This window comes from Ranitomeya imitator, chromosome 2, assembly GCF_032444005.1.
Source record: "Ranitomeya imitator isolate aRanImi1 chromosome 2, aRanImi1.pri, whole genome shotgun sequence".
Classification (NCBI taxonomy): Eukaryota; Metazoa; Chordata; class Amphibia; order Anura; family Dendrobatidae; genus Ranitomeya; species Ranitomeya imitator.
In genome coordinates, this window is record NC_091283.1 from 668,707,651 (window position 1) to 668,779,739 (window position 72,089).

A 72,089-nucleotide genomic window follows, 5' to 3' on the forward strand; every position below is an offset into this window, starting at 1 on the left:
TCAAATCTGCAGCAAAACCACAGTATCTGCCTTTTTGAGGCAGAGTTGCATGCAAGATACGCTGCAAAACGGAAGGGGGAAGAGTGTGTGGCTGCACTGGGTCTTACTGACACCTCTCCATTACTAACCGGGCTTGATGTCACCTTACAATACAAAGGTGACATTAACCCCTTTCTGACCTTTGATGTACTATCCCGTCGAGGTGACCTGGGCCTATCTGACCCTCGATGGGATACTACGTCATAGCAATCGGCCGCGCTCACAGGGGGAGCGCGGCCGATCGCGGCCGGGGGTCAGCTGCCTATCGCAGCTGACATCTGGCACTATGTGCCAGGAGCGGTCACGGACCGCCCCCGGCACATTAACCCCCGACACACTGCGATCAAACATGATCGCGGTGTGCCGGTGGTATAGGGAAGCATCGCGCAGGGAGGGGGCTCCCTGCGGGCTTCCCTGAGACCCCGCAGCAACGCGATGTGATCGCGTTGCTCCGAGGGTCTCCTACCTCCTTCCTCGCTGCAGGCCCCAGATCCAAGATGGCCGCGGCATCCGGGTCCTGCAGGGAGGGAGGTGGCTTACCAAGTGCCTGCTCAGAGCAGGCGCTTGGTAAGCCTGCAGTGCTCTAAGTCAGATCGCTGATCTGACAGAGTGCTGCGCAAACTGTCAGATCAGCGATCTGTGATGTCCCCCCCTGGGACAAAGTAAAAAAGTAAAAAAAAAAATTTCCACATGTGTAAAAAAACAAAAATAAAATTCCTAAATAAAGAAAAAAAAATATTGTTCCCATAAATACATTTCTTTATCTAAATAAAAAAACAAACAATAAAAGTACACATATTTAGTATCGCCGCGTCCGTAACGACCCAACCTATAAAACTGTCCCACTAGTTAACCACTTCACTAAACACCGTAAGAAAAAAAAAAACGAAGCAAAAAACAACGCTTTATTATCATACCACCAAACAAAAAGTGGAATAACACGCGATCAAAAAGACAGATATAAATAAACATGGTATCGCTGAAAACGTCATCTTGTCCCGCAAAAAAACGAGCCACCATACAGCATCATCAGCAAAAAAATTTAAAAGTTATAGTCCTCAGAATAAAGCGATGCAAAAATAATTATTTTTTCTATAAAATAGTTTTTATTGTATAAAAGCGCCAATACATAAAAAAATTATATAAATGAGGTATCGCTGTAAACCTACTGACCCGAAGAATAAAACTGCTTTATTCATTTTACCAAATGCGGAACGGTATAAACGCTCCCTCCCCCCAAAAAAAGAAATTCATGAATTGCTGGTTTTTGGTCATTCTGCCTCACAAAAATCGTAATAAAAAGCGATAAAAAAATGTAACGTGCCCGAAAATGTTACCAATAAAAACGTCAACTCGTCCCGCAAAAAACAAGACCTCACAAGACTCTGTAGACTCAAATATGGAAAAATAATAGCTCTCAAAATGTGGTAACGCAAAAAATATATTTTGCAATAAAAAGCGTCTTTCAGTGTGTGACAGCTGCCAATCATAAAAATCTGCTAAAAAAACTGCTATAAAAGTAAATCAAACCCCCCTTCATCACCCGCTTAGTTAGGAAAAAATTAAAAAAATGTATTTATTTCCATTTTCCCATTAGGGTAAGGGTTAGGTCTAGGGTTAGGGCTAGGGTTAGGGTTGGGGCTAGGGTTAGGACTAGGGTTAGGGTTGGGGCCAGGGTTAGGGCTAGGGTTAGGGTTGGGGCTAGGGTTAAGGCTACAGTTAGGGTTGGGGCTAAAGTTAGGGTTGGGGCTAAAGTTAGGGTTAGGATTACATTTACGGTTGGGAATAGGGTTGGGATTAGGGTTAGGGGTGTGTCTGGGATAGAGGTGTGGTTAGGGTTACCATTGGGATTAGGGTTAGGGGTATGTTTGGATTAGGGTTTCAGTTATAATTGGGGGGTTTCCACTGTTTAGGCACATCAGGGGCTCTCCAAATGCGACATGGCGTCCGATCTCAATTCCAGCCAATTCTGCGTTGAAAAAGTAAAACAGTGCTCCTTCCCTTCCGAGCTCTTCCGTATGCCCAAACAGGGGTTTACCCCAACATATCGGGTATCAGCATACTCGGGACAAATTGGACAACAACTTTTGGGGTCCCATTTCTCCTGTTACCCTTGGGAAAATACAAAACTGGGGGCTAAAAAATAATTTTTGTGGGAAAAAAAGATTTTCTATTTTCACGGCTCTGCGTTATAAACTGTAGTGAAACACTTGGGGGTTCAAAGTTCTCACAACACATCTAGATAAGTTCCTTGGGGGTCTAGTTTCCAATATGGGGTCACTTGTGGGGGGTTTCTACTGTTTAGGTACATTAGGGCCTCTGCAAACGCAATTTGACACCTGCAGACCATTCCATCTAAGTCTGCATTCCAAATGGCACTCCTTCCCTTCCGAGCCCTCCCATGCACCCAAACGGTAATTCCCCCCACACATGTGGTATCAGCGTACTCAGGACAAATTGGACAACAACTTTTGGGGTCCAATTTCTCCTGTTACCCTCGGGAAAATACAAAACTGGGGGCTAAAAAATAATTTTTGTGGGAAAAAAATTTTTGTTTTATTTTACGGCTCTGCATTATAAACTTCTGTGAAGCCCTTGGTGGGTAGGTAAAAGTGCTCACCACACATCCAGATAAGTTCCTTAGGGGGTCTACTTTCCAAAATGGTGTCACTTGTGGGGGGTTTTAATGTTTAGGCACATCAGTGGCTCTCCAAACGCAACATGGCATCCCATCTCAATTCCTGTCAATTTTGCATTGAAAAGTCAAACGGCGCTCCTTCCCTTCCGAGCTCTCCCATGCGCCCAAACAGTGGTTTACCCCCACATATGGGGTATCTGCGTACTCAGGACAAATTGAACAACAACTTTTGGTGTCCCATTTCTTCTCTTACCCTTGGGAAAATAAAAAATTGGGGGCGAAAATATTATTTTTGTGAAAAAATATGATTTTTTATTTTACGTTTCTGCATTATAAACTTCTGTGAAGCACTTGGTGGGTCAAAGTGCTCACCACACCTCTAGATAAGTTCCTTAGGGGGCCTACTTTCCAAAATGGTGTCACTTGTGGGGGGTTTCAATGTTTAGGCACATCAGTGGCTCTCCAAACGCAACATGGCGTCCCATCTCAATTCCTGTCAATTTTGCATTGAAAAGTAAAACGGCGCTCCTTCCCTTCCGAGCTCTCCCATGCGCCCAAACAGTGGTTTACCCCCACATATGGGGTATCGGCGTACTCAGGACAATTTGTACAACAACATTTGGGGTCCATTTTCTCCTGTTACCCTTGGTAAAATAAAACAAATTGGAGCTGAAGTAAATTTTTTGTGAAAAAAAGTTAAATGTTCATTTTTATTTAAACATTCCAAAAATTCCTATGAAATACCTGAAGGGTTAATAAACTTCTTGAATGTGGTTTTGAGCACCTTGAGGGGTGCAGTTTTTAGAATGGTGTCACACTTGGGTATTTTCTATTATATAGACCCCTCAAAATGACTTCAAATGAGATGTGGTCCCTAAAAATAAATGGTGTTGTAAAAATGAGAAATTGCTGGTCAACTTTTAACCCTTATAACTCCCTAACGAAAAAAAAATGTTGGTTCCAAAATTATGCTGATGTAAAGTAGACATGTGGGAAATGTTACTTATTAAGTATTTTGTGTGACATACAGTGCCTACAAGTAGTATTCAACCCCCTGCAGATTTAGCAGGTTTAATAAGATGTGTTATGAAAGGCAATTCAGTACTACAATGGACATAGCGGTCAGAGCACATACAGTGATCTGACAATAACCCAAAATCATAGAACGAGCTCTGAGACGTGGGAACTCTGCAGACCGCAATCCCTAATCCTCTCCAAACAACACTAGAGGCAGCCGTGGATTGCGCCTAACTCTGCCTATGCAACTCGGCACAGCCTGAGAAACTAACTAGCCTGAAGATAGAAAATAAGCCTACCTTGCCTCAGAGAAATACCCTAAAGGAAAAGGCAGCCCCCCACATATAATGACTGTGAGTTAAGATGAAAAGACAAACGTAGAGATGAAATAGATTCAGCAAAGTGAGGCCCGACTTTCTTAACAGAGCGAGGACAGAAAAGGTAACTTTGCGGTCTACACAAAACCCTAAAGAAAACCACGCAAAGGGGGCAAAAAGACCCTCCGTACCGAACTAACGGCATGGAGGTACACCCTTTGCGTCCCAGAGCTTCCAGCAAAAAATTAGACAAGCTGGACAGAAAAAATAGCAAACAAATAGCAAAGAAGAACTTAGCTATGCAGAGCAGCAGGCCACAGGAATGATCCAGGGAAAAGCAAGTCCAACACTGGAACATTGACAGGAAGCCAGGATCAAAGCGTTAGGTGGAGTTAAGTAGAGAAGCACCTAACGACCTCACCAGATCACCTGAGGGAGGAAACTCAGAAGCCGCAGTACCACTTCCCTCCACCAACAGAAGCTCACAGAGAGAATCAGCTGAAGTACCACTTGTGACCACAGGAGGGAGCTCTGCCACAGAATTCACAACAAAGATGCAAATAAGTTAGAGCCTTCAAACTTCAAACAAGAGCAGGATTTATTAACAGATGCATAAATCTTACAAACCAAAAAGTTTTGTTGCTCAGTTAAATTTTTTATAAATTTTAAACATAAAAGTGTGGGTCAATTATTATTCAACCCCTAGGTTTAATATTTTGTAGAATAACCTTTGTTTGCAATTACAGCTAATAATCGTCTTTTATAAGACCTGATCAGGCCGGCACAGGTCTCTGGAGTTATCTTGGCCCACTCCTCCATGCAGATCTTCTCCAAGTTATCTAGGTTCTTTGGGTGTCTCATGTGGACTTTAATCTTGAGCTCCTTCCACAAGTTTTCAATTGGGTTAAGGTCAGGAGACTGACTAGGCCACTGCAACACTTTGATTTTTTTGCCTCTTGAACCAGGCCTTGGTTTTCTTGGCTGTGTGCTTTGGGTCGTTGTCTTATTGGAAGATGAAATGACGACCCATCTTAAGATCCTTGATGGAGGAGCGGAGGTTCTTGGCCAAAATCTCCAGGTAGGCCGTGCTATCCATCATCCCATGGATGCGGACCAGATGGCCAGGCCCCTTGGCTGAGAAACAGCCCCACAGCATGATGCTGCCACCACCATGCTTGACTGTAGGGATGGTATTCTTGGGGTCGTATGCAGTGCCATCCAGTCTCCAAACGTCACGTGTGTGGTTGGCACCAAAGATCTCGATCTTGGTCTCATCAGACCAGAGAACCTTGAACCAGTTAGTCTCAGAGTCCTCCAAGTGATCATGAGCAAACTGTAGACGAGCCTTGACATGACGCTTTGAAAGTAAAGGTACCTTACGGGCTCGTCTGGAACGGAGACCATTGCGGTGGAGTACGTTACTTATGGTATTGACTGAAACCAATGTCCCCACTGCCATGAGATCTTCCCGGAGCTCCTTCCTTGTTGTCCTTGGGTTAGCCTTGACTCTTCGGACAAGCCTGGCCTCGGCACGGGAGGAAACTTTCAAAGGCTGTCCAGGCCGTGGAAGGCTAACAGTAGTTCCATAAGCCTTCCACTTCTGGATGATGCTCCCAACAGTGGAGACAGGTAGGCCCAACTCCTTGGAAAGGGTTTTGTACCCCTTGCCAGCCTTGTGACCCTCCACGATCTTGTCTCTGATGGCCTTGGAATGCTCCTTTGTCTTTCCCATGTTGACCATGTATGAGTGCTGTTCACAAGTTTGGGGAGGGTCTTAAATAGTCAGAAAAGGCTGGAAAAAGAGATAATTAATCCAAACATGTGAAGCTCATTGTTCTTTGTGCCTGAACTACTTCTTAATACTTTAGGGGAACCAAACATAATTCTGGTGGGTTGAGGGGTTGAATAATAAATGACCCTCTGAAAAGACTTTTCACAATTTAAAAAAAAAATAAACAAAGAAATAACATTCTTTTTTGCTGCAGTGCATTTCACACTTCCAGGCTGATCTACAGTCCAAATGTCACAATGCCAAGTTAATTCCAAATGTGTAAACCTGCTAAATCTGCAGGGGGTTGAATACTACTTGTAGGCACTGTATCTCTGTGATTTAATTGCATAAAAATTTAAAGTTGGAAAATTGCGAAATTTTCTAAATTTTCGCCAAATTTCTGTTTTTTTCACAAATAAATGCAGGTAATATCAAATAAATTTTACCACTACCATGAAGTACAATATGTCCCGAGAAAACAATGTCAGAATCACTGGGATCCGTTGAAGCGTTCCAGAGTTATAACTTTATCAAGGGACAGTGGTCAGAATTGTAAAAATTGGCCTGGTCATTGACGTGCAAACCACCCTTGGGGGTAATGGGGTTAACCCCTTATTACCCCATATGCCATGACTACAGGGCAGTGGGGAGAGAGGCTAAGTGCCGGAATCTTACAGATGCACCATTTCTGGGGCAGCTGGGTGCTGGTATTTGTAGCCGGGGGGCCCAATATCCATGACCCCTCTATAGGCTATGAATATCAGCCCGCAGCTGTCTGCGTAGCTTTTCTGGCTATAAAGTATAGGAGGACCCCACGTCATTTTAATGGCCAGTAAAGGCTACTCAGACTGCTGTGGGCTGATATTCAGAGCCTGGGAAGATCCATGGGTATTACCTGCTTCCCAGGCTATAAACAACGGCCCCCAGTCGCCGGCTTTCCCACTCTGGACTTGAAAATTGCACAGGAGCCCACACAATTTTTTTTTCCATTTTTTTTTTAATTAACCAGATATTGTGTTTAAGGCTGGGGTCACACTTGCGAGAAATCTCACACGAGTCTCGCACCTCAATACCCGGCACTACCGCCGGCACTGCATGTATTTCTATGCAGCTCTGGTCCCAGTGCCGGCGGCAGTGCCGGGTATAGAGGTGTGAGACTCGTGCGAGTTTCTAGCAAGTGTGACCCCGGCCAACGCAGATTTTTTTCTATCTATAGATTAGATATATCTATGGATAGATAGACAAAAACATATATCTATAGATACATCTATAGATAGATATATCTATAGATATACATTTATATGAAAAAGTTTGGGCACCCCTATTAATCTTAAGCTTAATGTTTTATAAAAATTGTTTTTTTTGCAACAGCTATTTCCGTTTCATATATCTAATAACTGTTGGACACAGTAATGTTTCTGCCTTGAAATGAGGTTTATTGTACTAACAGAAAATGTGCAATCTGCATTCAAACTAAATTTGACAGGTGCATAAGTATGGGCACCCTTATCATTTTCTTGTTTTAAATACTCCTACCTACTTTTTACTGACTTACTAAAGCACTTTTTTTGGTTTTCTAACCTCATTGAGCTTTGAACTTCATAGCCAGGTGTATGCAATCATGAGAAAAGCTACTTAAAGTGGCCACTTGCAAGTTGTTCTCCTGTTTGATGCTCCTCTGAAGAGTGGCATCATGGGCTCCTCAAACCAACTGCCTAATGATCTGAAAACAAAGATTATTCAACATAGTTGTTCAGGGGAAGGATACAAAAAGCTGTCTCAGAGATTTAACCTGTCAATTTCCACTGTGAGGAACATAGTAAGGAAATGGAAGAACACAGGTACAGTTCTTGTTAAGGCCAGAAGTGGCAGGCCAAGAAAAACATCAGAAAGGCAGCGAAGAAGAATGGTGAGATCAGTCAAGGACAATCCTCAGACCACCTCCAGAGAGCTGCAGCATCAACTTGCTGGAGATGCTGTCACTGTGCATCGGTCAACTATACAACACACTTTGCACAAGGAGAAGCTGTATGGGAGAGTGATGCGAAAGAAGCCGTTTCTGCAAGCACGCCACAAACAGAGTCGGCTGAGGTATGCAAAAGCACATTTGGAGAAGCCAATTTCTTTTTGGAAGAAGGTCCTGTGAACTGATGAAACCAAGATTGAGTTGTTTGGTCATACAAAAAGGCGTTATGCATGGCAGCCAAAAAACACAGCATTCCAAGAAAAACACTTCCTACCCACAGTAAAATTTGGTGGAGGTTCCATCATGCTTTGGGGCTGTTTGGCCAATGCCGGCACCGGGAATCTTGTTAAAGTTGGGGGACGCATGGATTCATCTCAGTATCAGCAGATTCTTGACAATAATGTTTGTGAATCAGTGACAAAGTTGAAGTTATGCAGGGGATGGATCTTTCAGCAAGACAATGATCCAAAACACCGCTGCAAATCTACTCAGGCATTCATGCAGGGGAACAATTACACTGTTCTGGAATGGCCATTTGTATGTCATGGTTAGGGTTTTGTAGTGGAGTCTCTGGGCAATGGGGAGCCAGTGAAGGGATTGACAGAGGGGAGAGGCCAGGGAATAGCGGGGGGAACAGGTGGATTAGTCGGGCAGCAGAGTTTAGAATAGATTGGAGGGGGGCGAGAGTGTTAGAGGGGAGGCCAGAGAGCAGGAGGTTGCAGTAGTCAAGGCGAGAGATGATGAGGGCATGGACTAGGGTTTTTGCAGATTCTTGGTTGAGGAATGAACGGATTTGTGAAATATTTTTGAGTTGAACTCGGCAGGAAGTGGAAAGGGCTTGGATATGTGGTTTGAAGGAGAGATCAACGTCAAGGATTACCCCGAGGCAGCGAGCTTGTGGGACTGGGGAGAGTGGGCAGCCATTTACTGTAATGGATAGGTTCATTGGGGGGGTCGCGTGAGATGGGGGAAAGATGATGAATTCTGTTTTGTCCATGTTAAGTTTGAGAAATCTAGCGGAGAAGGATGAAATAGTGGACAGACATTGAGGGATTCTGGTTAGTAGGGAGGTTATATCTGGTCCAGAGATGTAGATCTGTGTGTCATCAGCATAGAGATGATACTGAAAGCCATGAGATTCTATGAGCTGTCCCAGGCCAAAGGTGTAAATGGAGAAGAGCAGGGGCCCAAGGACTGAGCCTTGTGGGACTCCGACAGATAGGGGGCGAGGTGAAGAGGTGGTGTGTGAGTGGGAGATGCTGAATGTCCGGTCTGTTAGGTATGATGAGATCCAGGATAGGGCCAAGTCTGTGATGCCAAGGGAAGAGAAGGTTTGTAATAATAGGGAATGGTCCACTGCAGGGGTGGATTAAGGGTAGCCAGGGCCCCGGGCTGTTCAGACACTGTGGGCCCCCCCAGTCATGTGACGGGGGTCATGTGATGGGGGTCATGTGACGGGGGTCATGATATACCCGAACCAGATTATTCCAGAAAAATGGCCAGGCCCTACTCTACTGTAACCTATTAAATATTTGTTAAAATCTGAAATACAATTTAGGTATATTTTGACCAATAATATCACATACAAGGAACAAATACCACCGCACCATGACCAGACCACAAATTACAACTACAGTGATAGAATAATATCACATACAAGGAACAAATACCACCGCACCATGTCAAGACCACATATTACCACCACTTGGTGACCAAATATCACATACAAGGGACAAATACCACAACACCATGTCCAGACCACATATTACCACCACATAGTGACTGAATACTACAATACTGATCAGTAAAAAACAACAACACAATACTATCACCATAAGTGCCAGTATTCACAGGAGATCTGTACTTAGTATGCAGTGTCTGTGTAGAGGTAATACAGAGATCACTGGTGGTATTATACACAGGACCTCTATATAGTATACAGTGTATAGTGTCAGTGTATAGGTAACACTGACTCACCAGTGACGTCTCTAGGTGAAGTCCTTCATCTTTCATCCAGCACAGACCGCCATCATTTCTTCCAGCCAGGACTCGTTTCTGCAGGAAATAACACAGTTATCTCGAGCTCCGCTTGCAGAACACATTACTTAATTTTTCACAACTTCTACATTACACCACATGAAGAAAAAAAGGCGATATAGTGTCACTCTGCACAGTAACAGGACCGCCCCCCCATTTAAAACAGTATACTAAAAAAATAAAATAAATACATCACTGCAGTAATAATATCCCTTAAATAGCCCCTATGGTAATAATATTCCCCACCCTGGCCCCGTGTGTCTCATTCCTGGCTCCAGCCATATGTTCTCGCATCCTGCCCTCATGAGTATCCATTCTACCCCATATGATCTCCACATCCTGCCCCATCTGTCTCCATCGTATCCATCCTGCCCCATGATCCAATCCTGCCCCATGTCTTTCATTCTGCCCCGTGTCTCCAATCATGCCCCGTGTCTACATTCTGCCCATGCCTCCAGTCCTGCCCCCAGTGTGTCCAGCAATCTGCCTCAGTATGTCCAGCATATTGCCCCAGTGTCCAGCAATCTGCCCCAGTGTCTCCAGCATATTGCCCCCAGTGTGTCCAGCATTGCCCCCAGACAGTGTGTCCAGCAATCTGCCCCAGTGTGTCCAGCAATCTGCCCCAGTGTGTCCAGCAATCTGCCCCAGTATGTCCAGCATATTGCCCCAGTGTGTCCAGCATATTGCCCCCAGACAATGTGTCCAGCAATCTGCCCCAGTGCGTCCAGCAATCTGCCCCAGTGCGTCCAGCATTGCCCCCAGACAGTGTGTCCAGAATATTACCACCAGTGTGTCCAGCAATCTGCCCCAGTATGTCCAGCATTTCCCCCAGTGTCTCCAGCAATCTGCCCCAGTGTCTCCAGCAATCTGCCCCAGTGTCCTCCAGCAATCTGCCCCAGTGTCCTCCAGCAATCTGCCCCAGGGTCCTCCAGCAATCTGCCCCAGCGTCCTCCAGCAATCTGCCCCAGCGTCCTCCAGCAATCTGCCCCAGCGTCCTCCAGCAATCTGCCCCAGCGTCCTCCAGCCATCTGCCCCTGTGTCCTCCAGCCATCTGCCCCAGTGTCCTCCAGCCATCTGCCCGTGTCCTCCAGCATTGCCCTCAGTGTTTCCACCGTTATAAAAACAAAAAACAAAGTCTCCTCACCTGTCCACGCTCCAGCGCTGAGCTCCCTCCAACAGAGCACACTCGCCGGCGACTGACAATGACGTCAGACGCCGGCGACGTGTGCGCCTGCGGCCGACATCAGCCGCCAGCCTCCAATTGGCTGGCGGCTGTTGTTAACTATTGACGTGCGGGCGAGCGCCCGCACGTCAATAGGAAACCGCCGCAGCGCCGGAAGGGGCCCGGTGAGCAGATGAGAAGGGGCCCGATGCGGGCCCCCTCTCTCTGCCTACCGGGTACGGCGGGGGCATATAAATGCCGGTGGCGGCGGCCGCCGGCATTCACAGATGATTATGAGAGGGTCAATCTGTGCGGTAGCCCAGGGCCCCCCCAGACCACTGGGCCCTGGGCTACCGCCCATATTGACCCTCTGATAATCCGCCCCTGGTCCACTGTGTCAAAGGCAGCCGACAGGTCGAGGAGGAGGAGGACAGAGTAGTGTCGCTTGCTCTTGGCGGTTAAGAGGTCATTGGTGACCTTAGTTAGGGCAGTTTCAGTGGAATGGTGTGACCGAAAGCCAGATTGTAAACGGTCAAAGAGGGAGCAAGAAGAGAGATGGGAGGACAGTTCAAGGTAAACGTGTTGTTCCAGTAGTTTGGAGGCATAAGGGAGAAGTGATATAGGGCGATAGCTTGATACAGAGGTTGGGTCAAGAGCGGGCTTTTTGAGGATAGGTGTGATGGAGGCATGTTTAAAGCTTGAGGGGAAAACACCAGTTGTTAGTGATAGGTTGAAGAGATGGGTTAGGGTTGGGATGAAGACTGTGGTGAGGTTTGGGATGAGGTGGGATGGGAGCGGGTCAAGTGCACAGGTAGTGAGATGCGATCTTGAGAGTAGAGTGGAGAGTTGATCTTCTGTAATGGTGGAGAAGTTGAATATCATTGAACATCTGCGGGATCATTTGAAGAGGGCTGTCCATGCTCGGCGACCATCAATCTTAACTGAACTGGAATTGTTTTGTAAAGAGAAATGGTCAAAAATACCTTCATCCAGGATCCAGGAACTCATTAAAAGCTACAGGAAGCGACTAGAGGCTGTTATTTTTGCAAAAGGAGGATCTACTAAATATTAATGTCACTTTTCTGGTGGGGTGCCCATACTTATGCACCTGTCAAATTTGGTTTGAATGCAGATTGCACATTTTCTGTTAGTACAATAAACCTCATTTCAAGGCAGAAACATTACTGTGTTCAACAGTTATTAGATATATGAAACTGAAATAGCTGTTGCAAAAAAACAATTTTTATAAAACATTAAGCTTAAGATTAATAGGGGTGCCCAAACTTTTTCATATAACTGTATCTATCTATATCTAGATATCTATAGATATATGTATCTATCTATCGCATTCCTTCTATCTATCTATCTATCTATCTATCTATCTATCTATCTATCTGCAGTATCTATCCCATATCTATCTATCTGTATCTATCTGTGTGTGTAATGGAGTGTGGGTTGGACAAATGTTAAAGAGCAGGTTGGTTATTTAGCTTTCAAAAACGCATACTAATCTGCCTGAAAAAATGCATAAAAAAACGCATAAAAAATGCATCAAATCCGCATCTGCGTTTTCTGGCAAGAGAGGATAGAATCTGCACAGAAAATTCCACAGGCAAATCTGCAACGTGTGCATATATTGTATGTAACACCCCAGGTAACCGATTGTTACAGTGATGTTGCCTTCCTTTCGGGGAGGGTGATGTCATGCTTGGAGGCAAGGAGGATTTCCTTTACCAGGTAAAGCACCTACATGCAACACATTCTGAATCCAGGCCAGAAAGGGGAGCTCTGAACTCGGATTCAGGGGAGTTTCCCCAGATATATATATTCTGGTCTGGAGGAGGAGTTAGTTAGTTGGAGAGAGACAGTTGTGGAGAGGAGTTGGAAAAGAGAGGAGTGAGAACAGAGAGTGGGGCCGTGCAGCCACGGAAGAGAACCTGAAGGGTTGCAGTGATAGTGAACATTTAAGGGGAGAAGCAAAAGAGAAGAAAGGAGCTTGGAGGGGAACTGTGACCTGGCACCCTCTAAGCTGAAGAGCAGAAACCGGGCACCAGGAGCCTGAAGCTTTGTAGTACTCCAAGTCTCACAGCAGAACCGGAAGGACAGAGGATTGCAAATCGTCTGTCCGCACTCACACCTGAAGGTGCAGCAGAACACAGAGAGCCCGGGTTGTGATAGAGACCCTGTAAAAAGGCTCGCATTGCCCACCATACAGGTTACTGGCCGTGGACAAAAGAGAGGACTTTGACAGGCAGCAATGACCTTGCATAAGAGGGCAAGCAGGAAGTTTTACAGACCTCACCTGGGAGAGGGATCCACCATTGCCTCCGGACCGGCTGGACCACATCACCACTTGTTGCTGGTACCCTGGACTGTGGCTTACTACAACCAGTAAACCAGTTAAAGAGACTGTAATCCTGTGTCTTCTGTTTATTCTGGAACTACAAAACACTGGCCAATCACACCATTTTTGCTGCAGCACCATCGCCCCCAGAGGACCACTTTAAGCAGTGTCGGTCGCCTCTGACTGAGAACCACAGGTGGCATTACAAACTTTTACTATTTTTACATCCCCTTTAAAGACTGTTCACCTTTTACTTGGGCGCCCAGGGCCACGGACCGGGTCACCACCACCGTGACCTCCCCTTTAACAACGACCGGATTCAGTACCGAGTACCCCTAGGCCCTGGCGGGCGACTCATATAACCTTAGTCAAACCAAGCAGCATCACAAGATTTTCATAATGACATGATCACCACACAGAGGTAACAAGCAGCTGTGACATGGTGGTGTGATGGTGAGACGGCGTTCCACAATCTAAATAAGAGTAGTCTGAAGAATCTGCTGCTAGAGAAAATGCATTTATTATACATTTGAGAATGCTATCTTTCACCGGTAGACAGGAGTAAGTTGATGATACATTTGCACCTACAATAGTCTTGGAATACGAGTGCGGTGCCCCAGGGTCCTGGTCGTCGCAGTGGTATTGCTTTCCTCTCGGGGAGAGTGATGCTACGTTTGGAGGCAATGAAGGATAACTGCATCCAGGTAACACAATGCATGCAACATGCTCACACTCCAGACCAGAAGGGGGAGCTCTAAGCCTGTTTTAGGTGAACTCCTCTATAAGAACATCCTGATCTGGAGGGAGTGAGTGGAGTTCAGTACCTGTCAGAGAGAGAGAGGGAAAGGAAGGAGAGGAGCCGTGTAGCCTGAAGTGCTACAGCTCCTGGGAAGATACATTCAGAAGGCAGAACTGTATTGCCGTGAGCATGAAGGAAGTCAGAGCAAATGAGAGTATACCAGAGGGGGACCAGCCCTGCACAGGCTGCCTCCTTCTGTTTGCAGAATCCCAGTAGCTGGAACACCGAGGGAGTAGGGACCTTTATGCTTTACTCCAGAGACAGGCAGGACAGCTAATTGCAAGTTACCTGTCCACACCTACACCCAGGAGGCACGGTGGCATCCCTCAGAGGCCGGGGCATGCTAGAGTCCCTACAAACAGCCTCAAGCCACCAGTCATATGGGTTTTGTCCTATCCGACTACGGGGGACAGAGAGAGAGACACCACATCTGTGAGACCTTTATGTGAAGCCATAGGCCGTAAGGGACTACACCACCACAGCGCAAGGGAATGCTAATGATTTCCACCTGTACAAGGGGACTCTGGACTTGCCTCCAAACCTGCCAGACTCTGCCTGCCCTGTGATCTGGTGCCCTGGACTGTGGATGCTAAAGTCTTCAGTAAAGGTAAAGAGACTGCAGCCTTGTGTCCTCATTCTTCTCTGAGCCTCTCACATCCACCATCTACATAGTGGTAAGCCCTGGGGACATACTTCACCTGTAGGAAGGTATACCATCTAGCTGCCATAACATCACCCCAGCGGACTCCTTAAAGCAGCGTCGGTCACCCTGACCGAATACCACAGGTGGCGTCACAAACCCAAACTTTATCCTTTTAAAGACCTTTCCCTTTTACACAGATGCCCTTTTACTCAGGGGGATGTCACGGTTGCGGACCCGGTCCGTGGCCCATGGGACGTCCGTATTAAAGGGAAAGGTCTTTAAAGGGATATTTTCATGATGCCACCTGTGGTATTCGGTCAGGGTGACCGACGCTGCTTTAAGTGGTCCGCTGTGGTGATATTATGGCAGCTAGATGGTATACCTTCCCACAGGTGAAGTATATCCCCAGGGCTTCCCAGTGTGCGGATGGTGTGAGGCGCAGTGAAGAACGAGGACACAAGGTTGCAGTCTCTTTACCTTTACTGAAGGCTTTGGCATCCACAGTCCAGAGCACCAGATCACAGGGCAGGCAGAGTTCGGCCGGTTTGGAGGCAAATCCAGAGTCCCCTTATCCAGGTGGAAATCAGTAGCCTTCCTCTAGCGCCTTGGTGTTGTAGTACCTTACTGCTAAGCCTCTCATAAGGTCCTCACAACTGTTGTAGATGTTATGTCTCTCTCGCTGTCCCTCGGATAGGATAGAACAAACCCATATGACTGGTGGCTTGAGGCAGTTTATAGGGACTCTAGCATGCCCCAGCCTCTGAGAGGTGCCACCGTGCCTCCTGGGTGTAGGTGCAGACAGGTAACTTGCAATTAGCTGTCCTCTCAGTCTCTGAAGTAAAGCGTAGAGATTCTTACTCCCTCGGTATTCTGGCTACCGGATTTCTGTGCCTCAGAAGGAGCCAGCCTTGTAGGGCAGAATTCCGCTGATATCCACTCCTTTGCTACAACTTCTTCACCCTCTCTACAATACAGTTCTCTTTCAGTGTATCTTCCCAGGTGCTGTAGCACTTCAGGCCACAGGGCTCCTATGCTTCCTCTCCCTCTGTCTTCCTGACAGTAACTGAACCCTTTCCCTACAGATGAGGATGTTCTTATAGGAGAGTTCACCTTAAACAGGCTTAGAGCTCCCCCTTCTGGTCTGGAGTGTGAACATGTTGCATGTATTGTGTTACCTGACAAAGAGTTCTCTTCATTGCCTCCAAACGTAACATCACTCCCCCCTAGAGGAAAATGACATTACTGCAAGGTTCAGGACCCTGGTGCGCTGCACTTGCATACCTACATATAAGTGGTCTATATTTGCTATACCCTCTGCTATTACTATTAAAGGGATTGTCACCTAATAGGACAACCGTTGCTAAATCTGACAGTGAAGCTGGCAGTGATTTGGCGCAGGGCTCGTGTGATATAAAATCTCTCGTTAGCCCTAGGAACGCAAGTACCAAAACCACTGGAATGGCGCCAGCACTGGAATCTGGAGTTAAGTATAAGGGTATGTGTCCACGTTCAGGATTGCATCAGGATTTGGTCAGGATTTTTCATCAGTATTTGTAAGCCAAAACCAGGAGTGGAACAATTAGAGGAAAAGTATAATAGAAACATATGCACCACTTCTGCATTTATCACCCACTCCTGGTTTTGGCTTACAAATACTGATGAAAAATCCTGACCAAATCCTGATGCAATCCTGAACGTGGACACATACCCTAAGTGTTTTTATTTTAACTGGGGAAAACATTCAGATTGAGAAAGGATTGTCCTAGCAGGTGACAACCCCTTAATCTAGGTGAACCCTTCCCAGTTTCTAAAGATTTATAGTAGATCTAATAATCTTTTTACATACTGAATTAAGACCAATTTAATTTTAGAAAACGTTCCTATTTTCCAGCAAAGGGTTAAACAATTCCCTTCTAATGAAACTGGTGTAAATCCCCCAGACTTGACTCACAGGAACTTTACTTGTTTACAAACAGTTAATGTACAGGATGATGAGACTGCAGTGCATACAGCCACAGTACCACGCCTGGGGCACAGTGCCAGCCAATCAGGGGGAAGTGCTGCACATTATAAGGCACAGTCCTCTGCTGCAGGACAGAGCAGAGCACAACTAGCTCAGAGGAGAGAGACAGCAGCTACAAGGGGACTCGGCTGTGCTGGTGAGTGGGATTCCAAACCATCCATGGAAATTTCATTTACTAAACTATGTAATTCCCATACAGAGGCAGATGTAATAGCTTTCGTATTAGAAAGTCTAAAGACTAGGATGTATATATCATATAGGCAGCTAGGCTACATAGTTTGGAGAATTTCTGCTCTAAACCACTTATTATGTGGACGGTCTGCCAGTGTGAATTGCCCATAATTAGTGTGAGCTCCAAAAAGAATATATTAACTTGCTTAGCTAGTGGTTTCCTGATCCTGTTTTTCTTGGAGTCAGTCGGAAATGTTCTTAAGGCTACAGCCCCCCAGTCAGTATTTGGTCAGTATTTCACATCAGTAGTTGTAAGCCAAAACCAGGAGTGGGTGATAAATGCAGAATTGCAGCACATTTCTATTACACATTTCCTCTGATTGTTCCACTACTGATTTTGGCTACAAATACTGATGTAAAATACTGACCAAATACTGATAGTGGGGCTGTAGCCATACAGGAAAGCTCAGATCATTCACATTGTCTTTCTGGATGTCAGGAGGTATTCTCCATCTGATTTACACTTTGGAAGCTGCGGCCTTCTGATGGATTCATAGGACAGAAGCATGGCTGCTTCTCTCAGTTACCTGTGATCAGCTCTTATCCCTGCAGTGATATTGTGTGCCGGCCTCACAGGGCACAGACGGCCGTTCAGCTTGCTGGAGCTTTCTGTTTCAATTATTTTAATAGAAAAATTATAAATGACGTTTTTTTTTTTATTTATAAATAGGAATTTGTAAAATATGTGCATCAGTAGTTTTCTTCTATATTTCTGGCTAATTCATCCATGCATATTAAATGTATGCCTCTCCTTGCAGTTGGCAGTCCATGTGATAGAAGATGAAGTTTATCCTCTTCTTAGCACTTGCATCTGTGTTGATCACTGGATTAGAATCGGTAACATTTTTCTCAAGTGACCATTAAATTATTATTGAGATATCCTGTTCTACAGTTGATAATACAACTATTTACTTTTAGATTTTTCATAAACACCACAAAAAGACAAAGAACAATGAAGGTAATTGTAAAGACCGTATGCAAGTATATCATGTTACATGAAACAATCATTACTGTCACACTTTTTATGATGAACTTTTTTTGTATCGAATATATATATATATATATATATATATATATATATATATATATATATATATATACACACACATACATACACACACACACAGCGTGAGAATGTATTACGGTGCAGAGGTGAGTTCACCACAGTTCCCCAGGAGAATTTCACTGTGGTGAATTTGAACTGCGTATGAACAGAGAATTTACAAGGGGAGTTGGGGAACATTTAAGAGATATTACCTTTAAAAGAGATACACCCCTGGCTAGACATATTAACATCAACCATAATGGAGACCGCTCCCGTTTAAGGTTGATGGGAATCAATACAGTTGATATTTCAAAAAGATAAGGCAAATGGAGTTGAATGATATTGCAATGTGAGCTGAAGTGGATTTACCACCTGAAAACCCAAACACCCATATGTCTCAATGATGCCATTACTTATGGCTGTTTCCTCTAAAAGAGGGCACTCGATAGAGTCAGATAGAGTGAGCTATCACAGAGTGGGGGTGCCCTTTTTGTTTCCCCTTTAGGGTGCCAACCATCACTATAGGTCATGAAATTAGAATGATACATATGCAATATCCCTTGTAGATTGTGAGCCCTCGCGGGCAGGGTCCTCTCTCCTCCTGTACCACTCGTGACTTGTATTGATTAAGATTATTGTACTTGTATTTTATTATGTATACCCCTCATCACATATAAAGCGCCATGGAATAAATGGCGCTATAATGATAAAAGATAATAATAATAACTAATAATAATAATATTATTATATATATATATATATATATATATTATTATTATTATTATTATTATTTTTATTATAGCACCATTTATTATTTATAATATATATATATATATATATACACATATACACAGTACAGACCAAAAGTTTGGACACACCTCATTTAAAGATTTTACTGTATTTTCAGGACTATGAAAATTATATGAATTAACACATGTGGAATTATATACTTAACAAAAAAGTGTGAAACAACTGAAAATATGTCTTGTATTCAGGTTCCACAAAGTAGCCATGTTTTGCTTTGATGACTGCTTTGCACACTCTTGGCATTCTCTTGATGAGCTTCAAGAGGTAGTCACCAGGAATGGTCTTCCAACAATCTTGAAGGAGTTCCCAGAGATGCTTAGCACTTGTTGGCCCTTTTGCCTTCACGCTGCGGTCCAGCTCACCCCAAACCATCTCGATTGGGTTTAGGTCTGGTGACTGTGAAGGCCAGGTCATCTGGCAAAGCACCCCATCACTCTCTTTCTTGGTCAAATAGCCCTTACACAGCCTGGAGGTGTGTTTGGGGTCATTGGCCTGTTGAAAAATAAATGATGGTCCAACTAAACGCAAACCAGATGGAATAGCATGCCGCTGCAAGATGCTGTGGTAGCCATGCTGGGTCAGTATGCCTTCAATTTTGATTAAATCCCCAACAGTGTCACCAGCAAAGCACCACCACACCATCACACCTCATCCTCCATGCTTCGCGGTGGGAACCAGGCATGTGGAGTCCATCCGTTCACCTATTCTGCATCGCACAATGACACGGTGGTTGGACCCAAAGATCTCAATTTTGGACTGTCCATTCCTTGTGTTCTTTAGCTTAAACAAGTCTCTTCTGCTTGTTGCCTGTCCTTAGCAGTGGTTTCCTAGCAGCTATTTTACCATGAAGGCCTGCTGCACAAAGTCTCCTCTTAACAGTTGTTGTAGAGATGTGTCTGCTGCTAGAACTCTGTGTGGCATTGACCTGGTCTCTAATCTGAGCTGGTGTTAACCTGCGATTTCTGAGGCTGGTGACTGGGATAAACATCCTCAGAAGCAGAGGTGACTCTTGGTCTTCCTTTCCTGGGGCGGTCCTCATGTGAGCCAGTTTCTTTGTAGCGCTTGATCATTTTTGCCACTGCACTTGGGGACACTTTCAAAGTTTTCCCAATTTTTCGGACTGACTGACCTTCATTTCTTAAAGTAATGATGGCCACTTGTTTTTCTTTACTTGGAATTTGTATTATGGCAAGAAAAAAGCAGCTAACAGTCTATTCAGTAGGACTATCAGCTGTGTATCCACCAGACTCCTGCACAACCCAACTGATTGCCCCAAAACCTGTGCAGGGCAGAACTCCTTCTGGTTTCCACTCCTTTTGCTATAACTTCTTTCTCACTCTCTACAATACAGTTCTCTGTTCGTGTCCTTTCTTAGGAACTTCCGCACGTGGGGCAGGCACAGCTCCGTGACCTTCTGTCTAAGCCTCTGACAAGATCCCACCCCTGTCAGGGACCAATTACCTGAGTGGAGCTCAGCTAGCAACTGAGGTCACCAGGTCACCAGTTTTACCTAAGTGTGAAGAGTGCCCTAATAAATAGGAGCATAGCTCCCCCTGGTGGACTGGGGTGTGAAATGTGTTGTATGTTTGTGGTACCTGGTAAAGAGATCTCCTTTATTGCCTTTACTTTGTTAAGTATATAATTCCACATGTTTTATTCATAGTTTTGATGCCTTCAGTGTGAATGTACAATGTTCATAGTCATGAAAATACAGAGAAAACTTTAAATGACAAGGTGTGTCTAAACTTTTGGTCTGTACTGTATATATATATATATATATATATATATATATATATATATATATATATATATATATATATATATATATATATATATATATATACAGTGGGGCAAAAAAGTATTTAGTCAGTCAGCAATAGTGCAAGTTCCACCACTTAAAAAGATGAGAGGCGTCTGTAATTTACATCATAGGTAGACCTCAACTATGGGAGACAAACTGAGAAAAAAAAATCCAGAAAATCACATTGTCTGTTTTTTTAACATTTTATTTGCATATTATGGTGGAAAATAAGTATTTGGTCAGAAACAAACAATCAAGATTTCTGGCTCTCACAGACCTGTAACTTCTTCTTTAAGAGTCTCCTCTTTCCTCCACTCATTACCTGTAGTAATGGCACCTGTTTAAACTTGTTATCAGTATAAAAAGACACCTGTGCACACCCTCAAACAGTCTGACTTCAAACTCCACTATGGTGAAGACCAAAGAGCTGTCAAAGGACACCAGAAACAAAATTGTAGCCCTGTACCAGGCTGGGAAGACTGAATCTGCAATAGCCAACCAGCTTGGAGTGAAGAAATCAACAGTGGGAGCAATAATTAGAAAATGGAAGACATACAAGACCACTGATAATCTCACTCGATCTGGGACTCCACGCAAAATCCCACCCCGTGGGGTCAGAATGATCACAAGAACGGTGAGCAAAAATCCCAGAACCACGCGGGGGGACCTAGTGAATGAACTACAGAGAGCTGGGACCAATGTAACAAGGCCTACCATAAGTAACACACTACGCCACCATGGACTCAGATCCTGCAGTGCCAGACGTGTCCCACTGCTTAAGCCAGGACATGTCCGGGCCCGTCTGAAGTTTGCTAGAGAGCATTTGGATGATCCAGAGGAGTTTTGGGAGAATGTCCTATGGTCTGATGAAACCAAACTGGAACTGTTTGGTAGAAACACAACTTATCGTGTTTGGAGGAAAAAGAATACTGAGTTGCATCCATCAAACACCATACCTACTGTAAAGCATGGTGGTGGAAACATCATGCTTTGGGGCTGTTTCTCTGCAAAGGGGCCAGGACGACTGATCCGGGTACATGAAAGAATGAATGGGGCCATGTATCGTGAGATTTTGAGTGCAAACCTCCTTCCATCAGCAAGGGCATTGAAGATGAAACGTGGCTGGGTCTTTCAACATGACAATGATCCAAAGCACACTGCCAGGGCAACGAAGGAGTGGCTTCGTAAGAAGCATTTCAAGGTCCTGGAGTGGCCTAGCCAGTCTCCAGATCTCAATCCTATAGAAAACCTTTGGAGGGAGTTGAAAGTCCGTGTTGCCAAGAGAAAAGCCAAAAACATCACTGTTCTAGAGGAGATCTGCATGGAGGAATGGGCCAACATACCAACAACAGTGTGTGGCAACCTTGTGAAGACTTACAGAAAACGTTTGACCTCTGTCATTGCCAACCAAGGATATATTACAAAGTATTGAGATGAAATTTTGTTTCTGACCAAATACTTATTTTCCACCATAATATGCAAATAAAATGTTAAAAAAAACAGACAATGTGATTTTCTGGATTTTTTTTCTCAGTTTGTCTCCCATAGTTGAGGTCTACCTATGATGTAAATTACAGACGCCTGTCATCTTTTTAAGTGGTGGAACTTGCACTATTGCTGACTGACTAAATACTTTTTTGCCCCACTGTATATATATACACACTGTTTATTAATTTATATTATGTGGGTAATTCTAGTGTAATATGAATGTTGAAGTCAGACATTTATTTATGGACATTACTGTTTATCACTCATGGTAATTCTGCTTCATGTCACCTGTCTTATCCATGCTTTTTTTCCTATACTATGTTGTGCATAAATATGTGATTCTTCAGAATTTGTTTTAGTCTTTGCCTGATGAAGAGACCTGAGTAGTCTCGAAAGCTTGCAATTTGTTACCATCTTTTCAGTTAGCCATTAAAAGGTATCAACCACTGAGGACTCTCAATTCTAAATATTTTTCTATCTACTGGCTAACACGGTACCAAGATATATATCTTTCCTGTATCAAGTCAGACATTGCATTTTAAATAGTATTCTTTAAATATAATATATCTAAATATATTTTTTATATAGAATATATAAATAAATAAGTAAAAAAATATGTCATAAAAACTTTATAGATATAAAGAAATTATTTCTAATTCTTATTGAGATGTTAGTGGTGCGTGGCCAGACCGACCATCATCAGCAGCACAATGGCAGCACTCCTTAATTTGCGCTATGTGAGCACATACTGGCAACATCTTAGCCCATCTGTTGATGCGGCACTATTTATATGGGCCATAATCAGCGAATGAGGATTCGTAAGAGCGCTCGTTTCCAAGTATTGACCTGAGCAAACAAGCCACCAACCAGATGACAAACAGAGCGTCCATTTGTTGGCTGGTTGGATTTTTTTTATGCTGGCATAAAAATCAGTTATTTGGGATGAACTGAATTTTTTTTACAGATTGACAATACAAATCCGCTGTCAATCAATGAGTGCTACGGGCAGAAATCTGCTTGTCTGAATGGATCTTTAGCCATGAATGACTATAATATTTTAGTGTTTTAGTATAGGATTGCAGATCGTTGTTGATTTACTTTCTCTTTACACAGAATGCAGTTGCTTACATGGAGGAACTTGTTTACACTACGGTATATACCGTAAATCTTATAGATGTATCTGTACTGTAGGATATGGTGGAAAAGACTGTGAAAAAGGTATTTACTTTTTCTTATACATTATAGGGGTTGGCCCCTCCTTTACAAGGCATTGTTTGTGGGTCCAGGGGGTTTAAGAGAAAAAATTATACTTGTCTCCTGGATCAGCACCACTCCAGTCCATCCAATTGGATGTCATGGATTGTCGGCAGTGATAATATGATGCATCCCCCCCAGATATTGATGCCAGCAGACTAGTAAACTCAGTACCAAGCATAGAGGAGTGGCACTATTCTAGGAGGAGAGTATAGGTTCTTTTTTCTTAAACCACCCTCTCCCCATTAAAGGGAATCTTTCACTTTTTTTCCCATCAGATCTGAGAGCAGCGTGATGGTAAAGACCCTGATTCCAGCGGAATATGTTGGCGCTATATAAATAAAATTATTATTATTATTTCTGGGGTGCTAGGTGCAATTTTCATAAAATCACTGTTTTATCAGCAAAAGATAATCATTAGAGAACTAGGTGTACTGGTGCTTGGTAGTTCAAGGGTTCTGCCTATGCACAGTAAACCCAGAAAGCTGCCAATCAGTGGAGTGGATGTGGTTGTACAGAGCTCAGCATTCAGAGACCTGATGGAATTGCAGGAGATATACAGTAATTCTATTAAATGACAGCAAGCAGTGTCATAAGTGACATCACTGGAATCAGGTTCTCTAGCTCTACATTATAATGCTCTCAGATTACATAGCAAAAAACAGGTAAACGATTCCCTTTAAGAGTAACTTATAAAACAGTTTACAGATTAGCCTTGATCTTATTTCAAGTAGCTTTTAAGAATCATCATTGTAAGATTTATTTGCCTTTGGCTAAAGGCGAGAAATGGATACATGCTATTGCTTCTGTATTATTTCCATATTTTGAATAGTTGTATTCAGGTTTCAATTCGGGCTCATTCACAAGTGACTTTCTCGTACGAGTGCCATTTGTGTTTTTGATGAGTAGAAGTCAGAACTATTAGGCCGGGGTCACACTAGATAGGAATACGGACGAGCGAGAGGCGCAAGAACAACGCATTGCACTCGGACCAATGTTTCTCTGTGGGGCAACTTCCATCAGCCGTATATTTCTCAGCTGTAATTTACGGGCTGAGAAAATCGCAGCATGTTGCGTTTGTCAGTGTATTGCGCAAAAAATCCACCAATGAAAGTCTATGGGGGCGAGAAAAATACGGATTACACACGGACCATGTGTGTGATCTATGAAAATTGTACATTCACACTGAAGGCATCAAAACTATGAATTAACACATGTGGAATTATATACTTAACAAAAAAAAGTGTGAAACAACTGAAAATATGTCTTATATTCTAGGTTCTTCAAAGTAGCCACCATTTGCTTTGTTGACTGCTTTGCACACTCTTGGCATTCTCTTGTTGAGATTCAAGAGGTAGTCACCGGAAAAAGTCTTCCAACAATCTTGAAGGAGTTCCCAGAGATGCTTAGCACTTGTTGGCCCTTTTGCCTTCACTCTGCGGTCCAGCTCACTCCAAACCATCTCGATTGGGTTCAGGTCTGGTGACTGTGGAGGCCAGGTCATCTGGCAAAGCACCCAATCACTCTCCTTCTTGGTCAAATAGCCCTTACACAGCCTGGAGGTGTGTTTGGGGTCATTGTCCTGTTGAAAAATAAATCATAGTCCACCTAAACGCAAACCAGATCTGTAAGATGTGCCTATTCTGGCACTTAGCCACTCTCTTCCCACTCCCGAGTAGCGGTGGGATATGGGGTAATAAGGAGTTAATGTCACCTTGCTAATGTAAGGTGACATTAAGCCAGGTTAATAATGGAGAGATGTCCAATAAGACACCTATCCATTATTAATCCAATAGTAATAAAGGGTTAAATAAACACACACATTATGAATAAAGTATTTTAATGAAATAAACACATGGGGTTTTAGTATCTTTATTGTACTCTCAATCCAACTGATGACCTTCGATCTTCTGGAAAAAGGAAAAAAAAATATCCCATACCTGTCGGCCATACAGTCATGTCCCACAATGTAAATCATCTGAATGGGTTGAATAATTTTACAACCAGAAGCCTGCTAATGCAGCTGCCCCTGGTTGTAATAACTGGGGAATGAATGGAATACAGCTTCGTAGCGTGTGAATTTTTCTGACTATTTTCTCACGCTAGAGTTCATATGAGTTTATGCCACCAGGGGGTGCAGCACCTCAAGTCAACGACGCTGCATTCCATTCTTTTCCCAGTTTTTACAGCCAAGGGCAGCTGCATTAGCAGGCTCCTGGTTGTAAAATTATTTAACCTTTTCAGATGGATTTACATCGTGGGACATGACTGTATAGCGGACAGGTATAGGATATTGTTGTTTTTTTATTTTTCCTTTTTTTTTCAGAAGAACGAAGGTTGTCAGTTGGATTGAGAGTACAATAAAGATATTAAACCCCCATGTGTTTATTTCATTAAAATACTTTATTCATAATGTGTGTTTATTTAACCCTTTATTGCTATTGGATTAATAATGGATAGGTGTAATATCTGCCCTCAGTCACTGGTTTTCTCACTCTGGCGGAGAAAATTGCGTGGGAGCCCACGTCATTTTTTTCCGTGATTTAACCCTTAATTTTAACACCCAGAGCTCCCAAATTTTACACACAGACCCTTCTATCATTATTAGTGAGGAATATGTAAAAATATAAGGAATATGAAATGGTTTCTATGTAACCATGTCTCATATCCTATCTGGTTTGAGAAAGATAGCCAAAGCCGGCAATTGAATTACCGGCTTTTCTGCTATCTAGCTCTGTATGAAATATAAATAATTATATATATATTAGACTGTATATATGTTTTCACAGATATTTGAGCCCATGGATCCATTCTATGTCCATTTTACAAGCTGGCGAGAAAATCTCGCCGTACGGATGTCATACGGTTGACACATGGATAATTTTTGGAGAGAAAAAAATTTGAATTCTCGCATTGAATACGGATCACTGTTCAGGAAATTTTCTGCGTATCTCGTCCGTAAAAAACGAACCATATTTTGATACGTTAGGTGTGACCCCGACCTTATAGTCCATGGGGCTGTTCACATGTTTGTGGTATTTTTCGAGACCAAGTGGTTTGCAGAACATCCTAGAGTCATGTTCGATTTTTTTCATTCAAAGGTTGGATCAAATTCGCCAATGCAAGTCTATGGGTCTGTGAAAAATAGAACACAGAGATGCCATACGTGTGCAGCCCATTGTTCACTGACATTGTATTCTGAAAAACTGAGAAATCTCCATAAGTGGTTTGGGTTTTTTTTAATCAGAGAAAAACCCGACGTGTTGATCAAAAACACTGATGAACTCAGATAAATTTTTGTGTACGAGAAAAATCATTAACGTCTGAATGAGCCATAACTCATAAAATTCCCTGTCCCACATAGGGCTCAAAAATCGAATTTTGTGTCTCACATAAACTAGGGCATATTTCATAGAAGACTAATGAGACTATTGTTTGTTTTGGGGGAAATTCGAATATTTGGGAAAATGCACTCAAATAGATAGAGAACATACAACCTCGATGCAGATGTTGCCCCTTGATTGGCATATAAGACATCTCCAGAAGGTCCTAGTGGAAGCCACTGACCTGCCCAACAACAGAGGAACTGAATCTCTTGGCTATTGGGTCTCGTACTACTATAGAATTGTAATAGAAGCATGGACAACATATCCAATGTTCGTGTTGTCTGTTGCTGCTAATTTATTCTTTAGACATAGGATAGTTGATAACATAATAATAGGGGTCTGACTGCATGGATATCCACTGATTCTGAGAATGGAACAAAGGCACTGTCGGAGATGGAAATGTTTTTCTAAAAGTACATAGATCCTTGGCCTACTGTGTGTATGTATATATATATATATATATATATATATATATATATTATATATAATTTTTTTTTCATATTTATATTTTTAATTCTTTGCACAGACTTGTTTGCTAGGTGTTACAATGGCTCAGGTTATGAGTACAGAGGTACCGCATCAAAAAACAGATTCAATGACGAATGCCTGCCCTGGGATTCTCCACTATTGAGAAATCACCATGTAAATGCTTATATGAAGGATGCATTTAAGCTTGGGATTGGGAAGCACAATTACTGCAGGTAATACTATGTTCTGCTTGTCATAACAGTGGGCTGTTGTAATATAAACCCTTAAAGAACCTATATGTAACTACATTAATTGTAAAGTGCTGTGGAATATGTTGGCGCTATATAAAATAAAATTATCATTATTATTAATGCTTCATTTTATTTTCACAGGAACCCCAAAAATGGAATAAAACCATGGTGCTATTTTAACGGACCAACAGGTGTTACAAGAATGTTTTGCAAGATCCCCAAATGTGAAGAGAATAAAAACACAGGTAAATTTATAAAATACCAAGATTGCATAATGAAGAATAGTGGGGGAGATATACAGTACTATGTGCTAAATGCACCAGATATATGGAAAAAAGTCTTGCATACCTCCCACCACATTTATTATGTGTTTTAGACACTTTGTGTGATTTTTTTTTCCAGTAAGAAACTTTACTTTTTGTAAATGTGTGATGGCTTCACTGGAAATCAAGATGTGGCCTAACACATAATATCATATGCAATAAGATGCACCAAATGATTTTGGCACAAAAAGTGATGTACTTTCTATTATTATATTGTGACTCTTTTTCTTATGGTTTTATGAAGAACCCACTTGTGGCCGTCGTCAGCAGAAATTGTATAAAATTGTGGGTGGCATGAACAGCCCTGTGGAATCACAGCCATGGATGGCTACACTTTACTATATCATCAGGAGAAACAGGAGCGAGCAGCGCTATGTGTGTGGTGCCAGTCTTATTGACCCCTGCTGGGTTCTTACTGCTGCCCACTGCTTTCCAGACAGGTTGGTGACTATTGAAAGTAAATTCTTGAAAGTAGCCAAAGGCTGTCTAATTTTTTTCCCCACAGATCTATAGACTTGCATTGGCAATTTTTTCCGAAAATCGGATCAATAATGAACAAGTCGCTGTTTTTTTTCTGCAGACCACTCGGTCCAAGTTAAAAATCGGACAGGTGAATTACCCTATGAACTATACTGGGTATGAGTGCTAGCCATGACATTCACAGAAAGCACTCATATGAGAAAGAATAATGAGGGAATGAGCCCTCCAGTATGCAGAAAAGAGACGAGCTTCAGCTAATGAATTTGGTGCATCTATTAGCGCTAGCGTCAGAAATGTATTCCAGTAAATTAGAATAATTTTTTTCAGTCCACACTTGACAACACCCTTTCCGTCAAGCTGTGCACGGTTTTTAAAAAAGATGGCTGAGCTGACTTAAAAAAAAATGCAACCATTTTTGCACAACTACTAGTTGAGCAAAAATTACTACAATAAAACCGTTTTACCCCAGATTCCTGTAAAATGAATTGTCTGTGTGTGGTTGGAGTAGTGAGTGTTTCTGTTGACCATGAATTGTCACATCAGAATGTTATGAAGCTACATCTAAAGCCTTATGGAGCGCCCCCTTGGGCAGAGGGGTACTCGGTACTGGGTCTTTCGGTTCTCAGGGGGATGTCACGGTGGCTGACCCGGTCCGTGGCCCTCGGGACATCCGTTGTAAAAGGGAAAGGTCTTTAAAGGGAATGTTCGTGACGCCACCTGTGGTATTCGGTCAGGGTGACAGAGGCTGCTTTAAGGGGTCCGCTGGGGTGATGTAATGGCAGCTAGATGGTATACCTTACCACAGGTGAAGCATGTCCCCAGGGCTTCCCAGTGTGTAGATGGTGGATGGTGAGGGGCGCAGAGAAGAACGAGGACACAAGGTTGCAGTCTCTTTACCTTTACTGAAGACTTCAGCATCCACAGTCCAGGGCACCAGATCACAGGGCAGGCAGAGTCTGGCCGGTTTGGAGGCAAATCCAGAGTCCCCTTATCCAGGTGGAAATCAGTAGCCTTCCTCTAGCGCCTTGGTGCTGTGGTACCTTACTGCTGAGCCTCTCATAAGGTCCTCACAGATGTTGTAGATGTTATCGATGTTATGTCTCTCTCTCTGTCCCCCAGATGGATAGGACAAACCCGTATGACCGGTGGCTTGAGGCTTTTTACAGGGACTCTATCATGCCCCGGCCTCTCGTGGGTATTTGAGTTTTTTTACATCAGTATCTGTAAGGCAAAACCAGGAGAGGAACAATTAGGCTACTTTCACACTAGCGTTTTTTTGAAAACGTCACAATGCGTCGTTTAGGGGAAAAAACGCATCCTGCAAAGTTGTTTGCAGGATGCGTTTTTGCCCCATAGAGTAACATTACCGACGCATTGCGACGTATTGACACACGTCGCAACCGTCGTGCGACGGTTGCGCCGTGTTGTGGTGGACCGCCGGGAGCAAAAAACATTACATGTAACGTTTTTTGCTGCCGACGGACCACTTTTTCCGACCGCGCATGCGTGGCCGGAACTCCGCCCCCACCTCCCCGCACCTCACAATGGGCCACCGGATGCGCCGGAAAAATGCATCCGCTGCCTCCGTTGTGCGTCGCATTCACCGCTATCTTCGGAATCTCGGCCCGACGCACTGCGACGGGCCGAATCCGATGCTAGTGTGAAAGTAGCCTTAGAAGAAAAGTGTAGTAGAGACACGTCACCACTTCTGTATTTATTCCCCATTTCTGGTTTTGGCTTACACATACTGAGGTAAAATATTGACCAAATACTCAATGTGTGCACATAGCCCAACTGCGGCATAGTGATGTTTCTTTCGGAGGTCAGATTTAGGCATTATACCTTTACGTGACAATGTAGATTTTGCCCATGATGATTCTTGGCTTCTACAATTTCCATCTTTCTGTACAAATGTATTTGACAGCTACAATTATACCCTGCTTCATCTATTTTGTTTTTAATCTAGTGAGTTTCCTGAGCCAAAGGACTATGCAATTTATCTAGGAAAATCTCATCTTTACGAAGAAAATATGTATAGAGAGCAAAGATTTTTGGTGGAGAAAATAATCCGTCATTGGGACTATAGTGATAAAACAGGCGCATTGAACAATGATATTGGTAAGCTTTACAAAAGTGACTTAAACTTATTGTTTCAAGTTCTTAAAGGGAATCTGTCAGCAGGATTTCATCTCCCAAACTATTTAGATGCACATGTAGCTCTCTCAAAGACAAGTCCACTTATACTGCCTATTCCTTTCCTCCATCACAGAGAAATCAGCTTTTGAATTAATATGCAAATAAGGCTGAAGAGCTATGGTAGATTTAAAGCCTCTGTCACCTCTGACACCTCTTTAAGGGTACCGTCACACTATACGATTTACCTACGATCACGACCAGCGATATGACCTGGCCGTGATCGTAGGTAAATCGTAGTGTGGTCGCTGGGGAGCTGTCACACAGACAGCTCTCCAGCGACCAACGATGCCGAGGTCCCTGGGTAACCAGGGTAAACATCGGGTAACTAAGCGCAGGACCGCGCTTAGTAACCCAATGTTTACCCTGGTTACAAGCGTAAAACTAAAAAAAACAAACAGCACATACTTACATTCTGGTGTCCGTCAGGTCCCTTGCCGTCTGCTTCCCGCACTCACTGACTGCTGGCCGTAAAGTGAAAGTGAAAGCACAGCCGCTGTGCTCTGCTTTCACTTTACGGCCGGCAGTCACAGTGCGGGAAGCAGACGGCAAGGGACCTGACGGACACCAGAATGTAAGTATGTGCTGTTTGTTTTTTTTTAGTTTTACGCTTGTAACCAGGGTAAACATCGGGTTACTAAGCGCGGTCCTGCTCTTAGTTACCCGATGTTTACCCTGGTTACAAGCGAACGCATCGCTGGATCGCATCGCTACATCGCTAGATCGGTGTCACACACACCGATCTAGCGATGACAGCAGGAGATCCAGCGATGAAAGAAAGTTCTAAACGATCTGCTACGACGTACGATTCTCAGCAGGATCCCTGATCGCTGCTGCGTGTCAGACACAGCGATATCGTAACGATATCGCTGGAACGTCACGAATCGTACCGTCGTAGCGATCGAAATGGTATAGTGTGACGGTATAGTGTGAATATTTCCTATTGTATGTGTTAGGCTACGTTCACATTAGCGTTGCGCGCCGCTGCGTCAGCGACGCAACGCACGACGCACAAAAAAACGCGCGCAAACGCACGCAAAAACGCTGCGTTTTGCGACGCGTGCGTCGTTTTTTGACGAAAATCGGACGCACGAAAAATGCAACTTGTTGCATTTTCTTGCGTCCGACGCTAGCGTCGGAAACGACGCACGTGTCGGAAAACACAACAAAAAAAACGCACGCGTCCCCCATGTTAAACATAGGGGCGCGTCGCCGCTGCGTCGCCGACGCAACAGCGACGCACATTAGCGGAACGCTAATGTGAACGTAGCCTTAGGAGACACAGGAGATTTGAAATGCCACAGCTTAGGTTGTTGTCCACTCACAAACCGCATCCTTTAAAAGGGCAAATCCAGGTCATCTTGGGTGACACAAAGACATTTGCAAAAGTGGAAGGCTGATGTGCTTTATGATTCACTTCTCCTTCCCTTAGAAAAACACACGATAACTGTAGATGGAAATGTGTAGGTATTTCTCCCTTTTTATTGTATATCCATTTTGCATATTAGTGTGGTGTTTTATTTTTACCTTTTTATATATTTATTGTAAGCACTGTATATTTTTATATTAAAGCGTAAAATCGGAGGCAAAGCTAAAAACCAATGTGTCCATGTAACTGGTCAGAACTGTCAGGGTATGTGCACACGTTGCGGATTTTGCTGCGGATCCGCAGTTTCCCATGAGTTTACAGTACAATGTAAACCTTTGGGAAACGCAGCGTTTTTTTTTCTGCAGCATGTCACTTCTTTGTGCGGAATCTGCAGCGTTTTTACACCTGCTCCAATAGAAAACTGCAGATGTAAATCCGCAGCGGAATCCGCAATAGAAAACGCGATCAATCCGCAGGAAAAACCGCAGCGGTTTTGCCCTGCGGATTTATTAAATCCGCTGCGGAAAAATCCGCAGTGGACCATTCTACGTGTGCACATACCCAGGGCCAGACTGGCCATCGGGCAGTTCTGGCAAATGCCAGAAGGGCCGATGGCAGTAGTGGGCCGCTCGAGTGTGCAGCGCAGGGCAAGAGGAAAGGTGAGTAGAGTCAGTGTTTTTTTTTTTTTATTATTATTACATGGCATGGCTGCATTACATTCTATGGGGGCTGTGCTGCATTATATTGTATGGTGGCTGTGCTGCATTACATTCTATGGGGCTGTGCTGCATTACATTCTATGGGGGCTGTGCTGCATTATATTGTATGGTGGCTGTGCTGCATTACATTCTATGGGGACTGGCTGCATTACATTCTATGGGGGCTGTGCTGCATTATATTGTATGGTGGCTGTGCTGCATTACATTCTATGGGGCTGTGCTGCATTACATTCTATGGGGGCTGTGCTGCATTATATTGTATGGTGGCTGTGCTGCATTACATTCTATGGGGACTGGCTGCATTACATTCTATGGGGTCTGTGCTGCATTACATTCTATGGGGGCTGGGCTGCATTACATTCTATGGAGCTGTGCTGCATTACATTCTATGGGGGCTGTGCTGCATTACATTCTATGGGGGCTGGCTGCATTAAATTCTATGGGGGCTGTGCTGCATTACATTCTATGGGGGATGTGCTGCTTTACATTCTATGGGGGATGTGCTGTATTACATTCTATGGGGGCTGTGCTGCATTACATTCTATGGGGGCTGAGCTGTAATGCTGGATACAGCTGTGATTATATGTTATATAGTCGTGTTACACTCCCCTCACTTCTTGTAACCTACAAGTGTACAAAGATATTATACAGTCACCATGTGACAAGTGGGCCTGTGTGACTTCAAATGCCAGGGCTGAATTTTACTCCCATTCCGGCCCTGCACATACCCTTAGGGTATGTGCACACGTCCGGATTTTTAGCGTTTTTTTTGCGGATTTTCGCTATAAAAACGCTATAAATCCGGTAAAAAAAAGCTAACATTATGCATCCTATCTTTTAGAATGCATTCCGCATTTTTGTGCATATATTAGCGTTTTTTTCCGCAAGAAAAACGCATTCCGCAAAAAGGACGGACATGCTCATTCTTTTTGCGGATTCCATGGCAAAAAGGACATTCAGGAAAAAAAAAAAAAACTCTAAAAATCCGCAAAAAATCGGCGCAAAAACCGCGCAAATTCCGCGAGAAATCCGCGCAGAAAAAAACGCGGATTTCTGGCAGAATTCTCAGGATTTTGTCAGGAAAAAAACCTGACGTGTGCACATACCCTCAATCTTCAGGAGTGCACCGGTCTGAGCAACAAGGAATCTAGAAAGCAGAAGAGTGGTGTTCTCTTAGGCCGGCTTCACACTTGCGAGTTTTACGGACGTAAGAGCGCAGAAACTACGTCCGTAAAACTCGCAAAAAATACGGCACAATTATTCTCTATGCCCCTGCTCCTATCTGCCGTATTTTACTGATCAGTATTATATGGCTTTCTACGGCCGTACAAAATCGCAGCATGCTGCGTTTGTCACCGTACTGCGCAAGAAATACGCCAATGAAAGTCTATGGAAGCGTGAAAAATACGGATTTCACACGGACAAGCAGTGTGACTTGCGAGAAATACGCAGCGCTGTTAGAGAGAAAAGCCGGTAATTCAGTGCGGTGTACAGTAAAATCACACTGACAGCTTACAGTAGAATAGGTAGAATAAATGTGTACACATAGAATAGGTATATATATATATATATATATGTCAGTGAGACACATATATGTATATATATTAATATTTATTCCAGCGCTATACAGCTTGAAAGCCGGTAATTCAATTACCGGCTTTTTCTTTCTCCTTCCTAAAACCCGACATGATTTGAGACATGGTTTACATACAGTAAACCATGTCTTCTCTCCATTTTTTTTGCAGATTCCACACTACTAATGTCAGTAGTGTGTATCTGCAAAATTTGGCCATTCTAGCTCTTAAAATAAAGGGTTAAATGGCGGAAAAAATTGGCGTGGGCTCCCGCGCAATTTTCTCCGCCAGAGAAGTACAGCCAGTGACTGAGGGCAGATATTAATAGCCTGGAGAGGGTCCATGGTTATTGGCCCCCCCCCTGGCTAAAAATATCTGCCCCCAGCCACCCCAGAACAGGCATATCTGGAAGATGCGCCTATTCTGGCACTTGGCCACTCTCTTCCCATTCCCGTGTAGCGGTGGGATATGGGGTAATGAAGGGTTAATGCCACCTTGCTACTGTAAGGTGACATTAAACCTAATTAATAATGGAGAGGCGTCAATTATGACACCTATCCATTATTAATCCAATTGAATGAAAGGGTTAAATAAAACACAAACACATTATTTAAAATTATTTTAATGAAATAAAAACAATGGTTGTTGGAGTATTTTATTCTACGCCCAATCCAGTCACTGAAGACCCTCGTTCTGTGAAAGAAAAAACATAATAAACCAACAATATACTTACCCTCCGCAGATCTGTAACGTCCAACGATGTAAATCCTTCTGAAGGGGTTAAAACATTTTGCAGCAAGGAGCTTTGCTAATGCAGGCTGCTCCTCGCTGCAAAACCCCGGGGAATGAGTCTAAATATAGATCAATGAGCTATATTTAGCTTCATTTGCGGTGAGGCGCCCTCTGCTGGATGTTCATAGATCGTGGGAAATTTCCTAGAAAGCTCCCAGGCTTTCTAGGCAAGTTCCCACGATCTATAAACAGCCAGCAGAGGGCGCCTCACCGCAAATGAAGCTAAATATAGCTCATTGATCTATATTTAGACTCATTCCCCGGGGTTTTGCAGCGAGGAGCAGCCTGCATTAGCAAAGCTCCTTGCTGCAAAATGTTTTAACCCCTTCAGAAGGATTTACATCGTTGGACGTTACAGATCTGCGGAGGGTAAGTATATTGTTGGTTTATTATGTTTTTTCTTTCACAGAACGAGGGTCTTCAGTGACTGGATTGGGCGTAGAATAAAATACTCCAACAACCATTGTTTTTATTTCATTAAAATAATTTTAAATAATGTGTTTGTGTTTTATTTAACCCTTTCATTCAATTGGATTAATAATGGATAGGTGTCATAATTGACGCCTCTCCATTATTAATTAGGCTTAATGTCACCTTACAATAGCAAGGTGGCATTAACCCTTCATTACCCCATATCCCACCGCTACACGGGAATGGGAAGAGAGTGGCCAAGTGCCAGAATAAGCGCATCTTCCAGATGTGCCTGTTCTGGGGTGGCTGGGGGCAGATATTTTTAGCCAGGGGGGGGCCAATAACCATGGACCCTCTCCAGGCTATTAATATCTGCCCTCAGTCACTGGCTTTACTACTCTGGCGGAGAAAATTGCGCGGGAGCCCACGCCAATTTTTTCCGCCATTTAACCCTTTATTTTAAGAGCTAGAACGGCCAAATTTTGCAGATACACACTACTGACATTAGTAGTGTGGAATCTGCAAAAAAAATGGAGAGAAGACATGGTTTACTGTATGTAAACCATGTCTCAAATCATGTCGGGTTTTAGGAAGGAGAAAGAAAAAGCCGGTAATTCAATTACCGGCTTTCAAGCTGTATAGCGCTGGAATAAATATTAATATATATATACATATATGTGTCTCACTGACATATATATATATATATATATATATATATATAGACAGTATATATATATATATTTTTTTCTTTTTGGGACACATGGATCATTTCTATAGCGGTATGTTGGTTTTGCAAGCCTGCGAGAAAACCACGCAGTACGGATGCCATACAGATTACATACGGAGGATGCCATGCGCAAAAAACGCTGACACACCCTGCCTACGGAGGAGCTACGGACCACTATTTTCGGGACATTTCAGCGTATTACGGCCGTAATATACGGACCGTATTTTCATACGCTGAGTGTGAAGCCGGCCTTAAACATCAGAACAACCCTTAAGGCTAAGTTCACATTGGGAGTTTTTGCTGCTGTTTTTTTTCATGTGTTTTTTCAATTCAGTGGCTGAAAAAAAAACACTGAAAGAAGTGGCATGCTCTATGTCCAAAAAAACATGCAAAGCACAAAACACAAAATATGGATGACAAAAATAACAAGTGTGCATGAGATTCCGGAACTCTCAGAAATTGCTGGTACTGAAAACGCACCTGAAAATTAGCATTAAAAAAACGCAGCAAAAACGCCCAGTGTGAACCTAGCCTTACTATAACTATACGCAAATGCATTTAATTTCAACATTGATATTAAAAATCTTTTCTTTTTCAGCATTGCTGAAGATTCGTTCAGAGTCAGGACAATGTGCTTCTATGACTGACTATGTGCAAACTGTTTGCTTGCCATTGGCTGACCTGAAACTGAAAGATGGGACACATTGTGAGATTGCTGGGTTTGGAAAAGAAACGTTTGGTTAGTGAACTTAATAATTCTGTTTTAACTGTAAACCATCAGTAAGATAAAGTATTTACCTGCCCGAATCGCCTTTCTTCCACCCGTCATAAGTGCCCCCTAGTCCTCAGTATGGTCATTGGAAGGAATAAGGTTATTTTAATCATAAACTAGCCAAAACTAAATAAAAAATACAGTAGAATATTGATGCAAGATCAAATCCCAACTACAGTTATTACACAGAAGCTCTGGAGAGCAATGTGAACAGACTCATCCTATGGACATTGACAATATACTTCTTTTCTGCAGAGAGCAGTGGATTTTCTGAAAACCTGAAGTCCACATCAGTTCAGCTCATATCACAAGACATTTGCCAATTACCTGATTACTATGGGAAGCTGATCAACAACAACATGTTTTGTGCTGGAGACCCTGAGTGGAAGGTGGATGCTTGCAAGGTAATTGTCATGATTAATATTATGTATTCCTAATTAATGAAAGTTCAACAATAGTGATGAGCGAATATACTCGTTACTCGAGATTTCCCGAGCACGCTCGGGTGTCCTCAGTATATTCTTTAGTGCTCGGAGATTTAGCTTTCCCTCACCTCAGCTGAATGATTTACAGCTACTAGCCAGCATAAGAACATGTGGGGATTCCCTAGCAACCAGGCAACCCCCACATGTACTTATGCTGGCTAACAGATGTAAATCATTCAGCTGCAGCGATGAAAACTAAATCTCCGAGCACTAAAGAATACTGAGGACACCAGAGCGTGCTCAAGAAATCTCGAGTAACGAGTATATTCGCTCATCACTATTCAACATGTTTAATATACTTGTTTAATAATATTTGCTAGCTGAGGTGGGGAATGGCATGGTGTGTCCCTTGTAGAGCTTCTTACTACGGTATGCACAGTAGCCATTATTCTTGCAGCTTAAGCTATGTGCACACGTTGCGGATTAGGTTTAGGAATTTCTTGTGCGGATTCTGCCTCTCCTAGCAGAAAACGCACCTGCGGATTCGTCGCATTTTTTGTGCGGTTCCTACATAGCAATCAGTCTGACACAAGTGGATGAACTGTAAGGGTATGTGCGCACGTTGCGGATTCTCTGCGGATCCGCAGCGTTTTTTGAGGTGCAGAAACGCTGCAGATCCGCAATTGATTTACAGTACAATGTAAATCAATGAGAAAAAAAAATGCTGTGCACACTTTGCGGAAAATCCACTGCGGAAACGCTGCGGTTTAAAAGAAGTAGCATGTGAATCTGCAGCGTTTTTGTACCCATTCCATTATAGAAAACCTAATGTTTTATTATCTTGTTTTTTTTGTAGGGAGACTCTGGTGGTCCTCTAATCTGTCAGCACAATGGGAAAATGGTGTTATATGGTATTATAAGCTGGGGAGATAATTGTGCCAAGATGAACAAGCCTGGCGTGTACACTCGCATAACAAACTACATACAGTGGATAAAGGACAACATGGCTGAAGCAAACAATGTGAGAAGTTATATTCTTAAGTAATCAATATGGCCATGTGAGGGCTTGTTTTTTTGCCGGACGAGTTGTACTTTTGAACGACACCATTAGTTTTACCTTATCGTGTACCGAAAAACGGAAAAAAAATTCCAAGTGCGGTGAAATTGCAAAAAAGGGCAATTCCACAACTTTTTTTTTTTATCAGGTTCACCACATGTTAAAACTGACCTGCCACTGTGATTCTCCAGGTCATTACGAGTTCATAGACACCAAACATGTCTAGGTTCTTTTTTTTATTGCAGTGATGAAAAAAAATCCAATGTTTGTTAAAAAAAACAAAAAAAAATTGCGTCTTTTTCCGAGACACGTAGCGTCTCCATCTTTTGATCGCCCATTATTGGATTTTAATGCAATGTTGCGGTGACCAAAAAAACGTACTTCGGCGATTCCACCCACGGATGTTCTGGGCACATATCAGCTGTTCAAAACAGCTGACATGTGTCTGTAAAGATGTGGTCTCAGCGCCGGAGTTCACATCATAGGGGGAGGCACGAAAAGCGCAGTACAAGTACGGCGCATGTCGTGAAGGGGTTAATAAATTGTGCAAAAAGCTATCTTGCTAATGTCTTAAGTTGTTAGTCATGGTGTGCAATAGTTTCACAGTTTAATGTTTGAAAGAAGACTTAAGCCACTTCTGTAACCTTGCTTAGTTCTTTATATGTGCCCGCTCAAAAATATTGCTCCTAGTTAAGCCTGTGAGTGTTCCCACACAATATGGTACCGCTTTCATGGCCTCTCAGGAATGCCTCATAGTATAAAGCAGTATATACCACCAACCACAGTATGAGGTCTTCACAGTACATTTCCCCACATATAGTATTATATCCTCGCAGTACATCCCCCCACAGTATTATGTCCCAACAGTGCATTCCCCTGTACACAGTATGATGTCCTCACAATACTTTCCCCCACACACAGTATGATCCCCGCAGTACACGCCTCCACATACACTTTAATGTTCTCACAATACATTCCCCCATATACATTATTATGTCCCCATAGTCCATTCCATCTCACACAGTATGAAGTCCTCATAGTACATCACATTCCCACGCACAATATGATGTCCTAGTAGTTCATTCCCCTACACACAGTATGATGCCCGGGGACAGTAGAGTCCCACACACAGGTGTGATGCTCCCATAGTACATTCCCACACACAGTATGATGTCCCTACTGTACATTCCCTCACCCAGGTGTGATGTCCCCACAGTACATTCCCCACACACAGTATGATGTCCCCACATTACATTCCCCCACACAGGTATGATGTCCCCACAGTACATCCCACACACAGGTGTGATGTCCCCACAGTACATTCCCCACACACAGTATGACGTCCCCACAGTACATTCCCCACACACACAGTAAGACGTCCCCACGATACATTCCCCACACACAGTATGACGTCCCCACAGTACATTCCCCACACACACAGTATGATGCCCCCACGGCACATTCCCCACACACAGTACATTCCCCACACACAGTATGATGTCCCCACAGTACATTCCCCACACACAGTATGATGTCCCCACAGTACATTCCCCACACACAGTATGATGCCCCCACAGTACATTCCCCACACACACAGTATGACGTCCCCACGATACATTCCCCACACACAGTATGACGTCCCCACGGTACATTCCCCACACACAGTATGATGCCCCCACGGCACATTCCCCACACACAGTATGATGCCCCCACAGTACATTCCCCACACACAGTATGATGTCCCCACCGTACATTCCCCACACACAGTATGATGTCCCCACAGTACATTCCCCACACACAGTATGATGCCCCCACGGTACATTCCCCACACACACAGTATGATGTCCCCACGGTACATTCCCCACACACACAGTATGATGTCCCCACGGTACATTCCCCACACACAGTATGATGCCCCCAAGGTACATTCCCCACACACAGTATGATGTCCCCACGATACATTCCCCACACACAGTATGATGTCCCCACGATACATTCCCCACACACAGTATGATGCCCCCACGGTACATTCCCCACACACAGTATGATGTCCCCACGGTACATTCCCCACACACAGTATGATGCCCCCATGGTACATTCCCCACACACAGTATGATGCCCCCACGGTACATTCCCCCACACAGTATGATGCCCCCAAGGTACATTCCCCACACACAGTATGATGCCCCCAGGGTACATTCCCCACACACAGTATGATGTCCCCACGGTACATTCCCCACACACAGTATGATGCCCCCAGGGTACATTCCCCACACACAGTATGATGTCCCCACGGTACATTCCCCACACACAGTATGATGTCCCCACGGTACATTCCCCACACACAGTATGATGCCCCCAAGGTACATTCCCCACACACAGTATGATGCCCCCAAGTTACATTTCCCACACACAGTATGATGTCCCCACAGTACATTCCCCCACACAGGTGTGATGTCCCCACAGTACATTCCCCACACACAGTATGATGCCCCCACGGTACATTCCCCACACGCAGTATGATGCCCCCAAGGTACATTCCCCACACACAGTATGATGCCCCCAAGGTACATTCCCCACACACAGTATGGTGTCCCCACAGTACATTCCCCCACACAGGTGTGATGTCCCCACAGTACATTCCCCACACACAGTATGATGTCCCCACGATACATTCCCCACACACAGTATGATGTCCCCACGATACATTCCCCACACACAGTATGATGCCCCCACGGTACATTCCCCACACACAGTATGATGTCCCCACGGTACATTCCCCACACACAGTATGATGTCCCCACAGTACATTCCCCACACACAGTATGATGCCCCCACGGTACATTCCCCACACACACAGTATGATGTCCCCACGGTACATTCCCCACACACAGTATGATGCCCCCAAGGTACATTCCCCACACACAGTATGATGTCCCCACGGTACATTCCCCACACACAGTATGATGTCCCCACGGTACATTCCCCACACACAGTATGATGCCCCCAAGGTACATTCCCCACACACAGTATGATGTCCCCACGGTACATTCCCCACACACAGTATGATGTCCCCACGGTACATTCCCCACACACAGTATGATGTCCCCACAGTACATTATCCCACACAGGTGTGATGTCCCCACAGTACAATCCCCACACACAGTATGATGTCCCCACAGTACATTATCCCACACAGGTGTGATGCTCCCATTGTACATATAACCCATTGCAAGGTTAACCTTTCTCTTCAGACATAAGTATTGGCTGTATGATATGACAGATTATATCTTGTGTGGTTGGCTTATAACCAGGAAGGAGGAGATGAATGTGATATATTCTTGGTTTAAAAAAATTATGCATGTATATCTATTTATACATGTATCATTAAGAGGTGTAAAATGTTTACTGAATCACATCTTATGGAGTCTTGTAACCAGTAATTTATTTTTTACTATTTATTTTTCAATTATGTAACTTATACTATTGTACATTTATTTTGTGGAAGGAAAATACTATTTATATAAATGTTATCTTTAATGTTTACCTTAACAGCTGGATTTTTTGTAATGGAAAGATGTAATAATACAGGCACATACTGTCATATTCTAAGAATATATACACATCGTTCTTCCAACAACTTTTAAAACAAATGCCTATGCCCACAGTAAAGCTGATGTAGTAATTATCAAATAACAATATCATATTTATGGACATATTGAGAATATGAAAATTCTAAATATTTAGTTCCTCTTAAACACAGATTAATATTCATTTCAGTTTGTTTGATTTCTGGTTGCTAGTATATTCATGATATGTTCAAGACTAAATCTTTGTCTCAGGCAACCTCTTGTGGGTAATCAACAGCCACAATCCAGCTCAACCTCAATTGCCTTAGAAGGAATTCTATGCTTAGCACTTCTAGTGTTGCTGTTAATAATATTTTATTTTTTTTAATGAAATAATGCTGCCTGACAACGTGGCAAGAAGGTGGTCAAAATGTTAGAACTTTTGACCATCTATTCTGGGCCTTTTTCACTTACAGAGAATGTTACTAGGTTTAACCTGCTACATATATATCTAAGAGCAGCTTAAAGTATGGGTAGAAACCCATATTCAGTGCTTCATTCTGTAGATCTGATAAAACATTGTTTATTTGCTGCAGCTCTGCTAGTCCTCTCAGTGATAAGATCCTTCTATGAAGCTGCAATTTTAATCAGCTTTGCTATCCCCAAACCCTCCTCTGATTGGCAGCTCTCTTCCTATGCACAGTGTAGACACAAAGCTGTCAGTCAATGGAGCGGGTTGGGTTAGAAAGAGCTATAACTGAGAGGCCTAGCATCACTGCAGCAGATAAAACAGAAATTTTATCAAAACTACAGCAAGGAGCCAAGTAAGTGACCCAGCAATGAAATCAGGGTCGTTGTCCCTATTTCATGATTCCTTCAATTTGGGTAGCAGAAACCTTAAGTTAATATTTTACTGGGCTGGACCCTTAAACATTATTATTTTTTGTTTAAACATTATTTACTTGTACCTATTGAATTGTAATTTATTTATATTATTTAATATATTTGTAATAAACTTTTCTGCCAGCCTACACGTTTCTTGTACTTGATCGTTGTCACTTGTGTTCCCGTATTTTGAGGAAATCTGCAATGAATATAAAATGACATGTAGTAAACAAGTAACCTACAATCACCAACAGGCTTCAGCATTGTGGCTCCAGCGTCATTGCTCCAGTCAATCCTGCCGGGCTATGCTTACTTCCTGCAGCTATGATGTGCTGTCCGTGTATACGTGATCACTGTAGTCTATCATCATATATAGTGTATGATACTTTTTTTATTCTATACTCTCCTCATAACAGATCTTATTAATTTACTGAAGAACCGCTTTAACATATTCTCTTTCCAACCTGACAGCTTTGCCCCTTCATAGCAATGCAATGATGAGATATGTTAGGCCGACATACCATATAACTTTATATTTAAAACGAATATGTGGCAAAGTTTGTTTCACAGTCTAAGGAAAGCATAAAATCACAGAGACCCTTATTCCAATTTATAGTCACTTACTAAGCTTCTTGCATAATTTGATAAAATTACTGTTCTTTCGGCTGTAGCGCTGTTGCTAGTCCTCTCAATGATCAGCTATGTGTAATCCCACTTGTGCCATTGATTGACAGCTTGTTGAGTCATGGCTTTGGTCATAGCTTCTCCTATGGGACCAATGTAGAGAATGTCCTTTTATTACATGATCCTAGGTGCGTTTTTTTTTTCTCTTGTGGAGTTTATGTTGTTTCTCCCAATATAGAGAGAGGCCTTAACCATTCCAGTGAACTAAAAAAAAAAAGCTCGAAATTGCATAACACATTACTTGCAAAACAAAGTTGCAGTTCACAATGATACTTACCCTTGATTTTGATCTATTTGAGACTTCTCTAGGAAATTGAAGGTTAGGACAGGTGAACATGTTAGATACATCACAAATAAGCTGGATATTAAAAGATGCATTTCAGCTCAAATTGATACCCAGATATTTAAAACCATGCATCGATGTTATTGTAGACAACTGAAAGTAATAGGTGCTGATTGAGCCAAGATTAACAAAAGATGAAGAGATTGGAGGAAGACATTTTCTCAGTCGGAGGCCAGATGGCTAATGAATGTGGATATGGTCCACTCGAAGACCTTTAACAAAAAAGTTTTGGGTCTTTTCTTTAATTGACAATGTTTTTTTTTAGGTATAGGGGACTTGGGGTGAATTGCCTTTTTATAATGTTTTCAATGTCTGAATCTGATTCCATCTTTGTAGGACTCTTTGGAAGCAGAAGCTGGATTGCGTCGGTAGTAGGTACATTGAGGACTTCAGTGAGACTTGGTCCTGGTAGCAATGTGTGTTCTGCAAGCAGGACACTTTATTAATGGAGGAAGATTTGGACTCTTTATTGGATATTCTATTATTTTCTACAATTATATCACGCATGAACCTAATCCTTGGTAACGTGTTTTGTCACATTCATCACTTGTAGGGAATATGGAATCTGTTTTTATCTTGTAAATTCTAGGAATGATTTTTTTTATCCATGTATAAAAATATTTTGCTCTTACATATCTCATACACATTATCATGATACTTTTTTTAATTTACCTATTACTGTTTTCCTTCTATTACTGTTTGTAGAAAAAAATCATGTCATAGGTTGTGCAAAAAAAATGTAGACTATACTTACAGTTATATGAAAAAGTTTGGGCACCCCTATTAATCTTAAGCTTAATGTTTTATAAAAATGTTTTTTTTTTTTTTTTGCAACAGCTATTTCAGTTTCATAGATCTAATAACTGTTGGGCACAGTAATGTTTCTGCCTTGAAATGAGGTTTATTGTACTAACAGAAAATGTGCAATCTGCATTCAAACAAAGTTTGACAGGTGCATAAGTATGGGCACCCCACCAGAAAAGTGACATTAATATTTAGTAGATCCTCCTTTTGCAAAAATAACAGCCTCTAGTTGCTTGCTGTAGCTTTTAATGAGTTCCTGGATCCTGGATGAAGGTATTTTTGACCATTCCTCTTTACAACACAATTCCAGTTCAGTTAAGTTTGATGGTCGCTGAGCATGGACAGCCCTCTTCAAATGATCCCACAGATGTTCAATGATATTCAGGTCTGGGGACTGGGATGGCCATTCCAGAACAGTGTAATTGTTCCTCTGCATGAATGCCTGAGTAGATTTGGAGCGGTGTTTTGGATCATTGTCTTGCTGAAAGATCCATCCCCTGCATAACTTCAACTTTGTCACTGATTCATGAACATTATTGTCAAGAATCTGCTGATACTGAGAGAAATCCATGCGTCCCTCAACTTTAACAAGATTCCCAGTGCCGGCATTGGCCACACAGCCCCAAAGCATGATGGAACCTCCACCAAATTTTACTGTGGGTAGGAAGTGTTTTTCTTGGAATGCTGTGTTTTTTGGCTGCCATGCATAACCCCTTTTTGTATGACCAAACAACTCAATCTTGGTTTCATCAGTCCACAGGACCTTCTTCCAAAAAGAAATTGGCTTCTCCAAATATGCTTTTGCATACCTCAGCCGACTCTGTTTGTGGCGTGCTTGCAGAAACGGCTTCTTTCGTATCACTCTCCCATACAGCATCTTCTTGTGCAAAGTGCGTTGTATAGTTGACCGATGCACAGTGACAGCATCTCCAGCAAGTTGATGCTGCAGCTCTCTGGAGGTGGTTTGAGGATTGTCCTTGACTGATCTCACCATTTTTCTTCTCTGCATTTCAGTTGTTTTTCTTGGTCTGCCACTTCTGACCTTAACAAGAACTGTACCTGTGTGCTTTCATTTCCTTACTATGTTCCTCACAGTGGAAATTGACAGTTTAAATCTCTGAGACAGCTTTTTCTATCCTTCCCCTGAACAACTATGTTGAATAATCTTTGTTTTCAGATAATTAGACAGTTGTTTTGAGGAGCCCATGATGCCACTCTTCAGAGGAGATTCAAACAGGAGAACAACTTGCAAGTGGCCACTTTAAGTATCTTTTCTCATGATTGCATACACCTGGCTATGAAGTTCAAAGCTCAATGAGGTTAGAAAACCAAAAAAAGTGCTTTAGTAAGTCAGTAAAAAGTAGGTAGGAGTATTTAAAACAAGAAAATGATAAGGGTGCCCATACTTATGCACCTGTTAAATAATGTTTAAATGCAGATTGCACATTTTTGGTTAGTACAATAAACCTCATTTCAAGGCAGAAACATTACTGTGTCCAATAGTTATTAGATATATGAAACTGTAATAGCTGTTGCAAAAAAAAACATTTTCATAAAACATTAAGCTTAAGATTAATAGGGGTGCCCAAACTTTTTCATATAACTGTATGTATACAGTCATGGCCAAAGGTTTGGACAGTCACAAATTTTGGTTTTCACAAAGTTGTCTGCTTCAGATTTTATAGTGGCAATGTTCATAAAGTCTTCATTTTTATGAAGAGTGATTACATGAGTTGCAAATATTTGCAAAGTAGTTGCTTGCCATGAAAATTAACTTAATCGCAGAAAAATCATTTCCACTATATTTCAGCCTTGTCACAAAAGGTCATGCTGATTGAATTATAAAATCAGACTCTTTGCTTTAAAAAGGGACTGAAAGTTGAAATCATTGTGTTACTATTCTGGTGGAGGACGCCTGGAATCCAATAGCTGAATTGAAGGAATACATCAAGAAGTAGTTAAAGGGGATTTCCGGGAGGCGGAGCCTTGGAATGGCCGCCTTTTAGATGAGCTCCTGGATCGCGGGCTCTTTATGAAATCAAACCCCCGACTTTCAGCTAACCCAGCGCCAGGATAAGGTCCGGACAAGGATCGGCACCGTTGACCCAGCTCTCCGGCTGCCCCGGAGGCACAAGGCGCAAGCAGCGCCGAAGAAAAGCCGCGCACAGAGAAGCCTCCGCAGCGGGAACCCGCGACGGCGGGAGAAACACAGGGACATACCCGCCGAGCTCTCACTCAGCTTACCGGCCAGGTGCGACACGACGGTGAGTAGCTCCGACAGGATCGAGGGTTACTCCCGGCTAGACAAGCGGTAAGAGCGGTGCAGGAGAGGGGAAGGCAGGAGGCGGAGTCAGACCGGCGCCATTTTACAATCCCACGTGTTGGGCTCCAGGTCACCGCACAGCGCTGCAGCTCGGTGTGCTAGGCATCAGCACATCACTCCTGAGCCATCCTAGCAGCGCAGCCCCTTCAAATCATACACCGCTGACTCCCTATACACAGGCTGCAGGCTGACCACTATCTGGAATAAAGAGGATCCCACACAGCACCTATGAGCAGCTGAAGTGGGGAGAGGAGAAAGAGGGCAGCACTGATTTATATGACCCTACAATTTAGCAACTAGATGTAAACGGCACTTATCAAAACATCGCTGACTCCTTTATTTAATATAACAGACTCTCATTTCATCTCATTATGGATAAATACATGGGCAAAATTCTCAAACCTGGCAGAAGCTCCTTGCGCAACCAGGCAAGCGCATCTCCAACTCTACAAACTTCTGAGATTAATAGTGAGAACACACAATCTATAGCAGATGCCATTTTGGACCGGTTGACGCCCGTAAATGATAGCCGTCTGGCAGCCTTCCAGTCTTCTTTAGATTCGATTCTGTCACAAGTCAATGCCCAGGGAGTGCGCATAGCAGAAGCAGAACAGAGAATCTCAGATTTAGAAGACTCCACTAAGGCTCTCAAGGACAAACTGACTAATAAAGAAAAAGACATTTCAGACCTCCTTGATAAGGTGGATGATCTTGAGAACAGATCCCGCCGCAACAATCTGAGACTCATAGGCATACCTGAATCTGTCTCCTCATCAGAATTGATTAAACTAACTTGAGTATGGCTTCCGAAGTCTCTTTTCATCTCACTACCATCAGGTGCGTTGGCCATAGAGAGAGCCCACATGTTTGGGACCTTTCAGGGATGGAGACGGAGGCAGACCAAGACCAGTCATTTTCAAAGTCCTTGACTTTCAAGATAAAACCCGCATCCTATCAGCTTACAGGAAACAACGATACCTGTTATATGACAATCATAAGTTACTTTTGTTCCAGGATTACTCGGCTACTATGGCAGCTAAACGCAAAGCTTTCAACCCTGCCTGCAAAATTCTCGTGGAAAATAACATCCGTTTCAGTTTGCAATACCCTTCAATTCTGTGATTCAACTCGGCGGGGAAAAACTGGGCCTTCAATGACCCAAATAAGGCTTTGGAGTTTCTCCGTGGAGAGATCCAACCACCTGCTAACTCTAGCCCTACTTGAACGATGTGATCTACCATGATTCTTTCATCGTCGGCGATGTTGAGTTTATGATGCTGTTCCTTTGCCCATTGAGTGGCATGTCTTTATTCTATAAGATGCTCATTTTACAGTTGAGCTTTCTGATGATAGTTAAAAAAGTTAACTGGGTGGGGGGGAGGGGGAGGGACTACTGTGTGGGCATCCATTCTGTTTCTGCAAGGCGAGGTCTCCCGCTTACTCGCTGGGATGGGCGGGGATCTCATTTAGAGTATTCACATGTTGGACAATTGTTTAATCGTACAGGTGTGGGTTGATGACTAGTCAAGATTTTGTTAAAGACACCACTATCCGTTCGCTACAACGGTGCTCATGGAATGTAAATGGTCTGAACTCTCCAATTAAGAGAAAAAAGGTTTTGAATTTTTTACATAAACAAAATTTCCATATTATCTTTATACAGGAGACACATTGGATAAAAAACAACCACCCATCTTTGCTTAGTAGGAAATACACACTCTGCGCAGAGGCATCTTACTGCAAAAAACAACAAGGTGTGGCTATATTAATCTACAATGACCTTAAGTATGAGGTTATTGATACCTTAGAAGATCCACAGGGCAGATTTCTTTTAGTCAGGATTGTAATTGAGGGAATAAACTATAGTCTAATTAATATTTATGTTCCGAACACACCAGATCCACAGTTCCAAGTCAAAATACTGGAGGGAATGGCGGGGTGGGATACATCTAGGGTGATTATGGGTGGCGACTTTAACGAGGTGGCTGATGCCTCTATGGATAGATCTGGTTCGACAGTCACCCGTAGACTAGCATTAGGAAACAGCATTCAATCACTTTCAAAACATCTAGATCTAGTGGATATTTGGAGACTGCAACACCCTCTGGAAAGAGATTACTCCCATTACTCCCACGTACATGACTCCCACGCCAGGATAGACTGCTGGCTCCTACACTCTTCACTACTCCCCACACTAATTCAAACGGACATACTCAACATCCATATCTCAGACCATGCTCTAGTGACATTTGAATCTAGATTGACATCCCCAATACATCAGGAGAGGGGGTGGCGTTTTCCCTCCCATCTTTATCAATCAGATGACTTTAAGAAACATTTGCAAACGTCATGGGAAGTTTATAAACAGGATAATCACATTCATTGGAATGACTCAGTTGTTTTGGATGGCATCAAAAGCAGTAATAAGAGGTCAGATTATCTCCTATGTTAGTCATAAAAAGAAAGAACTAATGAAAAGAATCGTAGATACACAAAATTCGCTGACCCAGGCCTACAAGGTATTTAAGTCCAATAATAACCCACTAACAAAAACACAGTTCTTAGAGGCCAGAGAGAAGGCCAGAGAGAAGGCCGATGCTTTGGCACCTGAGAGGGCCATGTTAAATCGAGATTACCAGAAACACAAATTTTACAAATGGGGCAATAAACAAGTTAGGGTCCTGGCTTCACTTACAAAGCCTTATAGGAAGAGAGCAAAGATACACAAAATACAGCACCGCAACGGACATCAAATAACTAATGACGCAGAAATAGTGGAATAATTTAGACTTTTTTTCAGTGAATTATATAAAGCAGAATCTAAGGGGAGTGAAGAAAGGGAGCATTTCCTCAAAAGTCACTTAGCACCAACACTAACTGAGGACGAGAAGGAGGCAATCAACGCCCCCATATCCACTACTGAAATTTTACAGGTTATTAATAATCTCAAAATTTCCAAGGCACTGGGCCCGGACGGGTTCAGCAATGAACAATCATAAGATTCTAGGACCTAGTTTGGCACCTCACCTCTGTGAATTGTATAATGACGTGGTTAGGGAGGGGCATCTCCCAGACCGTTTTAACGAGGCGGTAGTCATAGTACTTCCAAAGCCGGGCAAAGATCATATGCAGGTGGAAGGATACAGGCCAATATCTTTACTTAACTCCGACTTTAAGATATTTACAAACATTTTGGCTGACAGACTCCAAAGGATTATCCCTAACTTAATTTCACCACAACAAACCGGATTTGTTCACGGGAAATCTATTACTTACAATATTAGAACAGCCCTGGGAGTCATATCTTATTGTAGAGCACAAAAACATACGAAATCAATCGTGGTCAGCCTGGATGCCGATAAGGCATTCGACAGAGTGGCATGAGACTATCTGCATGACCTACTAGCATTTCGAAATTTTGGCCCCTGGTTTTGTGAGGCTTTAAAAAAATATACAAAAATCCGATGTCTAGGTTGTCTGTGAATAACATTCTATCTAAACCGTTCGAAATTCAACAGGGAACTCGCCAGGGATGTCCTTTGTCCCCTCTGCTATTTAATTTGGCATTGGACCCGCTTCTGAAAACATTACAGAATGAAGAAGCTTTTGAGGGGGTTGGGGTGGGAACAAACTTCGTGAAACTTTCAGCCTTTGCAGATGACATTCTTTTATTTATCGCCAATCCAGCCCGAGCAATTCCGGCTATTATGAAAATTCTAAAGGACTTTGGCTCGTGATCGGGCTTCAAAGTCAACTATAGCAAATCAGAGGCCCTGGCAATTTTTAGAACTGGTAGGCTGCAGGATCCAATGTTCCCATTTCACTGGAGCCAGGGGTCTATCAAATATTTAGGGATATGGTTAACAGCAGATATGTCTAAATTGTACACAGCCAACTATAAATCACTGATATCTTCAATAATTAATCTCCTTCACTCATGGAAACATTTCACACTATCATTTTCAGGTAGATGTCATTTAATCAAGATGATAGTATTCCCTAAACTGTTATATGCCTTTCAGACTCTGCCTCTTCTGCGGTCCAAGACAGATCTTAACTTACTTAACTCCAGGTTTCGAAGGTTTATCTGCGGGGTGGGAGGTAGGACACGTATTGGCCTTGTAAAACTGCAGGCGACTAAGAAAGACGGTGGAATAAATTTTTCAGACATAGGTAGATACAACCTGGCTGCTAACTTCAGATTTGCCATTGACTGGATAAGGGGCATCTCTCATTTTGCTAACGTGAGCTTAGAACAACAGATGAGTCCACATATCTCGCTGGCGGCATTGCTACATTTAAGGGGGGAGGAGATTCCGGCAGAAATACAAGAATACCCAACTTTATGGCAGACAGTGCTGACTTGGAGAAGATGTAGGAGACTTTGTGGGTTGAATGCTGGGATCTCCCCATTTCAGCCTTTTCTTAATAATCCAAGATTTTTGGGGGGCAAGGCTCCGTCAATATACTCAGAGATGCAGACAGGCAATAGATTTGCTAGACCTTAATTTTTCTTTGTCTTCTTTTGAATCTGCCTCGCTCCGTTTCCCATCATTTGGCAACAATCCTTTCCTATTTCTTCAAGCGTGCAGTCTAGTTCAAAAATGCCTTCTTACTGGGGGGGAAGAGGGTGGGAGGACCAAACTGGATGGCCTTATTAGAAACGCAGGGTCCCAACCAACATCTATAAGTACTATTTACTCAGTAATAAGAAGGAAATGGTCGTGGGAAGGTTTGACCACAGGAGTCGCAAGGTGGTCGGGGGATCTCACGGGTTTCCAGGTGGGAGATCTCCTGGAGGCAACCACAACACAGAGGAAATTTATTACATATAGTAGCTACACTGACATGGCCCTTTTGATTTTACATAGAGCCTACATCACTCCTTACTTACAGTCTAGAATGACTTCCTCAAATGTATACTTATGCTCAAAATGCAAATCACCCAACATCGATATTTTCCATCATCTATGGAGTTGTTCAAAGATCCGCGATCTATGAGACAACGTACATTCTGAGCTGCAGAGACTGTGCGGGATCAGCTTTACACTTACGCCGCAATGGGCCATCTTTAACATTTTAGATGATGCAGATCATAATTGGCCTAAACACATTAAGGCAACTTTAGTGATTTGGGCCTCGGCTACTAGAAAAAGCATACTACAGCACTGGCTGAATCCTGTGGCCCCATCGCTTTCTCTTATACACACAAAGATTAATTTTTTGTTTAAAATGGAGTGGTTGGAAGCTCAGACAAACAAGGAGAGGTTATCGAGCAAATTTTTGAACATATGGTCTCTTTTTATTCCGTCGCTTCCTTTGGAAACCAGAGAGAAACTACGTACCCAATTTGAAAATACGCAATGGTATCTGTTACAACGGATAAGTGGTCACTCACCAATTCCATAATTCAATTGTTAAAGATGTGTACACAGATGTTATGGGGGAGGGTTTAGGGTGGGTTCCTAAGATAGGATTTGTTGATGGGATTACTATTATTGTATAACCGTTTTGTTATATGTTGGAAAATTTAATAAACAGAATTAAAAAAAAGTAGTTAAAGGTCTTAGAGGTAACATTGGAAATAGTAGAAACAATCTGGAAAGGAGTGGGAACAGTCTGTGTAAGTTGGTTCTCTGGAGATGGAGACTGGAACAAGACAAAAAGGTTTAGACACAAAACTTTAATAATGAGTGAGAGGTCTATGTGGCTTTAAGTAGGCCCAAACAGGAAACAAGATGGCTTCCACAATTTCAACATTGGGTTATTGCAAAAATGCCATGGCAGCCTCCAGTAGTAAGAAGTAGAAATGAAGTACAATTTCCCAAAATGAATATTAGCACTAGTAGACAATCCGAAGGACAGCAGAATCTTGACATTCCTGCCACCTTTAAACAGTGGCCTCTGGACAATGCTTGACTTGGTTTATCTGTGTAATGCTAGCCGCTACTCAATGAGAGACCGTGAGGCAGAAAAGTCAGACATTCCGGGGTCAATACCAAAAGACAAAAGCATAAGTCAGGGCACAGTCCAGGGTCAATAACAAGAGATAGCAGATCAAAGCCAAATGACAAGACAAAGGGATAGTCAGAACACTGTCCAAAGGATCAGGCAGCAGAATATCAGAATAATAAAATCAGGCGAACACTCACCAGGAATAACAAACTAAGTCTGGCAAGGATCAGGGGCAGACAGCTCTGTTAAATATATTACCCGAAAAAAGTATTAAAAAAATATAATAAATAATACATTCACTTTTATTAATAATTATACAATCATGATTACACAATCACAATCATGATTACATTAGCCAGATGGCTAATGAATGTGGATATGGTCCACTCGAAGACCTTTAACAAAAAAGTTTTGGGTCTTTTCTTTAATTGACAATGTTTTTTTTTAGGTATAGGGGACTTGGGGTGAATTGCCTTTTTATAATGTTTTCAATGTCTGAATCTGATTCCATCTTTGTAGGACTCTTTGGAAGCAGAAGCTGGATTGCGTCGGTCATAGTAGGTACATTGAGGACTTCAGTGAGACTTGGTCCTGGTAGCAATGTGTGTTCTGCAAGCAGGACACTTTATTAATGGAGGAAGATTTGGACTCTTTATTGGATATTCTATTATTTTCTACAATTATATCACGCATGAACCTAATCCTTGGTAACGTGTTTTGTCACATTCATCACTTGTAGGGAATATGGAATCTGTTTTTATCTTGTAAATTCTAGGAATGATTTTTTTTATCCATGTATAAAAATATTTTGCTCTTACATATCTCATACACATTATCATGATACTTTTTTAATTTACCTATTACTGTTTTCCTTCTATTACTGTTTGTAGAAAAAAATCATGTCATAGGTTGTGCAAAAAAAATGTAGACTATACTTACAGTTATATGAAAAAGTTTGGGCACCCCTATTAATCTTAAGCTTAATGTTTTATAAAAATGTTTTTGTTTTTTTTTTGCAACAGCTATTTCAGTTTCATAGATCTAATAACTGTTGGGCACAGTAATGTTTCTGCCTTGAAATGAGGTTTATTGTACTAACAGAAAATGTGCAATCTGCATTCAAACAAAGTTTGACAGGTGCATAAGTATGGGCACCCCACCAGAAAAGTGACATTAATATTTAGTAGATCCTCCTTTTGCAAAAATAACAGCCTCTAGTTGCTTGCTGTAGCTTTTAATGAGTTCCTGGATCCTGGATGAAGGTATTTTTGACCATTCCTCTTTACAACACAATTCCAGTTCAGTTAAGTTTGATGGTCGCTGAGCATGGACAGCCCTCTTCAAATGATCCCACAGATGTTCAATGATATTCAGGTCTGGGGACTGGGATGGCCATTCCAGAACAGTGTAATTGTTCCTCTGCATGAATGCCTGAGTAGATTTGGAGCGGTGTTTTGGATCATTGTCTTGCTGAAAGATCCATCCCCTGCATAACTTCAACTTTGTCACTGATTCATGAACATTATTGTCAAGAATCTGCTGATACTGAGAGAAATCCATGCGTCCCTCAACTTTAACAAGATTCCCAGTGCCGGCATTGGCCACACAGCCCCAAAGCATGATGGAACCTCCACCAAATTTTACTGTGGGTAGGAAGTGTTTTTCTTGGAATGCTGTGTTTTTTGGCTGCCATGCATAACCCCTTTTTGTATGACCAAACAACTCAATCTTGGTTTCATCAGTCCACAGGACCTTCTTCCAAAAAGAAATTGGCTTCTCCAAATGTGCTTTTGCATACCTCAGCCGACTCTGTTTGTGGCGTGCTTGCAGAAACGGCTTCTTTCGTATCACTCTCCCATACAGCATCTTCTTGTGCAAAGTGCGTTGTATAGTTGACCGATGCACAGTGACACCATCTGCAGCAAGTTGATGCTGCAGCTCTCTGGAGGTGGTTTGAGGATTGTCCTTGACTGATCTCACCATTTTTCTTCTCTGCATTTCAGTTGTTTTTCTTGGTCTGCCACTTCTGGCCTTAACAAGAACTGTACCTGTGTGCTTTCATTTCCTTACTATGTTCCTCACAGTGGAAATTGACAGTTTAAATCTCTGAGACAGCTTTTTCTATCCTTCCCCTGAACAACTATGTTGAATAATCTTTGTTTTCAGATAATTAGACAGTTGTTTTGAGGAGCCCATGATGCCACTCTTCAGAGGAGATTCAAACAGGAGAACAACTTGCAAGTGGCCACTTTAAGTATCTTTTCTCATGATTGCATACACCTGGCTATGAAGTTCAAAGCTCAATGAGGTTAGAAAACCAAAAAAAGTGCTTTAGTAAGTCAGTAAAAAGTAGGTAGGAGTATTTAAAACAAGAAAATGATAAGGGTGCCCATACTTATGCACCTGTTAAATAATGTTTAAATGCAGATTGCACATTTTTGGTTAGTACAATAAACCTCATTTCAAGGCAGAAACATTACCGTGTCCAATAGTTATTAGATATATGAAACTGTAATAGCTGTTGCAAAAAAAAACATTTTCATAAAACATTAAGCTTAAGATTAATAGGGGTGCCCAAACTTTTTCATATAACTGTATGTATACAGTCATGGCCAAAGGTTTGGACAGTCACAAATTTTGGTTTTCACAAAGTTGTCTGCTTCAGATTTTATAGTGGCAATGTTCATAAAGTCTTCATTTTTATGAAGAGTGATTACATGAGTTGCAAATATTTGCAAAGTAGTTGCTTGCCATGAAAATTAACTTAATCGCAGAAAAATCATTTCCACTATATTTCAGCCTTGTCACAAAATGTCATGCTGATTGAATTATAAAATCAGACTCTTTGCTTTAAAAAGGGACTGAAAGTTGAAATCATTGTGTTACTATTCTGGTGGAGGACGCCTGGAATCCAATAGCTGAATTGAAGGAATACATCAAGAAGTAGTTAAAGGGGATTTCCGGGAGGCGGAGCCTTGGAATGGCCGCCTTTTAGATGAGCTCCTGGATCGCGGGCTCTTTATGAAATCAAACCCCCGACTTTCAGCTAACCCAGCGCCAGGATAAGGTCCGGACAAGGATCGGCACCGTTGACCCAGCTCTCCGGCTGCCCCGGAGGCACAAGGCGCAAGCAGCGCCGAAGAAAAGCCGCGCACAGAGAAGCCTCCGCAGCGGGAACCCGCGACGGCGGGAGAAACACAGGGACATACCCGCCGAGCTCTCACTCAGCTTACCGGCCAGGTGCGACACGACGGTGAGTAGCTCCGACAGGATCGAGGGTTACTCCCGGCTAGACAAGCGGTAAGAGCGGTGCAGGAGAGGGGAAGGCAGGAGGCGGAGTCAGACCGGCGCCATTTTACAATCCCACGTGTTGGGCTCCAGGTCACCGCACAGCGCTGCAGCTCGGTGTGCTAGGCATCAGCACATCACTCCTGAGCCATCCTAGCAGCGCAGCCCCTTCAAATCATACACCGCTGACTCCCTATACACAGGCTGCAGGCTGACCACTATCTGGAATAAAGAGGATCCCACACAGCACCTATGAGCAGCTGAAGTGGGGAGAGGAGAAAGAGGGCAGCACTGATTTATATGACCCTACAATTTAGCAACTAGATGTAAACGGCACTTATCAAAACATCGCTGACTCCTTTATTTAATATAACAGACTCTCATTTCATCTCATTATGGATAAATACATGGGCAAAATTCTCAAACCTGGCAGAAGCTCCTTGCGCAACCAGGCAAGCGCATCTCCAACTCTACAAACTTCTGAGATTAATAGTGAGAACACACAATCAATAGCAGATGCCATTTTGGACCGGTTGACGCCCGTAAATGATAGCCGTCTGGCAGCCTTCCAGTCTTCTTTAGATTCGATTCTGTCACAAGTCAATGCCCAGGGAGTGCGCATAGCAGAAGCAGAACAGAGAATCTCAGATTTAGAAGACTCCACTAAGGCTCTCAAGGACAAACTGACTAATAAAGAAAAAGACATTTCAGACCTCCTTGATAAGGTGGATGATCTTGAGAACAGATCCCGCCGCAACAATCTGAGACTCATAGGCATACCTGAATCTGTCTCCTCATCAGAATTGATTAAACTAACTTGAGTATGGCTTCCGAAGTCTCTTTTCATCTCACTACCATCAGGTGCGTTGGCCATAGAGAGAGCCCACATGTTTGGGACCTTTCAGGGATGGAGACGGAGGCAGACCAAGACCAGTCATTTTCAAAGTCCTTGACTTTCAAGATAAAACCCGCATCCTATCAGCTTACAGGAAACAACGATACCTGTTATATGACAATCATAAGTTACTTTTGTTCCAGGATTACTCGGCTACTATGGCAGCTAAACGCAAAGCTTTCAACCCTGCCTGCAAAATTCTCGTGGAAAATAACATCCGTTTCAGTTTGCAATACCCTTCAATTCTGTGATTCAACTCGGCGGGGAAAAACTGGGCCTTCAATGACCCAAATAAGGCTTTGGAGTTTCTCCGTGGAGAGATCCAACCACCTGCTAACTCTAGCCCTACTTGAACGATGTGATCTACCATGATTCTTTCATCGTCGGCGATGTTGAGTTTATGATGCTGTTCCTTTGCCCATTGAGTGGCATGTCTTTATTCTATAAGATGCTCATTTTACAGTTGAGCTTTCTGATGATAGTTAAAAAAGTTAACTGGGTGGGGGGGAGGGGGAGGGACTACTGTGTGGGCATCCATTCTGTTTCTGCAAGGCGAGGTCTCCCGCTTACTCGCTGGGATGGGCGGGGATCTCATTTAGAGTATTCACATGTTGGACAATTGTTTAATCGTACAGGTGTGGGTTGATGACTAGTCAAGATTTTGTTAAAGACACCACTATCCGTTCGCTACAACGGTGCTCATGGAATGTAAATGGGCTGAACTCTCCAATTAAGAGAAAAAAGGTTTTGAATTTTTTACATAAACAAAATTTCCATATTATCTTTATACAGGAGACACATTGGATAAAAAACAACCACCCATCTTTGCTTAGTAGGAAATACACACTCTGCGCAGAGGCATCTTACTGCAAAAAACAACAAGGTGTGGCTATATTAATCTACAATGACCTTAAGTATGAGGTTATTGATACCTTAGAAGATCCACAGGGCAGATTTCTTTTAGTCAGGATTGTAATTGAGGGAATAAACTATAGTCTAATTAATATTTATGTTCCGAACACACCAGATCCACAGTTCCAAGTCAAAATACTGGAGGGAATGGCGGGGTGGGATACATCTAGGGTGATTATGGGTGGCGACTTTAACGAGGTGGCTGATGCCTCTATGGATAGATCTGGTTCGACAGTCACCCGTAGACTAGCATTAGGAAACAGCATTCAATCACTTTCAAAACATCTAGATCTAGTGGATATTTGGAGACTGCAACACCCTCTGGAAAGAGATTACTCCCATTACTCCCACGTACATGACTCCCACGCCAGGATAGACTGCTGGCTCCTACACTCTTCACTACTCCCCACACTAATTCAAACGGACATACTCAACATCCATATCTCAGACCATGCTCCAGTGACATTTGAATCTAGATTGACATCCCCAATACATCAGGAGAGGGGGTGGCGTTTTCCCTCCCATCTTTATCAATCAGATGACTTTAAGAAACATTTGCAAACGTCATGGGAAGTTTATAAACAGGATAATCACATTCATTGGAATGACTCAGTTGTTTTGGATGGCATCAAAAGCAGTAATAAGAGGTCAGATTATCTCCTATGTTAGTCATAAAAAGAAAGAACTTATGAAAAGAATCGTAGATACACAAAATTCGCTGACCCAGGCCTACAAGGTATTTAAGTCCAATAATAACCCACTAACAAAAACACAGTTCTTAGAGGCCAGAGAGAAGGCCAGAGAGAAGGCCGATGCTTTGGCACCTGAGAGGGCCATGTTAAATCGAGATTATCAGAAACACAAATTTTACAAATGGGGCAATAAACCAGTTAGGGTCCTGGCTTCACTTACAAAGCCTTATAGGAAGAGAGCAAAGATACACAAAATACAGCACCGCAACGGACATCAAATAACTAATGACGCAGAAATAGTGGAATAATTTAGACTTTTTTTCAGTGAATTATATAAAGCAGAATCTAAGGGGAGTGAAGAAAGGGAGAATTTCCTCAAAAGTCACTTAGCACCAACACTAACTGAGGACGAGAAGGAGGCAATCAACGCCCCCATATCCACTACTGAAATTTTACAGGTTATTAATAATCTCAAAATTTCCAAGGCACTGGGCCCGGACGGGTTCAGCAATGAACAATCATAAGATTCTAGGACCTAGTTTGGCACCTCACCTCTGTGAATTGTATAATGACGTGGTTAGGGAGGGGCATCTCCCAGACCGTTTTAACGAGGCGGTAGTCATAGTACTTCCAAAGCCGGGCAAAGATCATATGCAGGTGGAAGGATACAGGCCAATATCTTTACTTAACTCCGACTTTAAGATATTTACAAACATTTTGGCTGACAGACTCCAAAGGATTATCCCTAACTTAATTTCACCACAACAAACCGGATTTGTTCACGGGAAATCTATTACTTACAATATTAGAACAGCCCTGGGAGTCATATCTTATTGTAGAGCACAAAAACATACGAAATCAATCGTGGTCAGCCTGGATGCCGATAAGGCATTCGACAGAGTGGCATGAGACTATCTGCATGACCTACTAGCATTTCGAAATTTTGGCCCCTGGTTTTGTGAGGCTTTAAAAAAATATACAAAAATCCGATGTCTAGGTTGTCTGTGAATAACATTCTATCTAAACCGTTCGAAATTCAACAGGGAACTCGCCAGGGATGTCCTTTGTCCCCTCTGCTATTTAATTTGGCATTGGACCCGCTTCTGAAAACATTACAGAATGAAGAAGCTTTTGAGGGGGTTGGGGTGGGAACAAACTTCGTGAAACTTTCAGCCTTTGCAGATGACATTCTTTTATTTATCGCCAATCCAGCCCGAGCAATTCCGGCTATTATGAAAATTCTAAAGGACTTTGGCTCGTGCTCGGGCTTCAAAGTCAACTATAGCAAATCAGAGGCCCTGGCAATTTTTAGAACTGGTAGGCTGCAGGATCCAATGTTCCCATTTCACTGGAGCCAGGGGTCTATCAAATATTTAGGGATATGGTTAACAGCAGATATGTCTAAATTGTACACAGCCAACTATAAATCACTGATATCTTCAATAATTAATCTCCTTCACTCATGGAAACATTTCACACTATCATTTTCAGGTAGATGTCATTTAATCAAGATGATAGTATTCCCTAAACTGTTATATGCCTTTCAGACTCTGCCTCTTCTGCGGTCCAAGACAGATCTTAACTTACTTAACTCCAGGTTTCGAAGGTTTATCTGCGGGGTGGGAGGTAGGACACGTATTGGCCTTGTAAAACTGCAGGCGACTAAGAAAGACGGTGGAATAAATTTTTCAGACATAGGTAGATACAACCTGGCTGCTAACTTCAGATTTGCCATTGACTGGATAAGGGGCATCTCTCATTTTGCTAACGTGAGCTTAGAACAACAGATGAGTCCACATATCTCGCTGGCGGCATTGCTACATTTAAGGGGGGAGGAGATTCCGGCAGAAATACAAGAATACCCAACTTTATGGCAGACAGTGCTGACTTGGAGAAGATGTAGGAGACTTTGTGGGTTGAATGCTGGGATCTCCCCATTTCAGCCTTTTCTTAATAATCCAAGATTTTTGGGGGGCAAGGCTCCGTCAATATACTCAGAGATGCAGACAGGCAATAGATTTGCTAGACCTTAATTTTTCTTTGTCTTCTTTTGAATCTGCCTCGCTCCGTTTCCCATCATTTGGCAACAATCCTTTCCTATTTCTTCAAGCGTGCAGTCTAGTTCAAAAATGCCTTCTTACTGGGGGGGAAGAGGGTGGGAGGACCAAACTGGATGGCCTTATTAGAAACGCAGGGTCCCAACCAACATCTATAAGTACTATTTACTCAGTAATAAGAAGGAAATGGTCGTGGGAAGGTTTGACCACAGGAGTCGCAAGGTGGTCGGGGGATCTCACGGGTTTCCAGGTGGGAGATCTCCTGGAGGCAACCACAACACAGAGGAAATTTATTACATATAGTAGCTACACTGACATGGCCCTTTTGATTTTACATAGAGCCTACATCACTCCTTACTTACAGTCTAGAATGACTTCCTCAAATGTATACTTATGCTCAAAATGCAAATCACCCAACATCGATATTTTCCATCATCTATGGAGTTGTTCAAAGATCCGCGATCTATGGGACAACGTACATTCTGAGCTGCAGAGACTGTGCGGGATCAGCTTTACACTTACGCCGCAATGGGCCATCTTTAACATTTTAGATGATGCAGATCATAATTGGCCTAAACACATTAAGGCAACTTTAGTGATTTGGGCCTCGGCTACTAGAAAAAGCATACTACAGCACTGGCTGAATCCTGTGGCCCCATCGCTTTCTCTTATACACACAAAGATTAAAATGGAGTGGTTGGAAGCTCAGACAAACAAGGAGAGGTTATCGAGCAAATTTTTGAACATATGGTCTCTTTTTATTCCGTCGCTTCCTTTGGAAACCAGAGAGAAACTACGTACCCAATTTGAAAATACGCAATGGTATCTGTTACAACGGATAAGTGGTCACTCACCAATTCCATAATTCAATTGTTAAAGATGTGTACACAGATGTTATGGGGGAGGGTTTAGGGTGGGTTCCTAAGATAGGATTTGTTGATGGGATTACTATTATTGTATAACCGTTTTGTTATATGTTGGAAAATTTAATAAACAGAATTAAAAAAAAGTAGTTAAAGGTCTTAGAGGTAACATTGGAAATAGTAGAAACAATCTGGAAAGGAGTGGGAACAGTCTGTGTAAGTTGGTTCTCTGGAGATGGAGACTGGAACAAGACAAAAGGTTTAGACACAAAACTTTAATAATGAGTGAGAGGTCTATGTGGCTTTAAGTAGGCCCAAACAGGAAACAAGATGGCTTCCACAATTTCAACATTGGGTTATTGCAAAAATGCCATGGCAGCCTCCAGTAGTAAGAAGTAGAAATGAAGTACAATTTCCCAAAATGAATATTAGCACTAGTAGACAATCCGAAGGACAGCAGAATCTTGACATTCCTGCCACCTTTAAACAGTGGCCTCTGGACAATGCTTGACTTGGTTTATCTGTGTAATGCTAGCCGCTACTCAATGAGAGAACGTGAGGCAGAAAAGTCAGACATTCCGGGGTCAATACCAAAAGACAAAAGCATAAGTCAGGGCACAGTCCAGGGTCAATAACAAGAGATAGCAGATCAAAGCCAAATGACAAGACAAAGGGATAGTCAGAACACTGTCCAAAGGATCAGGCAGCAGAATATCAGAATAATAAAATCAGGCGAACACTCACCAGGAATAACAAACTAAGTCTGGCAAGGATCAGGGGCAGACAGCTCTGTTAAATATATTACCCGAAAAAAGTATTAAAAAAATATAATAAATAATACATTCACTTTTATTAATAATTATACAATCATGATTACACAAAAAATAAAAAGATATAATAATATTAAGCACATACAGGACACATTTGATGATATAAAAAGAATTTATTAAAATTGATTAAAAATTACAAATTACAATCAACATTGAATATATGAAAAATGTGTAGCAGGGGACAAGGAACATCAGCAACTTATGTATAACAGTTGTTATGTACAGTTGTTATGTATAACAACTGTATCTTGTAGGACATCACCACTATAGAATTATAGTGATAACCGTGAACAAGATTAATTATAACGAAGTGTAAAGAGTGGAATATATCCAGCCCAAAAATATGATCAATCCCAAATTTTTTTTTCCTATTATAATAGTGCAATGCATAAATATATAATGAAAAATATATGGTGAATACCAATATGAATAAAATGTGCACCAAAAAATATTCCATGAACAAGCATAAATTAAAAAACTAATGTCCATACAATGTCAAATAGTAGATATAAAGCTCAATGATTGCTGGTGCAATAGATGCAATATCAATTCATAATACCAACCAGTCTGAAGCTCCACTGTCCCCCGCACACACCACTCAGCTCTGTTAAATAGCTTGGGCAATCTTCAGAATATCGAACACTTGGAGAAAGTCCCGCACCTACCCTTCACAGATTGGACAGCTGAGCTGTAAATCAAAGCACCAACAGCTCAGAACACCCGTCACAGAATTGGACAGCCAAGCTGTCAATCAAAACAATGAAAACTCAGCATGCTCCAGTTTCCAAAGGACAGCATAGCAATCATTTATTGAGCAGAGGAATCGTGACAGCACCCCCTTTTCTAGTGAGGCGCCAGGACCCCCTGTTTTCCCAGGAAACTTGCGATGGTAGGCTCTGACCAGACGATAGTCGTTTACAGCTCGAGCAGGGACCCAGGATCTCTCCTCCAGTCCGTAACCTCTCAAGTGAATGAGGTACTTGAGGGAATTACCGACTTTCCGAGAATCAACAATCTTCTGCACTTCAAACTCCAAACTGTCATTGACAAAAACCGGTGGAGGCAGAGGTGAAGGAGACAAAACGAAAGGGACAATCTCTTTTAGCAGTGATTTATGGAATACATTTGGAATGCAAAAAGATGGAGGGAGTTTTAATTTGAAAGCCCCCGGGTTAACTACCTCCAAAATCTCATATAGACCAATTAACTTAGGACACAACTTTGCTGATGGCACTTTCATTTTAAGATTTTTGGAAGAAACCCCCAAACTTATTATCACCTATTACCTACTCCTGAATGTTTCCTATTGGCCTTCCATTTCTGGCGACACTGCCCACCCCAATATACATCTCTGAACCTCCCTCCAGACAACCCCCAGCTTTTGTATGGCAACCTCTATTGCCGGAAAACCAGAACTCATCCTTGAGAATTCACCAAAATGAGGATGAAAAACATAATTATAAAAAAGGGAGTTTCCAATGGACTGGTTAACTGGACTGTTAAAGGCCAGTTCTCATGCTGAGTCACAATAGAACATCTTAAAATTTTTGCCAATGACTGATTTGTCCTCTGTGTCTGGATGGTAAGCAGAGGAAAACGACAGGTAAGTCCCCAATCTTTTTCAAAAGCTCTCCAGAATTTGGAGACAAACTGCACTTCCCCTATCGGATACAGTGTTCAAAGGAATGCCATGCAATCTCACCACATGATTGATAACCTGGAAAACTTCTCAGCTTTAGATAACCCCGATAACAGAACAAAGTGGGCTCGTTTACTGAATCAGTCAACCAACCAAATAACAGTTTTCCCACTAGACAAAGGCAAATCCATAATGAAATTCATGGGCAAATTAGTCCACGGTCTTTCTGGAATAGGCATTGGAGACAATTTCCCCATTTATGACAAACTGTAGCGTGTGCACAAACCTCACCAGTTGATACAAAACCTTTAATTATTACGTCTGCGCGATCACTGCTAGGTGTCAGCTGATTCTGACAGCTGACACATGGCACTAAATGCCAGATGTGGTCACGCACCACTCCCGACAGTTTAACCCCCAAAATGCTGCAATGGAATGAGATTATAATAAACCAACTTTCCCATATAAGAATATCAAGGGAAACAAGGAGGCTAGAGCAAAAATAATCAATTAAATAAAAATATATTTATTTAATAGGAAATATAAAAACACAATAAACATAAACAAAGGGACCTCTAGGTGAGACAGCTGGGAGCAACATCAAGATCAGAGAACAATTACTGTAAAAAAGTACAAGACTAGCGGTACCAAATAACCAAAAAAGACCCTGAAGTCTCCTAGTAGGAAGCTATAAACAGTAAAAAGAGCCAAGTGGGAAAAGTATAATGGAAACAAAGTTCCTACAAAATGACACTGGCTTATAAACGTATACAATAGATTATAAATGCTACCGGAGACTAGAATAAGGTGCACAATGCTAAGGGTCCTGGACCGTGCCTGCTATAATCACTGAAAGTAAACTTACATGAATGTAAACTCCAACCCGAGGGTGCTCCACAGTGACCCCGACAGCGCCGTTTCGCCTGACCGGCTTACGCCCCACGGAGACCTCGTGGCGTGCTGTGGCGTCCCGATCGTTGCCATGGTGACCTCATATTATTATAACGACATCCGGGTCACCAGAGCTAGGAAACTTGCTGATCATGCACAGTGCATGATCAGAAAGTTTCTCTGTCAGGGCAGAGATGACAGTTTCTACAGCATAAGGGATGCTGCTGCATCCCCATGCTGTAGAAGCGATCAGCCTGCAAAAAATGGTAGTCGCATAGTGGGACGAAGTAAAAAAGTTAAAAAAAGTAATTTTTTTTAATAATTGTAAAAACGTAAAAAAAATAATAAAAATATATTGTACCTATAAACAAATATTTGAGAGAAAAAAATATAAATAAGTGTACACATATTTGGTTATCGTCGCATCCTCAAAGACCTGACCTATAAAACTGTTCTACTAGTTAACCCCTTTAGTGAACACCATAACAAAATAAATGAAAAACAAGGCAAAAAACAATGCTTTATCATCATCACTCCGAACAAAAAGTGGAATGAAATGCAATCAATAAGACAGCTATAAATAAATATGGTACCGCTGAAAATGACATCTTGTCCCGCAAAAAAACAAGCCAAATACAGCTCCATCAGTGGAAAAATAAAAAAGTTATAGCTCTCAGAATAAAGCGATGCAAAATAATTATTTTGTCTATTAAATAATTTTTATTGTGTAAAAGCGCCAAAACATAGACATACAGTACAGACCAAAAGTTTGGACACACCTTCTCATTTAAAGATTTTTCTGTATTTTCATGACTATGAAAATTGTACATTCCCACTGAAGGCATCAAAACTATGAATTAACACATGTGGAATTATATACTTAACAAAAAAGTGTGAAACAACTGAAAATATGTCTTATATTCTAGGTTCTTCAAAGTATCCACCTTTTGCTTTGATGACTGCTTTGCACACTCTTGGCATTCTCGTGAAGAAATGGCATTCTCCGGAAATGGTTTTCACTTTACAGGTGTGCCCTGTCGGGTTTAAGAAGTGAGATTTCTTGCCTTATAAATAAGGTTGGGATCATCAGTTGTGTTGAGCAGAAGTCCATACACAGCTGATAGTCCTACTGAATAGACTGTTAGAATCTGTATTATGGCAAGAAAAAAGCAGCTAAGTAAAGAAAAACGAGTGGCCATCATTATTACTTTAAGAAATGAAGGTCAGTCAGTCCGAAAAATTGGGAAAACTTTGAAAGTGTCCCCAAGTGCAGTTGCAAAAACCATTAAGCGCTACAAAGAAACTGTCTCACATGAGGACCGTCCCAGGAAAGAAAGACCAAGAGTCACCTCTGCTTCTGAGGATAAGTTTATCCGAGTCACCAGCCTCAGAAATTGCAGGTTAACAGCAGCTCAGATTTGAGACCACGTCAATGCCACACAGAGCTCTAGCAGCAGACACATCTCTACAACAACTGTTAAGTCCTCTTTGTGCAGCAGGCTTTCATGGTAAAATAGCTGCTAGGAAACCATTGCTAAGGACAAGCAACAAGCAGAAGAGACTTGGAATGGACAAGGAATGGACATTAGACCAGTGAAAATCTGTGTTTTGGTCTGATTAGTCCAAATTTGAGATCTTTTGTTCCGATTACCATGTCTTTGTGCAACGCAGAAAAGGTGAACGGATGGACTCAACATGCCTGGTTCCCACCGTGAAGCATGGAGGAGGAGGTGGGATGGTGTGGGGGTGCTTTGCTGGTGACACTGTTGGGGATTTATTCAAAATTGAAGGCATACTGAACCAGCATGGCTACCACAGCATCTTGCAGTGGAATGCTATTCCATCCGGTTTGCGTTTAGTTGGACCATTATTTTTTTTCCACAGGACAGTGACTCCAAACACACCTCCAGGCTGTGTAAGGGCTATTTGACCAAGAAGGAGAGTGATGGGGTGCTAGGCCAGATGAGCTGGCCTCCACAGTCACCAGATCTGAACCCAATCGAGATGGTTTGGGGTGAGCAGGACCACAGAGTGAAGGCAAAAGGGCCAACAAGTGCTAAGCATCTCTGGGAACTCCAAGATTGTTGGAAGACCATTTCCGGTGACTACCTCTTGAAGCTCATCAAGAGAATGCCAAGAGTGTGCAAAGCAATCATCAAAGCAAAAGGTGGCTGTTATGCAGTTCAAGCTAGGAAACTACAAAGGATGAAACTACAAAGGGTGAACCCACTGGACCGCAACAGTGAACCTCACCAGGGCGAGGGGATCAGGTGGACCACCCCTATACAGGGAGTGTTGGGAACAGGCCCAGGGGAGACTACTGCAATGGTATCTGGTACACAAAGAAAGAGAACGGGACTAACAGAGGGAGGCAAGAGAATGGCTAGGCAGAGACGCAGGGGAAACATGAATGGAGTTTGAGACGCAAAGCTGTTATAGCAATGAGATGGGAGTCCAAGGGTAGGTGGGAAACAAACCAGTAGACAAGGAGAAGATACCAGCAGGGAGGCAACGCAGACACATGGATACTCTGATGAAACGGAGACACAGGCAGACCGGAGCTGGAAGGAAACAAAGATAAGGACAATGGTCAGTCAGAAGCAGGCTAGCTAAGGAAAACCGGAACGGAGGGCTAGCTGCAGACAGAACAAAGTGGAACACGGAGGCAAGAGTCACTTGTGAGAAACATGATAATCAGGCACCGCCAAACGGCAGAGGCGGCCTGATATGCAGAGCGGCAGCGTACCTTCCGGGTCAGGGTCCTCCAGAGGCATAGAGAGGTGCGGAATGAGCGGCTGAATCAAAGAGCGCTGTGTGCGTGTGCGCAGTGGGACCTGGTGTGCGCGCGCGCCCGAGGAGGAACAGAAGACGGACGAACGAGCAGAGGAGCGGAAGCAGGAAAAGGAACAGAGGTGAGCTGGGATGCCGTAGGATGGTAAGTATGAGGAGGCACCCGGGAGAGCGGCAGTGGCAGCGGTGACATAACAGTGGCTACTTTGAAGAACCTAGAATATAAGACATATTTTCAGCTGTTTCACACTTACAGTATTTGCTAATTATATAATTCCACATGTGTTAATTCATAGTTTTGATGCCTTCAGTATGAATTTACAATTTTCATGGTCATGAAAATATAGAAACATCTTTAAATGAGAAGGTGTGTCCAAACTTTTGGTCTGTACTGTATGCGGGGTATCGCTGTAATCATACTGACTTGAAGAATAAAACTGTCTTATCAAGTTTAGCACACATGGAACGGCATTACCTCCCCCACCAAAAAAAAAAACCTGAATTGCTGGTTTTTGTTCATTCTGCCTCCCAAAAATCGGAATAGAAAGCGATCAAAAAATGTCATGTGCCCGAAAATAGTACCAATAAAAACATCAAATGGTCCCGCAAAAAACAAGCCATCACATGTGGAAGAATTATAGCTCTCAAAATATGACGATGCAAAAACTATTTTTTGCAATAAAAAGTGTGTTTTAGTGTGTGACAGCGGCCAAACATAAAAACCCGGTGTACAGTAAATCAGGTTTCGCTATAATTACATCGATCCAAAGAATAAAGTTGCCTAATCACTTATACCGCACGAGGAATAGGGTAAATATTAAATACTAGATGGCAGCCCGATTCTAAAGAATCGGGAGTCTAGAATCCATATATACTTTATTTATTCAAATGTAAGAATAATACAATTAATAAATAATAGTAAGAAAGAACAAAAATAATAGGCAGTATATGGAGAAAACACCAAACAAAAGTTCAAAATTGGTGTGAAAATGTCACTGAACCACTTCACAACTAAATATATATAGTTTTGGTAAATGGTATTATCATTTTTTTGACGAAATTCGGCAGGAGCTTGAAGAGCAACGTCACTGGGCCCGCCTCCACGCAGTAGAAACTTGCTGTGAGGTAAAAATTCAAAAATCACACCAAAATGGCGGGCGGAGTGTGTCACAGTACGGCACGTTTCTGATTGGTCGCTCGCAGCAGGCGGCAACCAATCAGACACTGGACACTGTTGACGTCACTTATCTCCGGACATTAGCTCTGGACATTAGCTCCGGACAAAGCCACGGAAGTTGGCACAAATTGCAGGAAGTAGTATTCTAGGCAATTATATATTAGAAAACCAATTCTTTACCTGGTGTTGATTTTTTTCATTCTGCCTCCCAAAGATTGCATTAAGGCTCGGTGCATATTTATCTTGCGCTCTGCGCTTGCATTGGGGTTTCCATGTAAATCTCTGAAATACGTGATTCAGACGGAACCTCTGGCGAAAGATTCCCTAAAATAAGGCAGATGGGGGCACTGTGGATGCTGTCTGATCGTTAATCGGCGGTGTCCAACTTTTTAGGATTGCATAAAAGTGACGTCGCCAGCGTTGTGCACTTCATTATAGTGAATAGATCACGTCACTCAGAGATTTAGATGGAAATCCCAAAATTAGTGGTCAGCGTAAAGTGCCGGATAACTGTGATCCAAAACGTTATGTAAAATGTTCCCAGTAAAAGCTTCAACTCAATCCACAAAAAAAAAAGAAGTCCCCGCTCAGGTCTGTCATCTGTTAATGGAAATATAAGGGGCTTCCACATTACTGGTAGTACAAAGGATCTGGAAAAGCGAAATGGCTCTTCATCCGCCTAAAGAAATTCAGCAAATTCTGAGCTCTCAAATCCAAATGCCCCCTTCCTTCTGAACCCCACTGGGTACCTAAACTATATATTATACGTTAGGCATTTCTGAAGCGATGAGAGCCCACCTAACTTACGGGTGCATGCCTCAAGAAGTACGGGCTGGGCATAACGTACTGGTGACCGTAACGTACTGGTCATTACAGTGTACTGGTAACTACAACGGCAGTTTGCAATTTTCACTTGGTAACATTCATTGCTGCTTGTTTCTGAAAAATACCCATGAAGTCAAAATTGTCACTACTCCTGTAAATAAATTCCCCAAGGGGTATAGTTTCCAAAATGGAGTGACTTGAGAGGGGATTCTGCTCTTCTTGCAGTTAGGGGCTCTATATATGGAGTCGGCAAACTGTTCTAGGAAAATCTGCACTACATGAGGTAAATAGCGCTCCATTCCTCCCGAGTCGCTCCGTATGGCTTAGTACTACTGTACAGCCACATATTTGGTATTGCCACGTTCATTAGAAATTGTGGGAGAAATTATGGTGCCATTTTTACCTACTTCTTGTGTAAAAATGTTAAATCTGGGGCTAAAACTAAAGTTGGGTGGTAAAAGTGTAGTTATTTTTTTCACTTCACTGCCTAATGGTATAGAATTCTGTGACACACCTGTGGTATTAGTATGATCACTGCATCCCTAGATGAATTCTTTGAGAGGTGTAGGTTACGGGGTTACTTATGGGGAGCTCTGCTGTTGTGGCACCTCATGGGCTCTCCCAGTGGGTCATGGCACCTGCAAACCATAACAGTAACATCTGCACTATAGTATGGCGCTCCTTGCCTTCTGAGCTTTGCACTGTGCCTGAAATATATCTCCCAATACATGTAGGGTATTGGCGCACTCAGAAAAAAATGAACCACAGTTTGTTGTAAAAAAAAATATTAGCCCTTAGAAAATTTAAATACTTGGGACTAAAAGAACATTTTAGTGGTAAAAATGAAATGTATTCTTCCTTTACCGTTCAGTGGTATTAAATTATATGAGGCACATGTGGTGCACCCCTCGGCATGATCATTGCACCCCTCAATCAATTCATTGGGGAGTGTAGTTTGTAAAATGAGTTCACATATACAGTAGAGGGTTTCTGTTTTTCTGGCACCTCAGGGGATCTGCCAATGTGTCATGGCACCCTTAAACCATTCCAACAAAATTTGACCTGCAATATGGTGCCTCTTCCCTTCTGAGCTTCGCACCAGGCCCAGATTGATTAATCTACCCGGGCGGGCAGATGCCCGCTGGGCCAGAGGCTCTGAGCTTTGAAATGGGTCACTGGCCCTTTAAATCTTCTGCACAGGCCCTGGTGCGAGCATACTCTCTCTGTGCACGTGCTGACCAGGGCTGCGACAGCCTGTGCCAGCTCGTGAGTGTGACCCTCGTCAGTGCGGACAAGCAGGAGAGCGCGCACCCGGGCCTGTGTAGAAGTTTGAAAGGCCCACCGCGGCGTGCACAGTATGCCTGACATGGACAGGACCGGAAACTGGAGGCAGAGCTGCGCTGCTGGGGAGCGACTGAGGTAAGTATGCAAAACTTTTTTTTTCGGTACAAAATGAATTAAATGGGTGAGGAGGAGGAGGAGGAGGAATTCCACATGATGACGGGGGGAAGGAGTAAGGGGGACTGCACATGATGATTTTGGGAGGGAGATTAAAGGGGGACTGAACAAGATGATGGGGGTTAAAGGGGGACTGCACGTGATGTGGGGAGGGGGGTTAAAGGGGGACTGCACATGATGTGGGTGGTTAAAGGGGGACTGCACATGATGATGTGGAGAGGGGGGTTAAAGGGGGACTGCACATGATGTGGGGGGGTTAAAGGGGGACTGCACATGATGTGGGGAGGGGGGTTAAAAGGGGACTGCACATGATGATGGGGAGGGGGGTTAAAGGGAGACTGCACATGATGTGGGGGTTAAAAGGAGATTGCACATGATGATGTGAGGAGGGGGGTTAAAGGGGACTGCATATGATGTGGGGAGGGGGATTATTGGGGGACTGCACATGATGTGGGGAGGGGGGTTAAAGGGTGACTGCACATGATGACGTGGAGAGGGAGTTAAAGGGGGACTGCACATGATATGGGGGTAAAGGGGACTGCACATGAAGTGGGATGTAAAAGAGACTGCACATGATGATGTGGGGAGGGTGTTAAAATGAACTGAAAAGTATGACATGGGGTAAAGGGACTGCACATGAAGAAGTGGGGGTTAAAGGGGGACTGCACATGAAGTGGGGGTAAAGGGGTCTGCACACGATGATGTGGGGTGTAAAGGGGACTGGACATGATGATGTGGGGGTTAAAGGGGGACTGCACATGATTATGTGGGGAGGGGGTTAAAGGGGGACTGCACATGATGATGTGGGGAGGGGGTTAAAGGGGGACTGCACATGATGATGTGGGGAGGGGATTAAATGGGGACTGCACATGATGACGGT

General features: G+C 42.8%; 1 protein-coding gene across 2 annotated transcripts; it reads left to right on the forward strand.

The window, feature by feature from the left end:
- Positions 1–16,840: 16,840 nt before the first annotated feature.
- Positions 16,841–53,582, forward strand: PLAU (plasminogen activator, urokinase). 2 transcript variants are annotated; one of them, XM_069753016.1, is made up of 12 exons: positions 16,841–16,892; positions 17,746–17,824; positions 17,906–17,945; positions 23,242–23,346; positions 27,295–27,469; positions 27,629–27,732; positions 28,055–28,250; positions 30,257–30,408; positions 36,674–36,814; positions 37,103–37,251; positions 38,129–38,293; positions 53,412–53,582. In XM_069753016.1, the coding sequence occupies exons 2-12, from the start codon at positions 17,768–17,770 to the stop codon at positions 53,448–53,450; spliced, it is 1,323 nt and encodes a 440-aa protein (XP_069609117.1). In that variant the 5' UTR covers positions 16,841–16,892; positions 17,746–17,767; the 3' UTR covers positions 53,451–53,582. The 2 variants fall into 2 exon arrangements, with proteins under 2 accessions (XP_069609117.1, XP_069609119.1); XM_069753018.1 differs by lacking the exon at positions 53,412–53,582 and adding an exon at positions 44,147–44,274.
- Positions 53,583–72,089: the final 18,507 nt, after the last annotated feature.

What these genes read in the sequence shown, in the direction of transcription:
- PLAU (XM_069753016.1), top strand. Translation starts at nt 17,768, where the DNA reads ATGAAGTTTATCCTCTTCTTAGCACTTGCATCTGTGTTGATCACTGGA. An exon ending in TGATCACTGGATTAGAATCG is followed by an intron (nt 17,825 to 17,905) that starts GTAACATTTTTC and finishes ATTTACTTTTAG; the next exon opens with ATTTTTCATAAACACCACAA. An exon ending in GTTTGGAAAAGAAACGTTTG is followed by an intron (nt 36,815 to 37,102) that starts GTTAGTGAACTT and finishes TCTTTTCTGCAG; the next exon opens with AGAGCAGTGGATTTTCTGAA.